The sequence below is a fragment of the Papaver somniferum genome, chromosome 6 (genome assembly GCF_003573695.1).
Source record: "Papaver somniferum cultivar HN1 chromosome 6, ASM357369v1, whole genome shotgun sequence".
In the NCBI taxonomy this organism is placed as follows: Eukaryota; Viridiplantae; Streptophyta; class Magnoliopsida; order Ranunculales; family Papaveraceae; genus Papaver; species Papaver somniferum.
In genome coordinates, this window is record NC_039363.1 from 103416759 (window position 1) to 103488847 (window position 72089).

Here is a 72089-nt window from a genome sequence, read left to right on the forward strand (position 1 = left end):
CATAGAGTCTGGAGGAGTTTGCTGATGATGTTTAAGGGACTCATCCGAAGAGGTTCGACAAGTCTTATTGTAATCACGATCGTAATTGACAACCTCCAGTCTTAAATTAAACAGTTGACATTCCATATCTTCAATCTTTTTAATCAAAGTTTTTTTTCTCAATTGAAACACTTCAGGAGAAGTAAGATTTTTCATCATGGAATAATCAGGACTATTAGGAGGACAAGTGTTATTATCAGCAAAGAGGTTAAGCGAACATTCATAAATTTGATTCTCAAGACAATAGTCAAGATTATCCATCCATGCTTTGGTTAACGAACTCAACTCCGTATCAGGATCTTTATAGGTATCATGGATACTTTTGTAGCATTTTGAACCAGTTTCACAAACATAGTTTTTCTGAACTTTCTTATCTTTCGTATTGATTGACCTGACTCTCTTTTGAGACTTTCTTGTACTTCGTTAAGAGTTTTCTTAAGTTGTTGTATAAACAGTGACAAAATAGAGTTAAAGAAATTCTCATCTCTTTTATCAATCAATCTAGGATGTCGAGACTTTTTATCAGTTGAAACAATATGATTGCTTAACAAATGATGTTTATCTCTTTGTTTAAGCTCAAGATCGAAAAATTTAAGCTTTCCAACAAGAGTATTTTTGGAGAGTGTATCAAGGTTATTTCCTTCAACGATGGAATTCTTCTTAGAATCGTATCTAGATGGCAGCGATCTGAGAATTTTCATCACAATGTCCTTTTCAAGAATTGTCTTACCCAATGAAAACGATGCATTAACAATTTCAGACACTTTGTAATTAAACTCATCAAATGAATCTGCATCTGCCATACGAAGGTTTTCCCAATCAGAATTAAGGTTTTGAATCCTAGCTTCCTTTTCACTGGTATTACCTTCGAATACGATTTCTAAGATATCCCAAGCATTTTTAGACCTAGTGCACGTAGTCATATGGTGTTGAATATCTGTGGTAATGGCATGTATGATGGCTTTCAAACCGTCGGAGTTTTTCTTTGCAGCAAGTATCTCGGCAGCATTGTATTCACCAATGTTCTTTGGAACGTTCACCTTCCCCACTGCCACAACGGGGGCATCATATCCATTAACTACATAAATCCATGATTGAAAATCACGCGCTTGAAGAAAGACACACATAGTAATTTTCCACCATAAGTAATTAGAACCATCAAAGACTGGTGGTACGTTTATAGAGGTAACACCTTTTTCCATATCAGATCACTACAAACACAGACTTATAAGGTCTTTAATGTGTTTGCCTGCTCTGATACCAATTGAAAATGTGGGGGTTTAACAACCAAACCCAACAATTCGTTTGGAAATCAGAAAAGGACTTACTCCAATATACTTTCTATGGAATCAACTAAACAGTCAGACTCAATCTAGAATAAAGTATAGCAAAGAGTTTAATATCTCTAACTCTTAATTCAATCCGCAATCAACAAATAGAAATCTGCGAGCCTGATTGAATATAAAAGGAGTTACTTGAACGGTACCAAAGACCAATGTTCAAGTGTCAATCAATGTAAATCAACAACCAAAGGTTGGATATTCTAATTGATTGATCTTAACGCACAACCTATGATATTTCAATTATATAACAAAATATAATGCGGAAAAGAAATAACACAGACACCAGAATTTTTTTTAACGAGGAAACCGCAAATGCAAAAAACCCCCCGGGATCTAGTCCAGATTGAACAACACACTGTGTTAAGCCGCTACATACACTAGCCTACTACCAATTAACTTCGGACTGGACTGTAGTTGAACCCTAATCAATCTCACACTGATTCAAGGTACAGTTGCGCTCCTTGCGTCTCTGATCCCAGCAGGATACTACGCACTTGATTCCCTTATCTGATCTCACCCACAACTAAGAGTTGCTACGACCCAAAGTCGAAGACTTGATAGACAAATCTGTCTCACACAGAAAAGTCTATAGGATTGAATAAATCTGTTTCCCACAGAAATACCCAAGAGTTTTTGTTCCGTCTTTTGATAAATTAAGGTGAACATGAACCAATTGATAAACCGGACTTATATTCCCGAAGAACATCCTAGTATTATCAATCACCTCACAATAAACTTAATCGACTAGCGAAACAAGTTATTGTTGAATCACAAACGATGAGACGAAGTTTGTTTGTGATTACTTTTCTATCTTGCCTAACGGAGATATAAAGTCTCGAGCCAATTATTTCAATTGTACTCAATACGATTGAAACAACGAGATCAGATCACGCAACTACAAAGATAATAGTTGGGTCTAACTTCACAATCCCAATGAAGTCTTCAAGTCGTTAACCTACAGGGTATCGAGAAGAAACCTAAGGTTAAAAGAGAATAGACTCTAGTTATGCAACTAGTAACATACATGAGGTGTGGGGATTAGGTTTCCCAGTTGCTAGAGTTCTCCTTTATATAGTTTTCAAATCAGGGTTTGCAATCCAAGTTACCTTGGTAACAAAGCATTCAATATTCATCGTTAGATGAAAAACCTGATTCAACCAAGTTAATATCTTTCAACCGTTAGATCGAACTTAGCTTGTTACACGCAAATAAAATGTACCCTCATTTTGGTTTATGTAACCGTACCTAAACGTGTACACCATGTTGGTTCACAAATAGTTAACCGAGGTTATCCATATGATTACTCTCATATCAACCTTATTCATCTTAACCATAACTAATTCAATGACTCAAATGAAACTAGTTAAGAGTTGTTCAATTATTTAGAAAACACAATTGAAATCAAATCGGTTTGATTCACTTGAATCAATCATGAACATTATAGCCATGTTTTGCAGAGATTGCATTCCTTATGATTTAAATGTTTAAGTTCATGGACTTGACCGATTTGACAAAGTAACCAGCTTAAGTATGCGTACGGGTATGCGTACTTAAGCAACCGGTTTTTGAGTTTGTAAAGTTCCCAAACTTAGCAGAAATTTTCGGTTCAAAAACTTCCGCCAATATGCGTACGAGTACGCATACTTAACCTGTCTTCTTCACCAATTTCGTATACACACATATGTATACTCTTGGTTTCCGGTTTATGGACTTATTCACTAATGTGCGAACACGCTATATATGCTTATATCCAAAGATGGTTACATCATCAACTCTTTATTTCAATCACTGAAACATTCTTCTATAATTTCAATAGCCGTTTTTACACACTATTAGCATCAAAGCAATTTTCAAGATATCGAAATAATCATTATTGAAACCTTCCAAGTCTTACACCAAATGATTGTATCACACAAACCATGTAAGATGTTACTCGGTAATTTTCTCATGATATAAGATGAACTTGGTCGAAACAAAAGCTTACCAACACGTATTTCGAGAAATATGTAAGCGAGATATACTCAACTCGAAATCTCAAATTTGAATAGAGAAAACTATATCGTAACACGACTTATGTCTCAATATAGGAGATAATTGAAATAGACTTTTCAAGTGATAGATAAGTTCAAGTCTCCACATACCTTTTGTCGAAGAAGTTCCACAAGCTCCCCTTAGTAGTTATTCGTCTTCAAAAGATGAACGTCGAGAGATTTAAGCTCAATTACACTATCTATGTCCTAGTCCGAGACATCTACAAATAGGCTAGAAATCAAGACTTATAGTTTTGGTCACTAACATTGACAAATAAGCTTGAGATAGCAACGCATGCGAGTTCGACCGAGAAATGAACTAACAAGATCATTTCTTTTTTCAAGAGTTATAATTTCAGAAACTTGAAAATCAACGGTTTCAGTAGATTTTTCTAACGATCTGGTGAGTTCCATTTCGGATTCTGACACGATCCCACAAATCTTGTTTTTCCCTCGGGATTCGGAAGAATATTCTAAGGAGTTATCCTTTGAGGGAAACCCAATATTTTTGTTGTAATCCGAACCTTTGGAAGACATATCAATATGCATTATCTTGAGAGATGCTTCTTAGGTCCGTAGAACACATACTGCTACAAACACAGACTTATGAGGTCTTTAACGTGTTTGCCTTCTCTAATACCAATTGAGAATGCGGGGGTCTAACAACCACACTCAACAATTAGTTTGGCAATATGAGAGGACTTACTCCAATACACTTTCTAGAAAATCAACTAGACAGTCAGACGCAATCTAGAATAAAGTATAACAAAGAGTTTAATATCTCTAACTCATAATTCAATCCGCAATCAGCAAATAAAATATGGGAGACCGATTGAATATATTACTTGAACGGTACCAAAGACCAATGTTCAAGTGTCAATCAGCGTAAATCAACAACCAAAGGTTAGATATTCTAATTGATTGATCTTAACGCACAACCTGTGATATTTCAATTATATAAAAAAATATAATGCGGAAAAGAAATAACACAAATACCAGAATTGTGTTAACGAGGAAACCGCAAATGCAGAAAAACCCCGGGACCTATTCCAGATTGAACACCACACTGTATTAAGCCGCTACAGACACTATCCTACTACCAATTAACTTCGGACTGGACTGTAGTTGAACCCTAATCAATCTCACACTAATTCAAGGTACGATTGTGCTCATTACGTCTCTGATTCCATCAGGATACTATGCACTTGATTCCCTTAGATGATCTCACCCACAACTAAGAGTTGCTACGACTCAAAGTCGAAGACTTGATAAACAAATCTGTTTCACACAGAAAAGTCTATAGGATTGGATAAATCTGTCTCCCACAGAAATACCCAAGAGTTTTTGTTTTGTCTTTTGATAAATCAAGGTGAACAGGAACCAATTGACAAACCGGACTTATATTCCCGAAGAACAGCCTAGTCTTATCAATCACCTCACAATAAAGTTAATCGAATAGCGAAAAAAGTTATTGTGGAATCACAAACGATGAGATGAATGTGTTTGTGACTACTTTTCTATCTTTCCTATCGGAGATATAAATCTCAACCCAATTTTACAATTGCACTCAATCACGATAAAAATAGCAAGATCAGATCACACAACTACAAAGAGAATAGTCGGGTATGGATTCACAATCTCAATGAAGTCTTCAAGACGTTAACCTACAGGGTCTCGAGAAGAAACCTAAGGTTAAAGGAGAATCGACTCTAGTTATGCAACTAGTAACACACAGGAGGTGTAGGGATTAGCTTTCCCAGTTGCTAGAGTTCTCCTTTATATGGTTTTCAAATCAGGGTTTGCAAATCCAAGTTACCTTGGTAACAAAGCATTCAATATTCACCGTTAGATGAAAAACTTGATTCAACAAAGCTAATATCTTTCAAACGTTAGATCGACCTTAGCTTGTTACACACAAATGAAATGTACCCTCATTTAGGTTTATGTAACCGTACCCAAATGCACCATGTTGGTTCACAAATAGTTAACCGAGATTAGCCATATGATTACTCTCATATCAACCTTATTCATCTTAACCATAACTAGTTCAAATGACTCAAATGAAACTAGTTAAAGAGTTGTTCAATTGTTATATTCTCATGGATTTATACAAGAACACAATTGAAGCAAAATCGATTTGATTCACTCGAATCAATACATGAACATTGTAGCCATGGTTTGCAAAGATTGAATTCCTTATTGATAAATGTTTTAGGTTCATGAACAACCGATTTTAGAAAGTAACCTACTTAAGTATGCGTATGGGTATGCGTACTTAAGTAACCGGATTTGAGTTTGTTTTAGTTTTCAAACTCAGCAGAAATTCACGGATGTGAACTTCCGACAGTAAGCGTACGGGTATGCGTACTTTAGGTAACCGGATGAGTTTGGTTTTGGTTTTCAAACTCAGCAGAAATTCACGGACGTGAACTTCAGCCAGTATGCGTACGGGTACGCATACTTACCCAGTCTCCTACAACCTTTTTGTATACACACAAGTATGCATACTTTAGGCTCCAGGTTTTGGACTTATACATTAATGTGTGAATACACAATGCTTATATCCCTAGATGGTTACAAGATTCTAAAATCTTTATTTCAATCATCGAAACATTTTTCTATAATAACAACAACCATTTTCTCACACTATTAGCATCAAATCAATTTTCAAGATATTGAAATAATCATTATCGAAACATTCCAAGTCTTACATCAAATGATTGTATCACACAAACCATGTAAGATGTTACTCGGCAATTTTCTCATGACATAAGATGAACTTGGTCGAAGCGAAAGCATGCCAACACATATTTCGAGAAATATGTAAGCGAGATATACTCAGCTCGAAATCTCAAATGTGTATAGAGAAAACTATATCGTAACACGACTTATGTCTCAATATAGGAGATAGAGTAGAAATAGACTTTCCAAGTGATAGATGAGTTTAAGTCTCCAAGTCTCTGCATACCTTTTGTCGATGAAGTTCCACAAGCTCTCCTTAGTAGTTCTTCGTCTTCAAGTGATAAACGTCGTGAAGTCTAATCTCAACTACACAAACTATGTCCTAGTCCGAGACATCTATAAATATGCTAGAAATCAAGACATATAGTTTTGATCACTAACATTGATAAACATGTTTGAGATAGCAACGCATGCGAGTTCGACAGAGCAGTGCTCTAACAATTGCATTCACATGCTTTCTACAACCGAGAAATCTACCAACATAGAGAAATAAAGACGCGTGGAAAGTATGATTCATATGAGTGGTGGAGATTGAAGGAAGCGACGGAGCATTTAATATGGAGTCAGAACGGTCAACCATATGAGACCAAGTAGATATGGTACATATCAAAGAAGGATAAGTGTATCGGGTTTTCAAGCAAGTATAACCAGGTAAAAATTCCAGAGTATCTAAGGAGTCCGATAAGATCAGTTCGGTTGTATAAGGAGACTATAGGGGTATGTTTTAAGGAGAGGGCGATATTGGAGGGTAAGAGATATTATATACTAAACGTTCATAATAGCTTTTTCTTAAAAGTTTAATACCAATCTTCCCATTGTAATCAGTTCACTTCATTATTAAAAACGTGGGGCTTACCAAAATACACCACCAAATTTCTCTTAGGGAACCTGTATAGACTAAAGTCAAATAAAATTCTTAGAGTTCAACTTAATTAATCTCAATCAAGAAATTATACAAAGAGTTTATATCTCTTTCTCTCACAATCAGAAAGTTTATATCTCTTTCTTTCACAATCAAGAAGTTATACGAAGAGTTTATTCCTTGATTGAGTTGAACTCTCAGAGTTGTGTTGAGTTTGTCCATACAGATTGCGTAAGAAAAAAGTTGTGGTGTATTTTGGAAATGGTCAATAGATTCTTCTAAGTTGGGTTCATCCTCACTTTTCTACGAGTTTATTATCTTCTAAGACTAGTGTTTCTAAATCGCTAGATTCTAAAACAGTATTATCAGGGTAAACTCTTTCCTCTAAACCATCATCACAATCATATAAAGGATTATTAGAGAAAGGCTCATAAACTAAGGTTTTAATCATAGTTACCTCCTCCGATTCACTGATAGGCACATCAAATAATGGATTATCCAACATACTGCAGGCTAAAGGATCATGAACTACATCGTCTAAAACGGTGGTATCTCTAGTCAAATCCACATCCTTTTGAATAGGTGAATAATTATTAAAATTATTTGGATTTGTATTAGAAACAACACTATCATTATAAAGCTCAATCGGAGTAACAAATTCCTGATCACTATGCCTACATATTTCATGTTCTTCATCAATACTATCCTCATCATAATCATCACTATAATAACATGAAAATGATCGAACCTTATCAAAACAAGTAGTGTTACCAATTCTAACCTCGTCCTTTAAATTAGGCAAATATTCACTATTGATATCAAGGGTAGAATTAGAAACCCTATTTTGGAAATTTAGATTATTTCGAGCAGCATTAGCCAACTGTTCATTTTCTGCCTCTAGACGTGCCTGAATTTCACTGAGCATAACACTTATACGTTCACCACTATCGTTTATCATCTCAGAATATCGTGTACACTCTTCTTTTGAACTATTCATTGCAACTAAACATTTATACGTCCTTTCAATCCGTTGTTGGGTCTCTTCTAGAGATGGAACAGGTTCAAAAATATCATAATCAGGACTAGTTTCCAAAAACGAGTAACCAGTACTACAGTGTTCCTGATTTTCTTGCTCGTAAGACCAATTCGCGTGTGGATAGTAATTGGGCTCACCATGGTATGAACCATAACCTTGAAAAGGTTGGCGTTCCCAACTACTATTCCCACCATGGTCATAAAACTGATGATGTCCATATTCAAATTCAGGTCGATACTCATTGTATTGGCTTCTATCATACCAGTTCAACATTCTTAATTGCAAGGGAATTCTACACAACCACAAACAAGGCCGACTCAACTCTACCAAAACAAACCTAAAGATTTCTAGCAAACAAAAAACATGATGGCTTCACTTAGATTGTTTTCTAGACCAGCTTCTATTCCTTCGAAAAGGAATTCGTTACAATTTGAGCACACCCCTCTGGAATCAATCTGAGCTAATGTAAGTTGAATCGAGGCGAGGGAAGCTTAGTAGAGATTTGATACCCAAGGCCTCACCGCATTAGAAGGCGGCGCAGTCACGCATTCAACTCACAGAAACAATCATGAACTTTGAAGTGTGCTTAAAGATCAACCAATATTTTTCGAACGAGTTTCCTATTAAGCTCGTTACCCTATCGGTCTCGTTCTATTCCAAATTTTAAAGCTTGGGTTCGCGTTAGGTTTCGTTTACCTAAGGCGGGCAAGAAGGGAGCAGTGATGAAATCCGAACCCTTATCTTGTATTGGCCAGGCCTTGCCCTTTACTAGGAGTTTAAAAACAGTCCAAATTCGTCCTCAATCAATGAATCACCTTAAGGAATACAATAAACCCGCTGACAGGAGAGTCGCGAGTGTTTCGATGGACTTACCTCCCGTACCAGATGGGGGATGAACCGTTGAAGTCGACTCGGGCCACGAATCCTATGTCATGTACGAACCCGAGGGGCCGAGAGGATATAGTAATTGTCGCCTTCCCTGCACACAGTTTATATAATTTTTTTTTTTAATAATAATACCCTTCTGTAGGGTTAAAAAAAAGTCCAACTGTCCAGAATAAAGTCCAAATAAAAAGTTCAAAAATTACAAAAATTATGAAAAATAAAGCCTATTTACAAATCCTAAAAAAAAATTATGTCTTTTTTTTTTCTTCTCTTTTAGCTTTTAGCTTTTAGCTTTAAGCTTTAAGTTTTTGTTCCCAAGTCCTTAGTATTCCACTTCGAACCTGTAAATCAAAGACACAAAAAGAAACGTAAAAAGGAACAAATAATAGTAAAAAAAATAATAAAAACCTACAAATTCTACCTAAGCACAAATCCGCATCGGCGGCGCCAAAATGATTAAGATTTTTGATTGTGATTGTAGTAAATAGGATTCGTTTCAGACTTGTGAAGATTAAATTTAAAGGTTTAATAAAATTATATATAAAATTATTAACAATGGGTGTGAGAGGTAACCAAGACACTAGATTCCACTATTATGCAAAATTGAATGATAAATATTTCAAAACACTATTCAATTCTTAAGTCCTCTTTTATCTTTAATTCCCTATCAATCATACAGATTCTCGAACATTATTTGTAAACCTTAAGCATAGATTATCAAGAGATTAAACCAAGCATAACCTATCAAACTGAATAACAAATAATTAAGACAATCATTCAAACAATTTAAAACTCTGCAAAAGCAGCGATTAGGTGAATTATATAATTAAATGAAATAGTTACCCATTTATGTTGCGTGAATAGCTTCCTCCATTGCCTTGGTTACGAGGGAATTAGCTCATCATAGTATAAATGCTCTCAAAATAATTTATTATGGCTCAAAAATGGTTTACAAATGATGAGAAGAAGAGAAAATGGTGTAAACAGCTAATGTGCGACCCACAGGAAGCGTCACACAAGAACGATACATATGAAATGCTGTAGTCTTTGGGAAACTACGACCCACACTCCACTGTCGCTGTCACTGTTGAAGAACGACAGTCTCTTACAGTCTATTGTTCTTCGTGTTCATCTTCATGCAGCAGCAGAAACAGAGTTTTGTTAAACTCTGATTTCTTCTTCTTTAGCTCTCCCTAGCTCCCAAAACTCTCGACCCCCTGGCTCACTTCAATTGTACGTGTATTTATAGTGAATTGAGGCCAAAAATCCGACCATTGATTGCGTATATACTCTCTTTAATTCGATTATTCCTCGCTGCCAAAATAGAGAATTATTGCCATTTAAAGAATTTTCTCATGTCAACTTGCTTCCTGCACGCTTCCATTTCGACTTATTCACGCCTCAACACTCTTCCAACGCCATCAGAACTCCCCCATGCACACAAGAACTTCAATTTTGCTCGTGTTACAGTACACGTGCTCTCTTTTGGGTGTGTGAATCATACCGAAAATTCCAGCCAAATTTGATCGATCATGTCACCCATACTATGTTCCTTAACCTATATCACATCTCTATACCAAATTTCAGCCATTGAATCGACCCATAACCCCTTCATTTTAACGATCGAAATTCTGCCAGAACTGTTTAGAAATTTCCCGCCAAAATCGTTTCAAATGGGGAAGAAACTGGTAGTCCCCTATCCAGAGTAGGGGTGAGAATAGCAGCTTCCTTGGGGGTGACCTAGGGGTGCCCCTTAGTAATTAGGTTACCCCTTATCCAAAAGCGAGAGTCCGAATAACACTTGTCCTCCGGGTGCCAAAATCAACTTTTCGAGCCGAATTTTCCAAAAATGTTTATCCTAAAAATACATAAAAACACAATATTAATACAAAAATAGAGTTCCAACAATACGGACATTGAGGACAAATTAGACACAAAAATGTGTCTATCAATTAACACGAAAATATACATGGATAAGAGAAACACATCCCGTAATTTGTGTTATGTTCCATCTAGAAGCTTTGCAAAGATTCTCCATCACACTAGCAAGGAGGGCGGTGCCCCACGAGTACCTAGGAACCTCGTTTGTTTCCGGATCGAGACTGAGAGTCTTCAACCACTGCAAATAACAAGCATTTACCTTATTTCCTGAGAAATCGGGAAAAAAACTGTCCCAAGAGCGTGCAACAAGTAAGCTATAGCCGTATGTCTAGCTCTTTCTGCGTCCATCACGATCTCTCCATTCTTGGTCTTACGGTCAGAATCCTCAAACTGCTCCCTCAGACGAACCAGGTTAATCTTCCTTGACATATTAACTGTTTCACGACGTTCACCCGGTTGTTTAAATCCCCTTTTAGCTCTGGGCAGGGCTCCATAACCAATCTCAAACTTTTCTTCCGCTTGATCTTTGCTCCATCCAAGACAGTGGTTAGACAAGACATAAAGCTCATCATAAGGTAGAGTATTGTTAAAACCTTCATACGCATCCTTTCCTTCCAAAGCAAGACCGGTGATTTCCTTTGCATCATCCGGAGTCATAGTAATCTTGCCGAATGGGAGTTGGAAAGTCATGGTTTCGGGCTAGAATCTTTCTCTAAAATTACAAACTGTCACAACATCATACGACTTCTGCAGCGCCTCGATTCCGGACCATAATCCCGAAGCTTTTACCAAAGCTACCACATCTGGATGCTCTGGATGCTCACCCTCCAACGGCCAAAACCTTGGTTGTTGGTGCTTTAGTTTAGGAACCGCTTTATCGGGAAACTACAAATAATATAAAATTTTGGTTGTTATGATTGAATATCCATAATAAAATGAAAACAACATATATTAAGTTTGATTTATTACCTTTGCGGCACAGACTCTAGCAGCCCATGATGACTCGTAATCAATCAAGACGGAACGATCTTTTGGCAAACTCCAAGGTCTCCCATTCTTCTTTTTAGGTAAAAACTCCATAGCATCAATGATGTCTCTTGCATTATCCTTTGGTGGATACTTCTTCTTTCCATCATTCTTGTCCTCCTCAACCACTGCTTTACCTTTATCAAGAGCAGCACCACTAGAACTACCAACTTCAGTAATAACTACACCTTGATCGAGAGCAGCACTAGAAGTGGCAACTTCAGTAACAACAAGTCCACCTTCATTTCCTACAACAACAGTATCTACACCTTGATTTCCTATAACAACAGCATCTACACCTTGATTTCCTCAGCAACTCCACCTTGATTTCCTAAAACAACTTCACCTTGATTTCCTACAGCAACTTCACCTTCATTTCCTCCAGTAACAGCAAGACCATCATTTCCTCCTGAAACTCCACCTTCATTTCATCCACTAACAGCAAGCACAAATTCACTTACTACACCAACTCCAACTTCACTTGTATTCCTTGTTTGCACCCAATGGTTTTCTGTGATGAGGTTGCGGAGTGGGCTCACTAGAAGGTGTTACTTTTATTGATATTTTCTTCCTCTTTTCTTTTCTGTTCAATGACAAACCATACAAGAATGCAAAAGAAGATAAGTCACAACGGCTGGGAAATCTTGACAAAACCCAGCCGACAGCATAAAAACGGCTAGGATATATGCAAAGTTCCAGACGAAAATACAGTTACGGATGGGTTAATTATCAAACGACTAAGACGTAATCAAAAAACGTCTAGGAAAAGTGAAAAGTCCCAGCCGCAACAGAAATAACTGATGGGATTTTGATTTATCGACCAAGCCGTAAAAACAATAACGGATGGGAAGTTTTCTTTTCTCATTGCTTACTCATATTACGGATAGGAAAACCTAGACGTAACCATTACCGCTGAAACATGAATTCGAACACAAAGATATATACGACTAGGAAAGTCCCAGCCATGATTAAGTTGTTGCGTATGGGATTATTCTATCTCGTATGCATCGACTAAATTACGGCTGGGAGTTCTTAGATTTCCCAACCATGAGAATATAAACGGCTGGGAGTTCTTAGATCTCCCAACCGTGATACATATAAACCGCTGGGAAACAAAGAACTCCCAGCCGTAAATAGTTTCTGAAACTGTTTTTTCAGACCTAAAATCTTCGAAACTTATGAAAGATCGATAAAATCTTAACTAAAGAGTGGGTATTTCTATTCATACCTTATTGATGTCATCTCAGGAGTCTGGGAGGCTGGTTCATCTCCTTCATTCAATTCCTCTTCATCTTCACTTACCACTTCATTAGTTAAAGTTGATTTCTCTGCTTCAATAGGAGGTTGATTCGACGAAGAATGACCTAATCTTTCATATGCTTTCATGCTTTTATATAATGAGTTTAATCGACGACGTAATTTTTTTGAATCGACGATTAATCGTTGATGAACGGAGAAGAATGGAAGAAGAAGAAGAAGAAGAAGAGGGGCAGAGAAGAAGAAAGGAAATGAAAATGAAAACGGTGCAGTTTTTTTCTCTTTTAATTCATTTGATTTTCAGTTTTTTTTTACATTTAATGAAAATCATTTTTTTTATTGATTAGATTAATCAGTTAATGAAAGGGTAGAAGTGTCTTAAATAAAAATATATGAGGATATTTTTGAACTTTCACATAAATCTGATCTACCCCTATACCACTTAGTCTCCACCTAGCATTTTAAGCCCCCAAAGCCACCCCTCAAAGCCCCAATAATAGGATTCTTAAATTTAGTGTCAAAATGCAAAAAAAAAAAAAAAAAAATGAAAGTTGAGATGGTTTTCCTAACATTGAATTATCTAGAGATTTTTTCCTTCGGAATTTGGAAATGATGTGGATCGCTCCAGAGAAGTAGAACCGGCTAAGAGTGCATTTGAAGAGAAGGCTCGTGTCCGTCGAGTAATCGAAGCTGAAGGGATTCCGTACACATACCTAATTTCCAACTGCTTGGCTGGTTATTTTCTGCCAAATTTCTTACAGATTGGAGCAACAACTCCTCCAAGAGACAAAGTCACTATCTCGGGTGATGGAAATCCCAAAGGTATAATCTTTGTTAATCACTCCAATTTAAGGAATTTAGATGTAGTCTAGGGACCATTAATTTGTGGCAAAAAAAGTAAAATAAATAAATAATAAAATAAATAATGTTTGATGATAATGTTCATTCTTATAACTTGTTGCCATAGATCATTTGTGTACCTTTTACTCTTTCAGTTGTTTTCAACAAGGAGGAAGACATAGCACACGGTTAAAGTTGTGAATGATCCAAGAATCCTCGACAAAATTCTATACATTAGGCCACCGGCTAACACTCTCTCATTCAATGACCTAGTGTCTTTATGGGAGAAGAAAATTGGTAAAACCATTGAAAAAGAATATGTACCAGATGCACAAGTCCTGAAGAACATCCAAGGTCAGTAATTGTAGAGCGGTATCATATATATAGTTATTGTTTCATGAATTGGAGAGTTCATTTAGATACCAATTTTTGAATTTTTTTCTTCTTTCTTTTTTTCGGCATGCAGAGGCCCCTATCCCACTCCAATATATATTATCGATTATGCACTCGGTTTTTGTGAAAGGGGATTAAATTTTCTTTGGAATTGAACCTTCATTCGGAGTAGAAGTTTCTGAACTTTATCCTGATGTTAAGTACACCACCGTGGATGAATACCTTGATCAATTTGTCTGAGAGAATGTGTTATCTTTATCTAATGTTTGTGCCTGGGATGTAGTGAGTGTAGATACCATAATACGTATGGACACATGGAGGATGATTAGAAGCTGCAGCTGGACACAAGACTACAGCAGCACACACCATATCAACCCCAACACAGCTTCAATCCTAAGCTAAGGATAGAAGAGTAATTCTCCAGAAGATATTTTCCCTTTATAAACCAAAACGATTAGGTCTAGAAGGGGGGCTTGGTCGGCAGAAGAGAGAGGAGGGTTTTTCTATTTCATTTCTTTTTTCTATTCTTGCTACGGATTACTCACAGAGAAATTGACGAAGCTCCTTCCATGTAACCCAACAATCTTAATAAACACCTTAACTCTTTTTCACCCGTGGATGTAGACACTCCGTTGTCGAACCACGTATATGCTTGTGTTGATTTCTATTTCATTTCATTGCGCTTAATTTCGTTCATGATTTGAGTCTATATTTTGTTATAGACAGTACTTTATCATGTGTTTCAATTGGTTGTGCTACCAAATTAATGGTGTTCACAATTTGGCGCTAGAATCAGGCAATGGGTAAAGGATTTATCCTACCTGTTGTTCCAGATCTGTTACTGTTTAAGTTTTTATCTCCAAAATCGGTATTCAATTTTACAAATTTTCAATTTACTGTTCATGGAAATGGTTCAAGAATCTCTTTTCTGGACTTGGTTCTTTTCAAAAATCTAATTTACTTAGATTATCATATGTGCAGACCTTTATTAACTCTTCGAGTATCTTGATGAGTATTTTTTCCTGGGTCTTTATAAGGGGTCCTCATCTTTTCAGTACATTTTTGCCCAAACACAACTTTGGCCTAATATTTGCTCTTGATGCATGGCTTTGTTCCTGCGTATTGAATGATTTTTGAGGTGCTAAGATGTTATACAAACTTTTCAGATTTGTTTCCTAATGATAAACCAGCCTTGTATTCAACTTTTTAGTATACCTCCAACCTTTCATGGAACCGTCATGTTTAGATTTGATCGCTACCCAATCTTTGGATTTGTTTTTTATAGCGATGTTGGTTTCTAACCCAGTATTGTTTGGCCTTATCATTTTATAAAAACTCTTGTCGCTTTCGTTTTGAAACGAGCATAGCCTCGCTTTGATTTTTAACCCTGCCATCGATGGTATCCCACAGGCTACCTGAAATACAAAGTCACCAAAATATGCAGTTGACATGCAAATAAAACGAAGTATACAAGCTGATATCGTGATACATTTACTTTAATGGATTCAGTCAGTCCAAGTTTCCGTGTTCATTCTCTATGCAGGTTTGTGACTCACAACAAATACCCGTCGTTGTGGAAAGATATAGCTAAGCCACCATGAAGCCAAGACATCGTCACTGCTGCCGCAAATTTGGAGCTGTAAAAGCCGACGTGCAGAAATGTTGTAATATGAACCAAGTATGACTCGACGTACGAGCAACTTGCAATTATCCGAAGCCTGCGGCACCGATGATATAGATGCTTCGTACATGCTAACCGCCGATGATGCTTCTACAAACAAGACGAGACTGCAAAGCTAGATGAAGAAGCCAAGGCCAACCAGGATGACAAAAAATGCAAGAAGACCGATGATATAAATCCTCATGCAGACAAATCAAAGTCAGCCGATGAGACAAGGTTATGCGCAAATGAACCAAAGTTGGAGGCCAACGATGAAGATGGTGCAGAGTCTTGCGAAAACGAAGCCCATTTTTGGTCCGAAGATGTAGTCCTAGTCTGACAACGCAGGCTTGGTCTGAACATGCAATCCCGATCATCCACTCGATACAAAGTCAAACGACGAAGGTGGTACAAGGTCTTGCAGTGATGGTCCAAAGTCGGTTGTGGATGACGAAGGCATTCAAAGCTTGGTCCGTGCACATATAAGTCCCTCTACGTAACCCAAGCCTAGCACAGCTCAAGTCCGACGACGATGTTGGCGCAAACTATAACGATGAAACAAAGACTGATGCCGAAGATGCGAGTCTTGCAGTGATGTCTCAATTCCAATGACGAAGAGACAAAGCCTCGCCACGATGATCCAAGGCCGAAAATGAAGAGCCAAAATACGAAGATGATGGACCAAAGCTGGATGACGTCACTAATGACAAAGGTGTGAGCAAACCGACGATGCTGATGACGATGATACAAATACCGAAGTCAAAGAGGCAAGGGCCGGTGCCGATGAAGCAAAGTCCTGGGACGATCAAGCCAAGCAAAAAGACCCTTTGTTTCAATTCTGATTTTATGTAGGTACATGATCTCTGAGGAGGAGTATCATTACATCCAAAAGGTAGTACAATGAAGACGTACAAGTCACCTAACATTCAAGCTGCTCACATCAACCAACATCCCGCTGGCGATCCAAGTGCAGGGTCCTGACACAAAGGATTAGTTACCAACCAAAGGCCACCCGATGGTGCAAGCAAGTTCAAAGACAGAAGTATCTATAGAAAAAATCTGATGACGTTGATAACCCCGATGATGCAGCTTCGGTCCCTTACTCGGACAATAGCTACGATCCCCTAATCCGATGCTGTAGCTTCCAAGCAAGATAGATCGACCAAGCTAAAAGAACGGTGGAGTACGACTAAAAGAAGTTGCAGTTCAAGTAATCTTCGAAAGTTATTGTCATGCCATGCTGTTCAAACCCTATGTTGGAATGCACAAAATATCCTAGAATCTAAAGTTCAGTTTGTGGAGTCATTCGAAGTCTTCATATGGCGATTACAAAGCGCATGCAGCTTAGCTCAGCTCCGATTTCCCAGCTAGCTTCCGTCCGACCCAATGTTGCAGTACAGCCGCTATGCAAATTCTGGGAACGATGATACAATATCCGAAGAACAAATCCAATGATGGTGGTGTGAAATTTTGTTACTAACGATCAAAACCGGTGCAACACCAAACGAAGATCCATGGTCCGACGACAATGATCTGTGAAAACGAAGAGCTAGAGTCTTGTTACAATATCCAAAGTTCATCGACGCAAAGCTGAAGATCACCAAGCTATGATAGTGAAGAACCACTCGAGAGAAGTCACAATTCCAACTCAAAATCAACTAATTTTTTCTCCATTCTTAGGCAAGTAGATGATACAGCTGGATTGAGTACCTTCCAAAGCAAAAAGACACCAAGCTAAATGTTGCAATTCAAGATAAAAACGACCTGAAGCCGCTGCCTAATGTTGTTGCTAAGATGTAAGAATAATCAAATGCGGACACAGTCTTCACAAAGGATGAAAAGAAGCAATGTTGTGTATATACAGTAAATCTACGGAGGAAGTCAGTTCATGAAGATGAACTGATGACCAGGAAAGCACCACGCCCACAAAAACAACCCGAAGCACAGTCCGTCTCGTGTAGTTCGAATCCGATAATGACGATGATGGCTCAAATCCAATGGCTCCAATCCTCCATTCCGATAATGCAAAGTTGTTGTAGAGCCAGCTGCTCAATAATGACACAATCTTCACAAAGTTCAGAAGGACGTGCAGATTACAAAAAGTTCTGAATAACCAGACACTATCTCTTCCAGCGGCCATAGATACTCACCTAGACGAAGGGAGCATCTGTCTGCGTGTAAAGCAACACCAACAGCACTCTAAAGGACAAAGCTTCAAAACACGAAGCTTCAAAACGCGTCATCACAATTAACGAAGCTTCAAAACACGAAGCTTCAAAACACGAAGCTAAGGACGAAGCTCCAAAACACGAAGCTAAGGACGAAGCTCCAAAACACGAAGCTAAGGACGAAGCTCCAAAACACGAAGCTTCAAAACACGAAGCCTTAAAACACGAAGCCTTAAAACACGAAGCCTTAAAACACGAAGCCTTAAAATACGAAGCCTTAAAACACGAAGCTAAGGACGAAGCTTCAAAACACGGAGCCTTAAAACACGAAGCTTCAAAACACGAAGCTAAGCTTCAAAACACGAAGCTAAGGACGAAGCTTCAATATACGAAGCTGATGACGAAGCTTTGTATCAGTACGATGGACTTGCCTTAAACTAAGCATCAATGCTTAGTATGATGATATGAGAGCTGATGCTTCATTCTTTATAAGAATGATTCTTATACTTCCGTTCATACGCAAAGTACGAACCTCGTTCATACGCAAAATGGGATGCCATCGATGGAACCATTACGATGTCATAAAGATGCCAATTCTAACGACGAAGCACGAGTCTGATGTACCTGCGTTCCCCCACTCCAGCGATGGTGTACCTACGTTTTCTTCTCAGCTTCGATCTTCATTCCAATAACGATGCTGAAAGCAAACTTGAGAAGAGTTCGCCCGGCGCTCAGCTCAACCCTATGATGCATACAGACTGTACTCCGATGACGCCACTCGGACGAGGAGAGCTAGAGAATCTGCAATATGTTTAATATATAAGACAGCTCTCATTATCTCGTTGTCTATATAAGACAAGTCTAATATATCATGCAACGACAACAAGGAGGTTGTTGTGATGACGTATTTTCACATGATTTATGATAAGGGTCTCTTCAGCATCCCATTTTGCGTTATTTCAAGTATCCAAAGACTAACAATGAGCCAAAGGCTCACAACTATGATCCAGAATATGATGGTCGAGCAGGACGGTCAATGTTTACGGAGCAATCTCCCTAAACTTCATATCTTCACGAATGAAGATATCCCTTAAAAAAGAGATATGATCTTCGTGAATGAAGATATCCCTTACCACAGAGATAGGAAGATATCTCTCAATCACAACGATGATCCAAAATCCGGTGGGGATGCTCCAAAGACATCAACGATGCATAATCCAATGGAGAGTGCAAAGCTTTGCAACGACGATTCGAAGACGAAGGCGTCTGTACAATAAACGAGAAGTAGCGCAGACATGATGCTTGCTGAAGACGACGATTATTGCTCCAGACACCGCACTAGTTAACTACTGAGAAGCATAAGAAGCTTGGCCAATATGGTGTCGGCCCCACTCCGAAAATATAGCTTCGGTTAAATTCCGATGATGCATGATGATGACAATACGATTCCCTACAAGCTCCTAAAGCGTCCTTGGGGTTTAATAATTTTAACCCAATCATTAAACAAAGGTCATTCTCGAGGTCTTTTTGGCGGTTTTCAAGTTGCTAATTGAAATTAAATAATTTCATAATGTTGGTATTACTAACGAGTATCTTGAAGCACAAGAAATAAAATAATTTCTTGTCCTGGACCGATCCTAAAACGAGCGGGTAATACAATATGAGATTAAATATCTCACGTGGATGCCAAGTAAACAAGCCTTCTACTGTAACCTCGAAACTTTTTTCACTCAAAGATGCCCGACGGCAATACACACAGAAGCATGTGCTGGTTGTTACAGATCTCCAGCAAATCATGATTTTTGGCAACTGCAATAGAGAAAAAGTGACAGCAACGGAGAAGTTAATAAATTCTTCGTTGGGGCAATCATTTCAAAATCACAGTTCAAGGGGCAGCTCAAATTCGACAGCCTAAGCATCCTACGTTAGAGCAGATACTTTTGCTTTCGCAAGCTTCAAGAACCACCTCCCGAAACCAAAAGGGGGCATACACACAACTAAAGAGTTTGCAAATATTCAGACTCCTTGCATCTTGTTTATATTAGCATACATTGTTATATGCATTTGATACATTTCATTTCTGAATAATGCATACATTTCCGTAAATTGGATACGTTTTTGGATACTAATGCATATAATGGAGAACCGGGGCAAGCACCACCGGTCTCATATCTTCATACTGGGTAAAGCGTTCACACGCAATCTCTCCGGACTCCCCCATAAGCGTCTATGAGTGTACGACCAGGGGGGAGGCTTCCATAAGAAAGAGATGCCCAACATGACATGCCTTTGGCAGCTCAGCGGAACGGGTGTTTGCAAAACATTCAGTTTTACACCACGTCTCCGGGAGATTTTCAACCCCCACCGTTCGGTAATCTCCTGGCCCGAGATTGGCCAACGGGGTGACAGGTTCAAACACTCATCTTACCTCAGCGAAAATGGATTTACGATTCCCCACAATGCAGGGGCAAGATCAAACCATACAAATACTTAATAAATTTGTTACTGCTCATAAGATGAATTTACCTTATTTATTATAATAAAAAAAAAACTGATACGAAATGTCGTCCACTTACATTTTTGTGCCAGATAAATTTGAGTAATCCTACGAGGTCCTGTGACTCCAAATAATACGGTGTTGTGAAGTAAAAATTGTCGACGCTACGATGTATAGGTTGTTGCTGCTCAACCGGCCTTACAAAGCATTTTCAACTTGAAGCATGCAACGGACAAGCACCAAGCCGGGTATTGAAAATGTCAATGCCAAATACCAACAAAGAACAAGCCACGAAGAGTGCTTGTACCAGTACGATAAGAATGCAGAACCTTTCGACAAGGAGCGGCCGAAGGAAACAACAACCGAAGCATGAACGATTATGGTGAGAGGAATTTTTCTTAAGGATCGCTTATCATCGACCCTCAAGAAAAGGGGAAAATTGTAGATACCATAATCTGTATGGACACATGGAGGATGATTAGAAGCTGCAGCTGGACACAAGACTACAGCAGCACACACCATATCAACCCCAACACAGCTTCAATCCTAAGCTAAGGATAGAAGAGTAATTCTCCAGAAGATATTTTCCCTTTATAAACCAAAACGATTAGGTCTAGAAGGGGGGCTTGGTCCGCAGAAGAGAGAGGAGGGTTTTTCTATTTCATTTCTCTTTTCTATTCTTGCTACGGATTACTCACAGAGAAATTGACGAAGCTCCTTCCATGTAACCCAACAATCTTAATAAACACCTTAACTCTTTTTCACCCGTGGATGTAGACACTCCGTTGTCGAACCACGTATATGCTTGTGTTGATTTCTATTTCATTTCATTGCACTTAATTTCGTTCATGATTTGAGTCTATATTTTGTTATAGACAATACTTTATCATGTGTTTCAATTGGTTGTGCTACTAAATTAATGGTGTTCACAGTGAGGGTGAAGTAGATTTGCTTTATTAATGCGTGTGTTTCAATAAAATCTTTGTGGTACATTCTGAATTTTCAATATGTATCGGATGCATATATATATATATGTATAAGAGTGTGCATTATCTTCATCTACGAATTGTAATCATGTTTGTGCTCGGGATACGTGGGGGTGAGTTTGAGCTAGATTTTGCTTTGTTTCTGCGTGTGTACTAATAAAATCTGTGGTATAGTTTGAGTATTGGAAACTTTTTAGTACAAGATTACGGAAAATTGATGGCATATTTATTGCTGTTTTTTTTATGATTGGTTAACAGTAACTCCAAAGGGATGGGCAAATAAGCAGATTTGCCGGTTATACACCTACAGTCGGATGGACAAATGAGTAAAATGGACGGACAGACTCCCAAATACAAAGATTTGTCCATCGCGTCTCCGGTTGAATCGACTGTCTCAACCTGAGGAGTGCACCAAACAAGGATGATCGTTCCAAATTGTGATGAGTCCCGACTCAACTTGAGAGGAGCCCCAGCCCCACTTGAGCCGGTCGTTTCAATTTTATACGCTATCTTAAAACCAATTTTAAGAAAAATATTGTTTTATATAAAATCGGTTCCCACTAATTAAAAAAAAATACATTCCTTCCAATTCCAAGCGCACCGTTCAAATGAACGACTTTAAAACCGCATTGACACATAAGAATAGGTTAAAACCGCACGGACACATCAGGGTAGGCCCCCCCATCAGTGGATTTGCAGGGGCTGGTTATGGGGCCGTCATGTGTCGGTGCGGTTTTAAAATCGTTCATTTCAACGACAAATGACAAAAATTTGAGCTCCCATTGGAGTTGCTCTTAAGGTAATGAAATGTTGCAACATTTACGGTTAAGAGCTGCTAATATGAAAAACTGAACAAAGAATAGAACAAGCCCACAGTAACAGTCAGACTGATTGAGCAGAATTGCGTCGGACAAAGCATTCATTCTTATGGTAAGGTTTTCTAAACAGAATTGCCACAGTAACAGTTGGCTCACAGAGTTCTGTAATTAGGAATCAATAATAATAAACTTTTACATGGACGGCATATGCGCCCTCTTATCCTTCTTCATCCTGCAGGTGGACCTTTCTTTGCAACAACATATTCCATCTTTGGCCTCTTCCGCATTTTGCTTTCCTATAAAGTTGGTCAATCATCTTGGTCTTTGACATGTCGTCAGTCTGGTCAGAAATGGCGTTTGCTTTCGTTCTGACATTCTCACGCTGCCTCTGAGCAACCCCTTCTTTTGAGCTTTAGCCTGTGCAACCTTTGGGTTTTAGGGAGTGTGAGCACACAAACCTGCGAGGGGGTCCGAACGCTCACAATCAATCATTATCATCTAAAGAGATTGTGATGATGATATCCTGGTGTTGATTCATTGGTTCAAAACCTTCGGGTTTATCATGGCCTCATCTAACAACTCCATGCGAGGCGTTTGCGCATGGGATATAAGTATTAAGGAAAACAAAACATATAAGTAAACATCCATGGAGCTAAATAAATGTAAAGTGCTGAAATGTAAATAAGACCAAGGTTTACGTGGTTCAGCACTAAGGCCTACATCCACGGGGTTTGTTATTTTACTATGTTCTTCACGGTTACACGAATAGTCGAATGACTTTTGGGTTTACATGTTTCTCTCTTCTAAGTGATTAACTTACCCTTGCAATCTCTCTCTCTCTCTCCTTCTCTTCCTGATTTTTCCGATCCCCCTTCCTCTTGGTGGAGATGGGGTATTTATAAGGTTAGAATGTGGGACCCATCTCTGAAGACCGTTGGAACCTTATCTTCTTGTGTCCTTGCGTCCATCACGCGGAGGTCTGCGTTTTCCCCTTGATCCCGCAGAGGCATCCTCGCTCGTTCCACAGGTTGGTCGACACGTACACTGCTCAGAGTATCATCATCACAATCCTCGCCCCATCCTCGCCCCATGATAAACCCGAAGGTTTTGAGCCAATGAATCAACACCAGGATATCATCATCACAATCTCTTTAGATGATAATGATTGATTGTGAGCGTTCGGACCCCCTCGCAGGTTTGTGTGCTCACAATTTGGCGCTAGAAACAGGGACTTCGTCCCGGTAAAAGATTTATCTTGTCCTGTGATTTCATTTTAAATTGGCATATGATTGCTCTGATTTATCAGCTCGGACCGTATAGATCATTCGTTAACTGTATTATGTTCAAAAACCCACCTTTTATCTTCGATAAGAGTTATTGTTCTAATCCGCGGATTTACAATTTTCGTAGTTTTTATACTAAGGATCTCCTTTAATAAAACTTTAACCTGTATATTATAACTTGCGTGTATTAATTCTCTCCTGGAAGATTGTATTTCGCCAACTAACCCGCTTCACGCGGATATTCCCGTTTTTGTTGTTTGAAATAACCTATGCAGAAAGAACATATTGTGAGTAAAGAAGGCAAGTTTCGGCGAGATTTCATTATCAACAAAAGGGCACGTGATGGAAAAGACGCAGGAAGCAGGAAAATCCAAAGCTTTGTCAAAAGAAACATCCAGGACAACCCCGGTCATCACCCGAAGCAAGCAGAAAGGAGATAAAGCTAAAATGACCAATCGAAGGCAAGATACTGCGGAAATCACTTCACCTGAACGCTAATTCAGTTGCAGCGGCGGCTCTCAGAGCAGCGACAAAGTACGGGGAGGCTGCGGTAGTCCCGAAGGCTGCGGAGGCTAGCAATACCTTCGCCATGAGTCAACTTAATCAACCAAGAGAAAGGGTGGATGAATCCAGAACATTCCAACCCGCGCACCTTCTAACTTTTGGAATGCCACTAACAAATGATCAGAATCAAACCATACCGGCGGCTCTAGCACCGCAGAGGGGCGCTCACCCCAATTTGGAAATACCAGCAACCGAAGCTGAACCCCTGCCACCTTTAGTACAGACCATGGAGGAGGGCGGCACCATGGCTGTAGCAGCACGCGGGGACTCCCAATCAGGGGTCCAACCAATCACACCACAAATGGCTGAGCTTGAGGAACTGAGGAAGAGCCAGCAGGTTTACGCAGAAGCTGTAGCTCTGTTGGCCAGAGAAAATCAAGATTTAAAGGAGCGGATTGCTCTAAGCACGAAGACCAGCCAACAACTTGATGAAGCAAGCTCCAAAGCACCAGAGCCAAACCGACTGTAGAGTCGTCATAGCGGCTAATGAAGACGCGACAAGGAGACGTAGCGTATCCGACCCGGATTATGACGATGGAGAGTCAGACGGTAATGAGCCGAAGAATTTAGAGCACCAACGCGCAATGGAGGAACTACGAGATGAGATGATGGCCGAGATCAGGCAATTAAAAAATAAACAAGGCGGGGGAGGTTAGAAGAGGTCATGAGAGAAGCTAACTCCACGCCCTTAACTCATCGCTTGGCCAACACCCCTATTCCACTGAAATGCCCTGTCCCACGTTCGAATGCTATGATGGATCCAGCGACCCTGCTGCACATATTCGGTACTACAACCGTGTCTTAGCTAGATGGGGTCAGAACGACGCCGTACTCTGCAGATACTTCCCGTCAAGCCTGAAGGGATCGGCGTTATCATGGTTTGATAATCTGCCACCAAACTCCATCCACTCATACGACCAACTCGCAGAGAAATTCTTAAGAACATACATGTACAACAAGACTGTAAACACCGGGATGGATAAGCTCTTTTCACTAGCAATTGGCTACAAGGAAACCACGAGGGAGTACACTAACAGATGGCACAAGATCTGCCAAGCCATAGGGAGCGTGGACCCAGTGGTAAGCATCAATGCTACAAATGGGGCTTAGACCGAATGAGTCCCCTATTTGTTGAAATTCATGGGAGCGTGCCCAAGACAGAGGAGATCTTCGAATAATTATCGAAAAGCACGCTCGACTTGAAGAAATTCAACGGGAAAACCCGAGGGCATATCCGCAGAGGTCTCACCCCGCACCAATTCAGCGGAACAAACCAATGGGGCCAAAAGGAGTTGCTCAGGGAGACCTCACGAAGATAGGAAGGAACGGAGGGATGAACGAAGAACAGGCGACCGAAAATTCGAAGATCAAGTTTACACGAAACTCAACGCTAGCTATGCTCGTATCCTACGAGAGATCAAAGGGAGGGAAAACTTAGAGTGGCCATGGTCTAAGGGAAAGCAGCCCCCGAGATCCGAGAAGTCTAAAGATTACTGTGAATATCACTGTTTCAACGGACACCAGACCGAAAATGCAAGAACCTTAAAATAATGATCCAAAAATTAATTGATGCGGGAGAGCTCAAACATTACATACGAAAGGATGTTACCGAGGACAGATCCAAACGAACCAAACCAGTCCAACTTCCGGAAGGAAACCGAACAATCAACACCATCTCGTGTTCCGAAGCCACAGGACCCTCACTCACAGCGCAGATTGGAAAAAGGTTACGGAAGCAATTCGAAGACCGCTGCGAGTTATATAAGGTCGATGGGATAGCGGTGGACGAACACGAAGAATGGATGGAATCTCCTATCATCTTCGATGCCGAGGATATCGAAGAAGATATGGAAGACCATAACGATCCCTTGGTCCTAACATTACCAGTAGCTGGATGTAACCTCAAAAAGATCCTCATAGACGGGGGAAGCTCTGTAAACGTCCTATTCTATGATGCATTCAAACGGATGAAGCTCCATGATGAACAGTTAATGACCTCTTATCACACCATCTACGGATTCAATGGAGCAGCCACGAAGCCCTTGGGAGACATCGTGTTACAGGTTAACGCAGGGCCCATGAAACTGGAAACCCGATTCAGTGTGGTGGACACCCCTTCCCCCTACAACGCTATTGGACGAAAATGGGTACACATAAGCTCAAAGGAGTTGCGGCAACATACCACCAATACTCAGATTTCCAACACCTGAGGGAATAATGGAGATCAAGGGAGATCGATCACTACGCGAGAGTGCCAGGCCACTCAGGATCATATCAACAATGAGCAAGAAGAGCAGCGAAAAATCCGAAGAGTAAAAATCAAGAAACCGCGAAAGAGAAGGCCGTAGACCTGTTCCTTAAGGAAACTACAGGAAAGGCTTGACGAAAGATGGTAATGTCCAAGCACGGAAACAAGTACCTCAACAACCAGCGAAGAACAGAAACACGCTAAATAGCAATTAAAGAGCGTCCCAGTCCTCGGAAACCCGAAGCCTGTGTTCACACCAGTAGAACCCGTAAAGGAAATCAACATAGGAACGGAAGAAGACCCGAAGATGATCAAAATCGGGACCATCATGGACGAAGGAAGAGAACATTCCTTAACCAAATTACTTAAGGAATATGCGGATGTGTTCGCCTGGAAGTTAGGAGATATGCCGGGGATTGACCCAAAAGTAATCCAACATGAACTACGCATCAAACCGGGCACGCCCCCGTTCAGGCAGAAAATACGAAAAGTGGCTCCAGAGTATCATGAGGCAGTAGAAACAGAACTTCGGAAGCTACTAGACGCAGGATTTATCAAGGAAGTCAAGTACCTACCTGGATCTCCAACATGGTCATTGTTCCTAAGAAAAATGGAGGGGTTAGAATATGCATCGACTTTACTAATCTCAACAAGGCATGTCCAAAGGACAGCTATCCCCTACCGAGCATAGACCAGCTGGTAGAAGCAGTAGAAGGATACGAAGAACTATCATTCATGGATGGACATTCTGGTACAACCAAGTAGCCCTGGCAGAAGAAGATCAGCCACACACAGCGTTCTATACCACCCATGGCCTTTATTGCTATACCAGAATGCCTTTCGGACTTCGAAACGCAGGGGCAACATACCAAAGGATGGTCGATGCTATCTTCAAGCCATGGATTGGATAGAAGTCTACGTGGACGACATGCTCGTCAAAAGCAAGCTGCGTAAAAATCACCACCAGGACCTGAGGAATATCTTCGAAGCAATGAGACAGCATCACATGAAAGTGAATCCGGAGAAATGTACTTTCGGTGTCACCTCGGGGAAGTTCCTCGGGTATCTGGTACAAAAGGGGCATCGAGGTAGACCCAGCAAGATTCAAGCCATAGTAGAGATGCCGTCCCCAAAGAATCTAAAGGAAGTGCAGAAGCTCAATGGGTCATAGCAGCGTTGGGCAGATTTATTGCACGGTCTTCGGACAAATGCAAACATTTCTTCAATATTCTCAAAAAAGGGAGCAGGTTCGAATGGACCGCTGAATGCGAGGAAGCATTCCAAAAAATCAAAGAACATCTAGCTCAATCCCGATCCTGCAGAAGCCAGACCCTGATGAGTTTTGGCACTGTACATAGCAGCAACGGAGGACGCAGTCAGCGCGGTATTAGTCAAAACCAATACAAAGGTAGAACAGCCTATCTATTACGTCAGCAAGACACTCAATTCTGCGGAAAGAAATTATACTAAGATTGAACAACTCATCCTCGCACTGGTATGGGCTACCCAAAAACTGAGAACCTACTTCCTAACTCACCTCGTCAGGGTACCATGCAAAGCACCATTGGAAGCAGTCCTCAAAAGCACGGGAAAAGTGGGCCGAATAGCCAAATGGAACACCCATCTGGACCAATTCAACATCATTCATGAAATTCAACATTCTCAGAAGTCCCAAGTTCTGGCAGATTTCTTAGCAGACCTCCCCCTTGACAACGACGAAGAGATTAAGGGAATACCAGAAGCCGAGGAAGAAATCAAGGATCCAATGGATATCCTCGAACCTGCGAGTCAAACAATGGGAAGTCTTTGTCGACGGATCTAAAAATAAGGAAGGAGCAGGAATAGGCATTGTCATTATCACCCCAACTGGAGAAAGGATTATACAGGCACTTAGATTGGAATTCAAAGAGCATACCAACAACATTGTTGAATACGAAGCTGTCGTACATGCCCTACGTATAATAATAGAGATGGGGGTAACCGATGTAAGGCTGACAAGTGATTCGCAGCTTGTCATACGGCAAATAGGGCTCGAGTATAATGTGTACGATGACACCCTTTCAGCTTACATGGCCTTGGTCCAAACATTGGCATCACAAATCCCGAACATTAAGTTCCGGCACTTATGCAGAAGGGACCTCAGGCACGCGGATGCCCTAGCATATATATCATCCATGCTGAGGGATAAAAATGCCGAAGCTATTAAAATAGCAAGGGTATACGAGCCTTCGATTGCATCTCAATTCTCCTTCGCTACCAATCAAGATGGTGGAAGAAAATATCGAAGACCAGGTAGGAGAAGACATCCATAATGACTTTGACGAAGAGGATATCCTGTCAAGAGCAAATCAAGACGAAGACTTCAGCAACGAAGATGACTGGAGGGTGACAATACATGCCTTTCTCGAAAAAGGAAGCTTACCTGCGGATCAGAAACAAGCTAGGAAGATACTCTCCAAAGTGGGAAGATATGATCTTCGGGAGGGGTCCTGTATAGGAAATCCTTCCTTGGACCATTACTACGTGCTTGTCCCGGAAAGAGGGGCATCGAATTCTAAATGATATCCATTATGGTGACGCGGGGAATCATAGCGGCATGAGATCACTAGCTGACAAAGCAAAAACGCAAGGATATTACTGGCCGACAATGATACAAGATGCCGCGAGGATGTCCCGACGATGTGAAGAATGTCAGCGCTTCGCAAAAAAGATCCACGCGCCGGCAACAATGTTAAACTCCGTCGATAGCCCGTGGCCATTTGCAAAATGGGGCGTAGACATCGTCGGGCCTTTCATCGAAGGATCAGGGAAGAGACGATTTTTGATAGTAGCCACGGACTACTTCAGTAAATGGGTGGAGGCTAAGGCCTTGGCCAGGATCAGAGACGCGGATGTGTTCACTTTCATATTCCAGAACATCATTTGCAGATTTGGTATACCCTGAAATTGTATCTGATAACGGCAAGCAATTACAGGGAAAAAATATAGACATGCTCTTCGATACTTTCAAAATAAGAAAGAACAAGTCCACCCCCATATACCCTCAAAGCAACGGACAAGCGGAAGCTACCAACAAGACCCTCGCCCTTATACTCAAAAAACAATTAGACGAGCATAAGGGAAGATGGTGCGAACAACTGCACAATGTGTTATGGGCATACAGGACAACACGAAGATCCGCCACCGGGGAATCCCCGTTTCTTCTAACTTATGGAGCTGAAGCAGTCATACCTACGGAAATCCTCATGCCAACCACGAAGACCGAAGCTTGGGAGAAAAACCTCACAACAGATATGATGTTAGAAAGGTTGGACGACTTGGAAGGAAGAAGGGAAGTAGCATTGCAAAAGATGGAAAATTATCAACGAAGACTAGCAAGGGAGTACAACAAAAAGGTAAAGCTACGGAATTTTGTAGAGGGACAGTATGTGTTGAGAACAATCCCACGGTATCAGCAAGAAAAGAAATGGGGAAAGTTAGCACCTACATGGGGAGGACCTTTTATATACACACGACGTTGCGGGTAACGGTTCCTACTACCTTCGTAATCTAAAAGGCGAGGTCCTCCGGCATCCTTGGAATGCTAAGTGGCTCAAACCATACTTCCCATAGAGCAACGCAGATTTGAATCTGCTTGGAGTGTACCAGAAGAAGAGGGAGCCTGACCGCTCCACATGTTTCTATCTCTGGAAGAGGAATTGCAGGCCTCAACTTATCAATCAAACAAGCTTTCAAATTATCAAGTCAGTGGAATCTACCGACAATATTGGGGAAAGTAGTTAATCTACAATCTCTCAGGGCTCCCCCATCAGTGTCCATAAGTGTAGGACCAGGGGGAAGGCACCCAGCAGAAAGAGATACCCAACCAATCTTAAGGCAACGGGTCGACGGAATGGGTGTAAATATTTTAATCCCATATCCTAGAACGTTGCCCCGGCCCCCACCGTCTGGGAATCCTCTGGCCCAGGATTCGCCAGCGGGGTGACAGGTCTCAAGACGATCACGAAGGTACCTTCCTTCAGTATCGCACCAAACACTTAAAAACTTTTGTTTTGTTTTTTCACAAATGCTTAAAATAAAAACAAACCAACATTGCAGGTATATCAAGAAGAGGATTCATTTCATAAAGGATGATTACAAGAAGTGAAAGGCCAAATTCAAGGATACACAATCAAAAAATATTCCTTTTACAGGATATCAGCAAAAAATATCCTTGTTACATGATTACAAAAAGTAAATGATGCCGCGGACCCTACAAATGCTGCGGTCTCTACCTAGATGGCGGCCCCATCGGCAGGATTATTCCGAAGACTTGATGGGACGCTCCCACCAGAAGAGGGGCCCGAGGAGCTGGGCAAGGCAGAAGGAACGGGACGACGAGGATAGTTCTTCACGAGACCATGTTCGTTCCTTAGGCCAAGTTCTATCCTCTCCAGCATCTTGTTCGTCTCCTCAGCCAATTGACAACGAGCCTTGTGCTTAATAACTGTTGTCCGCTGTTGGGCTTGGGATAATAACGAAGATAGCCGATTCACTTCTCTAGAAGCAGCACCAACGGCCTCCTCGCGGGTTGCTGCTAAATTCTTGAAGTGATTGGTCTGTTCTTCCTGCTGCGCTAAGGAAGATTGAGCCTTTTCAAGTTTTTCATTTGTGACGCGAAGGCGTCCCTCGAGCTCTGAAAAAGACAACACCACGGAGTTAGCGTAGAAAAAAACAAGGTCACACTCGATGAAATGGGATTATACCTTCGACACAAGCCGAAGCCTCTTCATACTCATTAACAACCGCATCTCGCGCTTCATCAAGATGATCATATTCCGCGGATAATTTCTTATAGTCTAGTTGAAGGTTGGTGAGAGTAAATTGACAGGCATCTAATTCTACCTGCTTCATCGAGTCCATATGACGAAGGTGGTCGACCTCTTTATTTATCTCTGAGACCCCTTTGCTGAGTCTGTACATGCACACTTCAAGATTCCTCTCAGACTCAGCATGACGAGCTACGTCGGCACGGGACGCGGAAAGAGCATTGCTGAGAGCGTAGACTTCAGCACGAGCATCATCTCTTTCTCTGGCAAGACAGAGCATATTATCCTGGACCCCTGAAAGAGGAATGGATCGAGCCGTCTGTAATTCTTCTTCCAACAGCTGAATCCTAGATTCCAACAAGGAAGTACGCTCACGGGCTTCCCGCAGATTATCACGGGTCCACAGCAGTGTGCCATTAAATAAAGCACGATCATGGTTGTACAGATTTTGCATGTCGACCATCTGAACATGCCGCGCGCGCCATACCTCAGCCCGAGCATCCCATTTCTTAGCTTCATCTTAATTTTCTCAACCAAATCTCTAATACGAGATTTTTGCCGAGCTCTTTCGTTTCGAAGCCATATCAGCTCGGGGACGCCACCCACTGGAGATAGGGTGGGGAGACTCAGACAGAACAACTAAGAAATAGAAGAATGACGACATACGCGAGGGAAAAGAACCAAACCTGTGAAAGTGGAAACTTGGCTACGAGTTTGCTCTAACTCAGCGCGCAGCAACAAGTTCTGAACGAAGACCGGCCTCTGCTTCACCCAGCTTTTCTTTCTCCTTAAGGCTTTTCTTCAGTTCTTCTATTTCCACCTCAGCCGCAGATAATTCCTTTTCTCGTGACGAAGCTTAGCCTCGAGCTTCAGAGATTTCGCTTTGAAGAACTGATACAGCACGTGGTTACAATGCTCCTCCTCATCATCTACACATCAAGATGACAAAACATTATTTCACCGAAGCATTGATCGTCACGTAAAGTATGTACGAAAATTTACCTCCACACACTGCTGCGGAAAGCCATATTGATACCCGTCGGCGATGGCCATCATATCGGCAACGGAAGTAGGAGGCTCCGGCACAAGGGTAGCTTCGGGAACAGTCAACCTTTTTCCCCAGGCTTCAGACACCCGCGCCTTAGAAGACATCTCCATCATGCGACGGGTATACGCGGTTGATTCCTTTTCCCCAGCAACAACAGGGCGGGATGAGAGACAAATAGAAGATTCTTTTCCTTGAACCAATCCATGATGGCGTCCTCACCCTCAGACGTCGGCGACTGGGGAAGATTATCAGCAGGCGCATCAGACGATTTCCCTTCTCTGACACGACCCCCTCAGCACAAATGTTGGCATGCTCCTCCGCGCCTACATGCACAGCAGCTCCTCCGCACCACATCTTCTACAGTAGCGTCTCCATTACCATCACCACCAAGAACATCCCAATCATCATTGGGGGAAAGTAAAGAGAAGTCCTCGGGAAAATCGAGGGCTTCGTCAAAGAACTCCCCCGTGGAGTACATCCGATCAAAAGAAAATTCTTGAGAAGGGAAGGGTATCCGCGACATCACCAGCAGGGACGGAAACATCCCCGATAACAACGTCATCAGCCACCACGGCTTTGTTCCTTCCTTCATCACCAGCATGACCAGCGAAGACCTCTTCTTCGACATTGATAGGGGAGGTACCAGTACGTTCCTCCCCATCTGTAATCTCATCCTCAGCAAACTCTTCGTTCACTGGACTAGTAACTTCTTCTTGGGCTTCAACCTCGCCCATCACAGTAGTAGAAGACTGCTTCGGCCTAATCTTTTTCTTCTTCAACACCTGAAACCAACACCACAAAAAGAATTATTTTTCCCGACTGATGAAGTTCTAAAAAAGAAGCGCAGCTAGAATCCGCGTACCTGAGCAGCTGAGGTATTCTTCGGTGGAGTATAGCACCGGAACCTCCTCCTCGTCTCCCTCTACGACGTCAAGGGCATAAGGAAAATTCATACCCGCAAAGTTCAGACGCCAGGGACAGAAATCTCCATAGCGAACAGGAGGAGACTCGCGCGGCTTACTATTCTCGGTAGGCCGCCAACCGCGGGGACCAGGAATCCAACCGTAAGCCCACGGACCAACTATCTCGATAACGGTGGCGTGCCACTCGTAGTCATGATCGCGCTTGATCCTCTCTCGCGCGGGGAAGAGTTTCCGACGACTAGACCCTCCGTGCCAGGAACATACTTCAGCTTGGCATCGCTGACCTCATTTAACAGACGAATCTCGCCCGAGGAGCAGGGAGATTCCGAAGGCTGACACTCCACGGCTTGCGATTCCTACTATTGACGTAATCACCGAAGGAGTTATTGAAATTCTCAGGAGTATACCATTCCTTCTCCATGGGATTGGGGACGTAACAAGTCATCGACGTTTCCCCCTTACTCCGCAGATAGCATTCCTTCAGGGCGCGAGATAATTCCCCGATAGTTGGGATACGGAACGGCTGTGAGTATTGGTGGAAGAGCCTCACGACTAGCGAGCACGTCATAGTAGAAGGAATCACCTGATTTGTACAACGGCAGCATAAGACCAGCTTCGAATGCTCCAACCGTCGTTAACAAATGAAATTCATCGAACTCATACTTGGAGATAAGCTCATACGTAATATCATCCTCAGGGGCATAGAAACGAACCCCGAAGGCTTGAAGCTCATGCTTTTCCTTGAATATTTCGAGATCGATATGCTTGAAGGTTACTTTTTTCCTGCTAACAGACACTGCGTATCAAGGGAGGCCTCATCCTCCTCGGCGGGGCCGGATGAACTAACGAACGCTTCCGAAGCTTTTCTCTTCACGGGGGATTCTTTGAAGATTCAACCCTAGGAGCTACACCCTTCGTATTCTTCCCTTTAAAAGTTGGAGAAGACCGCAGATGATGCTCGGGCACTAACGAACGTAGAGGAGGAATGTCAAACAACAGCAACACGGGGCGGAGCCTGCGTACTCCTAGTATCATCACGAGGACGAGCCGCTGAGCGATCGAAACTCTTCGGGAACCAGACGGAATTTCGGAGGAATCTCTTCCCTAGAGGACGAGGCTTTCGCTCCAGAAGAAACGACTCCGACACACATCTGAACTCTCTACGCGGAGGAGATCTCGATAGCCCAGAATTAGGAGTCTGATAAGTAAGCCGCGGACGGTCAGACATGGCTGCGAAAAGATTAAAATCAAGAACAAGTTACACACAATCAAAAACATTACCAAAGATCAAAAAAACCACATCCATAGCAATACACACACAATAACGCAGAAACCCTAAAATTAGTATACATGCTCAAAATTTCATAAAATTCATACCCTCGAAATAGTGGCTTCCTTAATTTAAGATGAAGAACAGGGGAAAACTAGTATGCAAGCATCAGAAGAAGTTCTTCATCACAAACAAGAAACAACAGTAGCAGAGAATTTACAAATCGACACAGCGTGAAACAGTGGAAATAAAGAAAAGAAAAACTTACCGGCAAAAACAGCAGTAGAAGAAACAAACAGGGGAAGCGGGCGTGATTAATGCTAAGGTGGAGAGAATTTAAGATCACAGGTTCAATGAAGACTGACAAAGAATTTAAGATCACAGGTTCAATGAAGACTGACAGAGAATTTAAGGTCACAGGTTCAATGAAGACAGACAGAGAATTTAAGGGCTGAAAAAAGAATGAAAACTGAGAGAGCGTTTAGGAAGAATGAAATTAAATTTTCTTTCTATCCTTAAAATACCCAAAAGAAAGAGAAGGAAATTAAGGGAGGAATGGGAAACGTGCCCGTTACATAAGCAGTTAATGCACGAATAAAAGACGTGCCCAAGTATCTAGGAGAAGTTATTAGGAGTGAGAAGAATATGCGACGATAGTTTTTCTTCAAGACACCCATTAGTCATTCAAGCCCGAAGAAAAGGGGCAAATTGTGTACACATATATCTCACTATCAGACACGTGTATATAAAAAGATACGTGGAAAGCATGCAGGCCAAAACATCAAAACATGATGCGTCACGAAACACCAAATAAACCCCGAGGAGTTACTTTATCTCATCCCCAAAAGAGAAGCTAAGATCAACGGTGGAGAGAAAGTTAGTGACACGAACTGACAGGGGCAGAAGACACTTGTCTGACACGAGCAGACCCCTCAACTACCCGCATTAAACACTCTGAGCAGTGTACGTGTCGACCAACCTGTGGAACGAGCGAGGATGCCTCTGCGGGATCAAGGGACAAACGCAGACCTCCGCGTGATGGACGCAAGGACACAAGAAGATAAGGTTCCAACGGTCTTCAGAGATGGGTCCCACATTCTAACCTTATAAATACCCCATCTCCACCAAGAGGAAGGGGGATCGGAAAAATCAGGAAGAGAAGGAGAGAGAAAGAGAGAGAGATTGCAAGGGTAAGTTAATCACTTAGAAGAGAGAAACATGTAACCCAAAAGTCATTCGACTATTCGTGTAACCGTGAAGAACATAGTAAAACAACAAACCCCGTGGATGTAGGCCTTAGTGCTGAACCACGTAAACCTTGGTCTTATTTACATTTCAGCACTTTACATTTATTTAGCTCCATGGATGTTTACTTATATGTTTTGTTTTCCTTAATACTTATATCCCATGCGCAAACGCCTCGCATGGAGTTGTTAGATGAGGCCATGATAAACCCGAAGGTTTTGAGCCAATGAATCAACACCAGGATATCATCATCACAATCTCTTTAGATGATAATGATTGATTGTGAGCGTTCGGACCCCCTCGCAGGTTTGTGTGCTCACAGGGAGCTCGGAATTGTTGGAATGCACTGACATATTCTCTTTTATATCTACTTCCATTTCATTTTCACTCTCCATTCCGCCCCAGATGTTTCCATATTTTGCGGCTTCAGCAAAGATATCCTGACTAAACCACTGCTGTGTAACCTGTTCTTGTGTTTGTGCTTCCTCCTCTTGACAAGAGATCACGGAAGGATTCGCTTGACCACGTACCATTTCTCTGTCAGAATCATGATCTAGTTCAACAGCATCGTCACCCATCATGGACAGGAAAAAAGAATCGAACAGAGAAAATGATATGAAAAAGCGGCATTGAGACAAAGGCAAGACAATGAAAAAATCAAAACAGAGATGCCCCAGATAGAGGTCGTCCGGAGCAGATTTAATCAAGTCATAAGGGCAAGTAGATACATGTTCACTGCCAGCAATATGTCAGTAATGAAATTTCCCCTCATCAAATCATAATGATTTTCGCTGCTGAGGGAACAACTCATCGTCAACATAACCATCTTCCGATGCATCTATCTGCATTCCAGTAGATTTACGTTATTTATCCTGCAGAAGTTTAAAGAAGGTAAAAGAAAAATCATCTAGAAAGCCTTCAAGCACACTCAGGTTAGAAGACGCCTTAGCAGATTATAATCTAATAACCTTAGCTTGTCTTTTCGCAATAAGTTCCTTTGCACGTTTTTTCTTGCTTGCCATTGCGTACGTCAGCTCCTCCATTTCATTGAGTAACTTATCATCATCTTCATCAGAATCATCACTCTTATTTTCATCCTCCGCATCACTAGGTTTAGGAGGAGTAGCCTTCTTCGAGGGGGGCATGGCTTTTCTCACATCCACCCTCCACCTAAATATTTGGAGACAAACATGAGACCAAATGAGACAAGGTTTTACCAGCTAATATGGATAACTACAACACCCACTTTCTCAACATGTATATTGGAGGACTATATGTTAATGTACGGATGAATGTTCAGAAGTATACTTCATCAGATGCTTGAACTCTTGCTTTCCCATAACCAGCAGATTTCCACATATCATCTTCACCTGAAAACACAAACTAACTAGAATTAGTTAAACCCCCAGCACATTGACTACAAAACACGACGTCGAAAACATTTCACTTTCAGAAATAAACAAAACCCTATGGACCAGTTGACAAAGACATAGGATGCAGTTATTATAAGAAATACCTCTTCGGTGGTTAAACTATGATCTTTCAAAGATAAGCAAGCAGGATCCTCGAAGGATATTGAAGCAGCCGTCCCAAGAACTTCGAGTGGGGTCTCAGAACACACAAAATCCGAAGCTAAAGCGACCACCCTTGTTGGTGACATATCATTGTACTTGTAGTAAAAAGATAAAGCGAACCAAAACATTCAAGCATATAAAGATATACTCATCAATTGGGGAACTTGGGAAACATTAATCAATGGTGATCGGAAACAGATAGAATGAGAGCTATTCATTCAAATCTTGATATTCTAAGATGTAACATGAATTACCTCCTGTTCGACATCAAACAAATACTTCAGGTTGAGCAGACGGAGATCAATCTTTGCAGGGGCTTTATAATTCTTACTCACAATATAGGTTTCTGCAGATGTGGAACGACTGGCAATTGGTTTAGTCACTTCAACTTTGTCAAATAACTGCAATGGACACCCAGAATACGATATTAATCACAAAAAGAAGTAATGGTAATATTACTAAGTTCAGTGAAACAGAAACAAAGCTCTTACCTGCTTAAGACAGTACAGGACCTTGTTGTAATCTTCCGACCTGAATACCTTAGTAACAAAAGTCCCATTAGCTGATAAAAATTCAGTAGCAAGCCTAACAGCATCGTCGACCAATGAATTCTGAGTCGTGCCTTCTTGAGCCCAGGCACCACCAATATTAGGAGAACCATCATGTAATACAACATCAAAACGTCTAACACCATTATCCCACGTAAGCTTTTTAATAGTTGCTCTACATTTAGCAGTAGTAATATCTTCTTCGACTGAAATAGCACCTCGGATAGGTTTAATTGGATAAAGATCAACTCCAACAACAAAACTACCAACTGGGATTTTCTTAACAGCAACTTGCATCCAACCACCAGGTGCAGCACAAAGATCCAATACAGAACGAGCTGATTCTAGAAAATTGAATTTTGATTCTAACTGAAGCAATTTGAATGATGCTCTAGACCTGTAACCTTGTTCTTTGGCTAGACGATAGTATTTGTCTAACCTATCCCCTCCCTTTACCTTCTTACCTATTTTCTCTCTTCTCTGTACAATTTTAGGGTTCAAGAGGTCGAGAGGCTGATCACAGAGGAGATACAGTAGTACAGTACGAGGTTTTTAGAGGAACGATCTTTCGGGACGATGGTTTTTTTTGGGGACCATGGTTCTATTTTTAGTAAGATATTTAGAAGTAAATCTAGGTCACCCTTTATCTAGATATTTATATTAATACTTAAACAACCCTCCTGATTAATTTTGGATAATGATTAGTGAAATGATTAAGCTAAAGAAGTAGAATTATTGAGAGAGTAAAGTTAGAGAAGATGAAGAAGAAAAACATGAAAAAATTTACCAACCACAACCGGAGGAAGAGCATTTGGGTTATCAGGTATGCTTCAAACTTAGATAATGTTGGTTTAATTGCTCCAAACTTTCAAAAAAAGTGAAATTTTTATGTAGATTTGGGCTAGTTCGGTTACCATATGGCATATGTCAAGAACATGTAACCGAACAAACCTGAAAGTGTAGTTCGGTTACAATTTCCAAACACGCAGGTTACCGAACTCGCTCGTTAATGGAGGTTTTGGTCGTACAGCGTAATGTTCGGTTTGCCCGCAATGTAACCGAACTTTAGGGTCTAGAAGTTTGGTTGCTTTGCAAACAATAACTAACCGAACTTTACGTGAAAATAAAATTTTACCAACTGTACATAGTTCGGTTGGTTCGCAAACTTTTATCCAAAAGCGTATCTAACCGAACTCGCCGATAAAAAAAACAACCAAAGTTACAGTGTTATATTCGGTTACCTAGTATAAAATGGTAGGTAACCGAACTTTGAACTTAACAATTTATTTGGGTATATCTTGTGTGTTCGGTTACATATCAAATTGCTCTACCAACCGAACTTAAAGTTCGGTGATGTCCTTATTTTGCGAAGGAACCGAACTTATGGACTTGTGTTGTTCTAATACAAGGAGTTCGGTTAAAAGTATTTTTTGCGAGTCAACCGAACTCTGAGTTCGGTTAAGAAAAAATTAATTCGTGATAACCGAACTTTTTGCGACGAAATCGAACGTTTTGCAACGTAACCGAACTAAAAGTTCGACTGAGACTTGTTTTTTGCAACGTAACCGAACTTTTCTCTGGAAAAAAAAATCTCCATTAAACCTCTCTGCAACTTCCATTTTCAACTCATTTTGATGATTACTTCTCATTTATTCAACCAAAAAAGAATGACAAGTAATGGGTTTGTGAGAATATCTTTGTTAATGTTTTAAATTAAGCTATATATGTAGAGGTGGTGGTGGTTGGTGGTGGCGGTAATCGGAGGTGGTGGTGGTAATCGGTGGTTGGTGGTGGTGGTGGTGGTGGTGGTGGTGGTAATCGGCGGTGGTGGGCGGTGGTGGTGATAATCGAAGGTGGTCGTGGTGGTAATCGGCGGTGGTGGTGGGAAGAGGTGGTAGTTATATATATATATATATATATATATATAGCTGGTTATTAAGTTGGTTTTAAATTAAATTAGGTTAAGGGTAGGTTAGTCATTTCAACACTTTAGGACACTCCATATACCTATAGGGAAGGTGGTGTAATAAAATCATGGTCCCCTCAAAAAAACCATGGTCCATAAAAACTGGTGCCCTGCCGTAAATTATTTGGGCAAATTAATAAATTGACCAGCTTCCATCCATATATTTAATAAGCCGGCCAAAAAATTTAAAACTTTTATAAACTGGCCTTTCCGTTAAGTTTTTCACCTGGTCCTACCGAAATGGTCCAACAAGCGGACTTAGTCAATTTTTGTGCTGAAATTACTATCATATCCTAAATCGAGAGATGTGTTAATCTCATTCATTCATTCATTGTTCCAGTTCCCTTAAAATGAGATGAAAAGAAAGAACAGCAGTTGCTGCTATTATTACCCCAAACCAGATCGAGGAACCGACAGAGAATTGAGAGAAGAGTAAGTGAAGTCGATCGGGTCTGGTGGTCTCTAGACTTCCGATTTAAGCTTGGGTTGTTGTTAGTTCGAGAAAAAAGTAAAGAATTGTTGTTTCTGCTGTCGAATCGATCTCATATCTTGGGGTAATCGAAGGATTTGATGGAGAGATTCTGAATATGGGGATTCGATGCTCTAGTGAATCAAGATTAAGAAGAAGATTGAGGTCATGATGATGAATATGGTCATGGGTTTGGGAAGAAGCTCTGCTGCAATTCTTATAAAAAGAAGAACAGATGGGATGATGTTGATTTGAGATTATGAAACGAATTAAATCCAGAGACGAATTAAAAGAGATGAATTGAGGGCTTTTGAAGAATTTAGAGATGGGTTCTTGTTGGTTTCGAGTAAGGGTTCGTAATTGTTCATTTCTTAGATGATTTTTTTTTTCAATTAAGATAGGTTAATTCGGGAGACGTAGACAAATTTTGGGTAATCATTCATTGGATTTCTGTTCAATTTGGTTTGATTTCAATGATTTGCTAGCGTTCCATGGAAATGAAAAATTACAGGAGAAGAACAGAAGAAGATGAGTGCTTTTCTCTAACACGGCCGAGTCGCGAATTGACTAGGTTATAAAAGGTCTAAAATACCCTTGACTCGTGTTAACTTAACTGCCATTACTGTTTTTTTTTTAAAACGGGACGGAAAAATTCTATCTCGGCTATTTTATAAAAAGATTCAAAAAAATGGCCACTTTCTTAATTATGTGTCGAAAAGGTGGCCACTTTATTAAAAAGCCCTAAATTATTTTGTGGGTTGATATGGTTATCCCGGCTTTGCGACGAGCTGTTGAAGCCGAAAGGATCCCGAAACCTAGACCACAAGCGACATCTGAATGAATGAAGCTTCATCAAACTGGCAAATTTCGACTTTGCAATGATGAAAACCTGTCTTTTGTCCTACAATAATTTTTTCCAGCCGTATGAGGAAGGGAAGAAATGCGATTCTGATGTTAATGGCCAACACAACAAATTTTGGAACAGTCGAGCAAATATTAAAGCTTTATGCGTACATATAAATTACTCAATTCCAGAAGTAGTGATATGCAACAATATTCAACTTCCAGAGAAAATGGCAGCTAACAGTAATAAAATCTGCTCACAAAATTGTAGAACTTAAAAATTAATCAAAATAGCTTCAGTCTTCTACTCTGTATAATCAAAAGGCTTTTCCTTTCTTTCCTCCTCTGTGAGCGGATGCTCCTTTGTTAGCAGATCCTCCTTTGCCTTTAGCACCACCCTTGCCACCGGCCTTACTCTTCTTAGAGGGACCCTTGCCGTGTCTACCAATTCCACGAGACCGCTGATCTTTTTTCATCCGCCGATCGACTAGAACCTTTCCTTTCCCAACGGGTTTAACTTGAACTCCCTTCTTGGCAACAACATATTCCTTCTTCACTCTCTTAGGTTGTGCTTTCTTGTAAAGCTGCTCAATCATCTTGCTCTTTGACATGTCATTGATGTCAGTTTGGTCAGAAATGGTGTTTGCCTTCTTTCGGACCTTCTCCAGCTGCCTCATAGCAACCCTCTTCTTTCGAGCTTTAGCCTGTGCAACCTTCTTTCCAGGACAAGCATCAATCTCTTTAAACTGTGCCTTTTGAGCAGCAATTTCCTCTTTAGTTACAGGCCTTGTCATCTGCCTATGCTTCTTTTCCTCATCAAGGAACCATGTGGGCAATCCCTCATCGTCAAACATATACCTGTTGTAAGCGTCATCAAGTAACGTCTCCCTCTGTTTCTTTCTCAGCATTTTCTTTGCAGTGGCTAATATCACAGACTTTTGATAATTATCTAAATCCTCTGATTCATCGGAGGATGAGGATGAATCATCACTCGAGTCCGTAGCAGGAGCAGGGACTATTTCGAAGTCATCCTCTGCAGCTTTAGCAGCTTTGTTCTTAGGGAGTTTGGAACTGTTGGAATCATCAGTCATTGTCATATTCTGTTTAGATACTTCCGGAATTGAAAGCTTTGTCTCTTTTATGTCAACCTCCATTTCATCGTCACTCTCCTTTTTCCACAATTGTTCTTCATCTGCTGCAGCTTCAGCAAAGACATCCTGACTAAACCACTGCTCTGTAATCTGTTCTTGTGTTTGTGCTTCCTCCTCTTGAAGTGGAACCATTAAAGGATTGGCTTCACTATCAATCATTTCTTTGTCAGAATCATGATCCGATTCAATAGCATCATCACCCTACATGACAAAAATAAAAAATCAAAGTCAAACAGAGAAAGCAAAACAAACTCAAACTATAAAAGAAAAATTATACTAAGTAACAACAGCATGAGGTGGAACATGGAGGGACCATTGTCACCCAACTAGAGTGGGCATTGAGATAAAAGTGTCACAAAAATGATTTCTCAATATTAAGATGCTCCGGAGAAAGGTCATCCAAAGATTTAATCAAGTTTGAAAGGTAAGAAGATACATGTTCACTGCTGTAAGAAGATACCAGTAATGAAATTACATACCTTATATAGTTCCTTTTCGTCATAGGACTTCCTAGCACGCTTTCGCTGCTGAGAACTTCCTTCTTTTCTAGTGACATATCGTTCATAAGCTTCGTCAAGAAAACCCTCGAGTTCGTCGTCATACCTAGTCAGATGAATACAAAAGGATCAGTCAGTGAACATATACAATACTAGTACATCACCAAGTATATTTAAAGCAGGAATAAGGTATTGAAAAGAGTACCTCTGTTGCTCCTCATCAGTGTCAATATCACTGGATGAATCCTTTTGAATACGAGTCTCCTGGTCTTCATTTTCACTGTCTCCTAAGTTGCCAGTTTCATCGTTGAGTTCTGTTGAGTCAACAATTTCTAGGTCCTTCTTTCCCTAAAAAAAATAAACAAGGTAGGTATTGTTAGTAAGAAGATAAACAATAAGTTTCAGACTGAAGGTATTGCCCTGTGTTTAAACAAACCTTGATAGAAGAAAGAGAAAACAAATCATGTTCTTGATAACCATCTTCCAATGCATCAACCTGCATCTTACGTGTTTTATCCTGCAGATTTTCGAAGAAGGTAATGGAAAGAATCAGCTTAATGACATCACATAAAAGACACACAAACAAATTGTAGTCTACCGACCTTGGCTAGTCTTTTTGCAGCAATTTTCTTTGCACGTTTCTTCTTGCGCTCCATAGCGTACGTCAGCTCCTCCATTTCGTTGAGCATCTTATCATCATCATCGTCGTCCTCATCAGCCTTATTTTCATCCTCAGCATCAGTAGATTTAGGAATAGCCTTCTGTGTGGGGGATAGTGCCTTTCTCAAATTTATCCTCCACCTGTTAATTTGGAGAAAGACATGAAACTAAATGAGATGAAAAATTATGCCAGCTAACATGGATAACTGTTACCCATGTTCTTAACATCTATATTTGAGGACTATATGCTTATTGAAAAATCAATAAGCAGTGACATACTTCATCAGATGCTTGAAATCTTGCTTTCCCAGAACCTGCAGATCTTCACATAGAGCCTTGACCTGAAAAGACAAGGTAATTAGAATTAGTTGAAACAGCAGCAAACAGACAACCAAACCTGATGCAAAAAACATTCTGTGTTGGATAACAAAATGAACATCATTGACCAGTAGACAAAGATACCTAAAACAGCATTTACTATCGAAAAAAGGCAAGTACCTCATCAGTGGTTAAACTATGATCTCTTAATGGTAAGCAAGCAGGATCCTTGAAGGATATGGAAGTAGCTGTCCCAAGAATCTCAAGTGGGGTCGCAGACCACACAAAATCTGAAGCCAAAACAACCGTCCTTAGGATTGCCATAGTTTTGCCTTCGCTATCTACTACGTACCTGAAATAATCATATATATGATAAACCAAAATTAATGAACAAAAATTCAAGCATAGAGCAAATATGTAACAGTGTAGGTGCATACATAGGAGATTTTATTATGTTAGTTGTTCATTTTCCTTTTAAATTTCCAAGTCTCTGTGCTCCAAAAGTAGAAAAAGTTTTAGGTTATGAAAGTGATGAAATAGAACGATCGCCCACAAGAAACAATTCACAATCACTAACATGTGCAAGAAAAAGAACCATGTTTTCACAATTCAGTAAAAAGAATTACTCAGTCGCAAAAATGATACATACCCATCACGATGTCTCGTTTTTCCTCCTTTTCCAAGAACATCCTTTGCCTACAATTGCAGACACTTACAGAATCAGAAGTCTGATATGAATTAATGAAAGAAAAGTGTGATCAAAAAAAAAATAAAAGGTAACTCTCCATAAATTAATGTTTTAACAAGAATTACCTGTTGCTTTTTCTCTTCAACATCAAATAAATGCTTGACATCTAGGAGACGGGGATCAATCTTTGCAGGGGCTAAATATTTTTTACCTATAATGTACGTTTCTGCAGATGTGGAACGACTGGCAATTGGTTTAGTCACTTCGACTTTCTCAAATAACTGTGATGCAAACCCTGAATTAGACAACAGAAACAGGCAAAAGTAATTTCACTATCTTCAGTTACAAAGAAACAAAACTGTTACCTGCTTCAGACAGTAAAGGACGGCATTGTAATCTTGTGACCTGAAAATCTACAGAACACGATAGACAAGTAATCAATACCTAAATAAAATTCAACTTGTCAAAGAACACAGAAAGACTAAAACCAATGAGAAACAACAGGATAAACAAAACCAGTAAAAATAACCGAGTAAATGATATAAGCAACAGCTGAGTTCTTTCAGCGATTGAACCACTAGTAATCCCCATAGCAGCAATTGTTAAGCAACTTATAAAGAAAATAGCCATGATCAAAACCCGGAGCTGGAATTTCATATGGACTCAGCATATTAACCCAGGGGACAGTGCACTCATGTTTTTTTTTGTTATGCTTAATTAGGAGTACCAAAAGCAAAGCAAAGCCAAAGAGATAATTTAACAAACCACCAGCAGCAGCATATCTAAAAGTCTAAAACATTAGTAAGCATTATATCTATTGTGGTTTAACTCCTACTGAACCCACACATAACATAACAAATCATATTTACAAACCTAATACTAAGTGAGCTGAAAGTATCCATTGTGGGTGCTGTGTATGTAAACTTAACTGATACAGTATCAAATAAACCACAGATATATGCTATTGCTGAGTTACAGCAGCACCCAAAAATGGTACTAATCTATTGCACCATGTGAACAGAAGAGGTTGCAGAGGCAGCACCCAAAAAAAAAAAAGTTTCTCATCATTTGGATTTAACACAGTAAACAATCCACAAACACTAGCTAAAATAAAATTCACAAAATTAACAAACTCATAAAACCTAATCAAAACATTATATTACCTTAGTAACAAAAGTCCCTTTAGGCGACATAAATTCAGTGGCGAGTTTAACAGAATCAATAATCAAAGACGTCTGAACTGTAGCTTCTTGAGCCCAAGCACCACCAACATTAGGAGAACCATCATGTAATATAACATCAAAACCTCTAACACCATTTTCACTCATAAGCCTCTTAATAGTTGCTCTACATTTAGCAGTAGTAATATCTTCTTCAACTGAAATAGCACCTCTGATAGGTTTAATTGGGAAAAGATCAATACCAAGAACAAAACTACCAACTGGGATTTTTTTAACAGCAACTTGCATCCAACCACCAGGTGCGGCACAAAGATCTAACACAGAATGAGCTGATTCTAAGAAATTGAATTTAGCTTCTAATTGAAGCAATTTGAATGCTGCTCTAGATCTGTAACCTTGTTCTTTGGCTAGATGATAGTATTTATCTAACCTATGCTTTCCCTTTGATTTCTGAACCATTTTTCCCTCGTCTGTATGTCTGCAACTGTGTTCTTGGGGTTGAGGGTGGAGGAAAGCAAGAAACGAGAAAGAGAAGCTCTAGCAAAGTTATAGGGTTTTATTGGATTTTAGGGTTTAGCTTTGCCTGGTGAGTCGACCGACTTGCTGAGCTGTTGGGCTGTGGACAGTTGGACTATTGGCGATTTATTGGGCCTGTCTGTCTTTCATGTAGGTATTGTGAGCAGCAGATGAAATCCGACGGATTTGGTTCGGCCGGCGTCCAGTCTATCTAAATAGCAGCTTTCAAACTTTCGTCCGTATCCAAATCTGTCATCTAATCCTTTATGCAGTGGATCTAATATTTTCTGGACTGGCCGATTGGATACTGGAGGACTGGCCGATTTAACAAATTATGTGGAATTTTCTCTTTAAAATTCCAAATGTTCGTTCGACGTGCTTTCTACGTCACTTTTGCTTCTTGTTAAAGCACCTTCTATCATGGTTCTCATCATGTTTGGGGATATCAGTGTAAGTTTGAACTAACGTCGGTCAGGCTGGATAAAATTTCGCCATTCAAAAAATACCCAATATTATAGTTATTATTGTTGACGATCAAATTTGCAGTTGCAGCAGTTCCATACTTCAGTTCTTCGTACAAAGCCGATTTATGTAAAATATTGATGTTGTTATTCGAGACCGGAAGTCAAAAATAAGCATGTTATATCCAGCCATTGCGCTGGTTGTCGTAAAAAAAACGTGGACGAAAGTGGTTGAATACAATATCGCAAAACATAATGAGATTTTCGTATGAAGCTGTGTTTGATACACGAATGTACTCATCACAAGTATCCTCTGGCAAACCATAAGGTAAAATGTTAGAGCGCTGATCGGTCAAACTCGCAAGCGTTGCTATCTCAAGCTTGTTTGTCAAGTTTAGTTGCCAAAACTATAAATCTTGATTTCTAGTCTACTTGTAGCTAAGTCTCGATCTAGGATAGTAAGTGTATTTGAGCTATAGACTCCACGGCGTTCATCATACAAAGACGAAGAACTAATCAAGAAAATGGTGGAACTTCATCGACAAAAAGGTATGTGGAGACTTGAACTTATCTATCACTCAAAAGTCTATCTACTTTATATCCTATCTTGAGACAAAAGTCGTATTGCTATATAGACTTCGATTATACACATTCTATTTCGAGCTGAGTTTATCTCGCTTATCTATTTCTCGAAATATGTGTTGGTAAACTTTCGTTTTGGCCAAGTTAATCTTTACTCGTGACGAAAGTAATGTTGATCGTTTCAATAAATTGAAAATCGCTTTAATGACTTGAAGACTTCATTGGGATTGTGAAGCCAGACCCAACTATTTTCTCTATAGTTGCGTGATTTGATCTTGTTGTTTCTAACGTATTTGAGTACAATCGTAAGATTGGCTTGAGATTAATTTCTCCGATAGGCAAGATAGAAAAGTAGTCACAAACACCTTCGCCTTATCGTTTGTGATTCCACAATATCTTGTTTCGCTAGTTGATTAAGATTATTGTGAGGTGATTGATATTTCTAGGTAGTTTTTTGGGAATATAAGTCTGTTTATCAATTGGTTCATGTTCACCTTGATCTATCAAAAGACGGAACAAAACTCGTAGGTATTTCTGTGGGAGACATATTTATCTATTCTTGTAGACTTTTCTGTGTGATACAAATTTGTTTATTAAAGTCTTCGACTTTGGGTCGCAGCAACTCTTAGTTGTGGGTGAGATCAACTAAGGGATCAAGTGCGCAGTATCCTGCTGGGATCAGAGACATAAGGAGCGCAAATGTTCTTTGCATCAGTGTGAGATTGATTTGGTTCCAACTGCAGTCCATACCGAAGTTAGTTTGTAGTAGGCTAATGTCTATAGCGGCTCAATACGGTGTCTATTCAAACTGGACTAGGTCCCGGAGTTTTTCTGCATTTGCGGTTTCCTCGTTAAGAAAACTTTTGGTTTCCGTGTTATTTCTTTTCCGCATTATATTTTGTTATATAATTGAAATATCATAGGCTATGCGTTGAATCGATCAATTGGTAAATCCAACCTTTGGTTGTTGATTGAAGTTGATTGATCCTTGAACATTGGTCTTTGGTACTGTTCAAGTGATTTCTCTTGTATTCAATCAGGCTCGCAAATTCCTATTTGTTTGAGTGAGGATTGAATCGAGAAATTGAGATATAACTCTTTGATATACTTTTTATTGAGATTGAGTCTAACTGTCTAGTTGATTATCTTAACAGTATATTGGAGTTAATCCGTACAGATTGCTAAGCGAAATATTTGGTGGGGTTGTTAGACCCCCACTTTTTCAATTGGTATCAGAGCAGGCAAACACTTTAGACCTAATAAGTTTTTGTTTTATTGATCCTTAAAGTTTACCCTTATGGGAAATTTATGTGGGAAACTTGCTCTCAGCATCTGTAACGCACACCAAAACTCCTTAAAGATTGTTCAGAGATTATTATGGACCAGACCTATGGTTTCTCATGATAATCTCATTCCATCTAAGACTTTGGAAATATTAGATGATGATAAACAATCTAAAGGAAAAATTAAAAAGAAAGGAAGATTGAGAAAACGTTCTTTACGCTCAAAGATATGGAATCTCACTAGATTAATTCTTAATCTTTTTGAGGAATACTATCATGATGGATCAATTGACAAAGATCTATTTAGAGCATTTGAAAACGTTTTTAGATTCTTAGAAAAGCTTAACTCGGTTAAGAAGAAGAATCAATCCGATAAAAGTTCGACATATATAAAATCATGCAATCATGATGTACGAACTAAAAATGTTGTCAACACAAGTGGGACTAATGAAACGGACTCTCGTGGTGTTGACACAAGTTTAAGACATCGGAAAAATCTTATTTCTGGTCACATGACAAGGAAGCTAGAAAGCTCTCCTAAGCCTGATTATCATCATTCCTATGATTATATCACTGGTACTGTTCACAAATATCAACCGGAAATGGTGCATGAGAATCTCTCTGCACATCTCGCCACTTGGTAACTTGTTGGCATTACCCCATTTGTATATATCTTGAGATGGGGCAAGAAACAGTTTGCTTTGCTTGTACCTGGGTTAATTTTTTTCTTTTTCGCACGCTTCGCACATTTGTGTGCCTTAGCAAGTTGCATAACCTTAGTGATTGACCACCTAAGAAATCCCACGTTCCTTTTTTGGGTCGTCGTTCTAAAACGGGTCCAAGACCATTATTGTGTAGATAAAAGGAGAGTACGCGCACCTTCTCCTTCCTCCCTTCTAGTCTGCGTTCGTGAACGTTTTACGGTTTCTGTGTTTTCTCCATTAATCTTTCTTGAAGGTCAAAAGGTGCAAAGGGGTCTTCAAGAAACGTTTCAAGTAAGTCATCTCTTCCACTTATATCTTGTTGTTTAATTTCTCATGAAGAATTTCAAGGTTTCAAAAGACGGTTCAAAAAACTTGAGTTCTCCATCTTCTTCTAGCATGAACTTACCAATAGATCAAACTTCCATTAGAATTAGATTTGTCAATGATTCTTGTGGGAAGGTTTTTGAAAAAAATTCTTCTAATGGGTTTATTCTAGAAAAGAAGTTGGATTTTACTAGTGGACATAAAGAGGATTTGATTTGTTTTGGGAAATTCAATCTTGGAAATATCTTTGATGGTCTTGGTGAAGGTTTTGACACTCTTACAAGAATCTTCTATTCTAACATCTATGATGTTAATTGTGATGACATGGAATTCATGACCATGATAAATAGACAAAGGATTCATGTAAATAGAGAGTTAATTTCAAAGATTACCAAAATTCCCCTTGAGAGTTTTCGCCTACCAAGACCTAGTCATGAAAGACCTTCTTATAAAACCATTTATGTTGGTCTCTTTGGTAATAGTGTTGATTGGAATATGGGAAAATTTCCTGCCGATAATCTTAATCTTCTTTTGATGTCCTTTGGAAAACTTGGCATATCTAATCTTTGTCCCTCCACGATTGAGAATTCTCGTTGGAGTCGTGAGTTTTCGGAGTTGGTCTATTTCCTTGAGTTGGGAACTCAAAGTCTCGACATTTGTGGGTTTATTATTTATCAGATATTGGCGATGAAATCTCCTAACAAGAAGTTAGGCTATCCATGCTTGATTGAGAAAATTTGTCGCACCTTCTCCATTGGTCTGATTGGAAACTCCATTGGAACTACCAAGCTTGTTTGTCCATGTACTTTCAAACGTATGAAGGAGAGTGCTTGCAAGAGACAAAGATGTGACAATCTTGATGGATCATGTGATACCTCCTCCATGAATCTTTTTCATCAAATTCTTAAAGGTGTTGATAAGATTAGTGCCAAGGTAAGGTGTGTGCAAGAACATCTACTTGTGATTGCCTCTAAGTTTATAGAAATCAAGGATGACATGGATAAGATTCAAGCCACTCTTATGGTCTCCGATGATGATTAGTTTCGTTCTTTATCAGTTTTTGTTTTTAAAGTCTGTTTTTATTTTGTCTAGGAAAACTTCTTATGAGAATTTTATTCTTGTGCTTTTTAAGAAGGATAACTTGGATTTGGAATAGCCATTATTGTGAGTACACATATCTATTTCCAACGTTCTCGTCTTGCAATGTTTTTATATTTATTCATTTAAATTCTAAAGTTTATTTGGAAGATGATTTTGCAGTATTAATCTTTATGATTTCATATATTGCAATTTGTTATGGGATATGTGTGTTTGCGTCCGTGAACTATGATTGTCCCATACTTGGTCAAAAGTTAAGTCTTTCATATGTCGATATGCAAGTATTCACAAAAGATTGAATGAACTTTTGACAAACAAAAGATAAGCCTATTATGTCATTATGAAAATATTGATGGAAGATAGGATGAGCTTTTGTTTACAAAGATTAAGTATATTATATGTCATTGTGCAAATGGTGATGAGAAATAGAATGAATCTTTGTTTATTCCGCAGTATTGATCTTCCCCGATTCATATTTTTTATGTAAATACTGTGCGGCTCCGTAAGTTTTCTTATGTTGAACACTTCTGATTAGATTAATCAATAAGGTCTCTCGTGGATTAATTTATTCGAGTTTTCTGGATACAAATTCATGTTTCATGTAATTTTTCTAATGTCCAAAGAAATCCTTATTTTCTTGTGAAAGTAAGGTCGCTCTTGTTGTTCTCTCGGGAATGACATTTTATGGGGGAGAGTTCTTAGTTGAACTTGTGCTTAATTTCCAAATCTTTGTGAGGAGTGCGGATGTGGAATATTATAGGGGTTATCTTGTGTCTTTATAAACTCCTTGATGAATACATTTAGTTTCGAATATATGATTGCATCTAAAAAGTTAATATGTACTTTCGTTTGGTCATGAAGTGTCTCTATGGAAATTTCATTAGTTTTCGTACCTTTGCCAATTTTGTTGACAAAAAGGGGGAGAACTAATGTGTAGTTCACACTACAAATACATACGGTTTTCGGATCATTGTGTAAGGGGAAGTGGTTTTCATGTGAGATGAAGTATTGACTAAGGGGGAGTGATACATATCACCATAGTATTTTTGTTGAAGTTGGGATAAAATTGAACTTTGATGTTGTGTAATAATACTATGACACTGTGTAACAATGATTGAGAGATATTGTTTTCTCATTGTTATGTCTACGGATCTTCAACAACGATGATGCTGAATTGAATATTTTTGGAATCATTGGAGTACTTGGAAGTGACGAAGATTTCGAGTAATTTTGAAGAACCAAGGAGATCAAACATGTGGATGAGAAGCTGCAAAGTTTATTTATTTTGTATTCCATATGTATTGATAGAGCACTGATCGGTCCAACTCGCAAACGTTGCTATCTCAAGATTATTTGTCAAGTTTAGTTCCCAAAACTATAAGTCATGATTTCTAGTCTACTTATAGCTAAGTATCGGTCTAGGATAGTAAGTGTAGTTGAGCTCTAGACTCCACGGCGTTCATCATGCAAATACGAAGAACTACTCAAGGAAATGGTAAAACTTCATCGACAAAAAGGAATGTGCAGACTTGAACTCTATCACTCAAAAGTTTATCTACTCTATCTCCTATCTTGATACAAAAGTCGTAGTGCTATATAGACTTCGATTATACACATTTGTTATTTCGAGCCGAGTTTATCTCGCTTATCTATTTCTCGAAATATGTGTTGGTAAACATTCTCTTTGGCCAAGTTCATCTTTACTCGTGACGAAAGTCATGTTGATCGTTTCAATAAATTGAAAATTGCTTTGATGAAAAATAGTTTGTGAATAACAACTATATAACATCCTCTAAGAATGTTTCAATGATTGGAATGAGAGTTTCGAATATATAACCATGAATGGATATAAACATTGTATGTGAATTCATACTTGTGTAAGTCCAAAATCCTTGAACCAAAGTATGCGTACTTTACTGGTTTAGGATGACCGGAGCTAAGTCCGCGTACATGTACGCGTACTGTCGGAAGTTCACATCCCTTGAATTTCTGATGGAGTGTGTGAACTGAAAACAAGCTCAGTCTGGGTACTTAAGTATGCGTACCGGTATGCGTACTTAAGTGAGTTATTTTCTAAAAACGGTTTATTCGTGAACTAAGACATTTATAAATTAAAGAATGAAATCTTTGCAAACCGTGGCTATAATGTTCATGAATCGATTCGAGTGAATCAAAATCATTTTTGCTTCGATTGTGTCTTGTATACTTCTATGAGATCTAAGAAATTGAACAACTCTCTAACTAGTTCTTTTGAGTCATTTGAACTATTTATTGTGAAGATGAATAAGGTTGATATGAAAGTGCTCATATGGCTAACCATTGGTTAAATATTGTTCAACCAACTAAGTGTACACGTTTAGGTACGGTTACTCAAACCTAAATGAAGTTACATTTCACGTGTGTATGACAAGCTAAGTTCGATCTAACGATTGAAAGATATTACCTTGAATCTAACCAGGTTTTAATCTAACGGTGAACTGAATGCTTTGTTACCAAGGTAACTTAGAGTGCAAAGCCTGATTCGGAGACTATATAAAGGGGAACTCTAGCAACTAGGAAACCTAATCCCCATACCTTCTGTGTGATACTAGTTGTATAAGCTAGATTAGATTCTCCTTTAACCTTAGGTTTCTGTCGAGACCCTGTAGGTAAACGACTTGAAGACTTCATTGGGATTGTGAAGCCAGACCCAACTATTTTCTCTATAGTTGCGTGATCTGATCTTGTTGTTTCTATCGTATTTGAGTACAATCGTAAGATTGGCTTGAGATTAATTTCTCCGATAGGCAAGATAGAAAAGTAGTCACAAACACCTTCTCCTTATTGTTTGTGATTCCACAATAGATTGTTTCGCTAGTTGATTAAGATTATTGTGAGGTGATTGATATTTATATGTATTTTTTAGGGAATATAAGTCTGGTATATCAATTGGTTCATGTTCACCTTGATTTATCAAAAGAGGAAACAAAACTCGTAGGTATTTCTGCGGGAGACAGATTTTATCTATTCTTGTAGACTTTTCTGTGTGATACAAATTTGTTTATTAAAGTCTTCGAATTTTGGTCGTAGCAACTCTTATTTGTGGGTGAGATCAACTAAGAGAATCAAGTGCGCGGTATCCTGTTGGGATCATAGACGTAAGGAGCGCAAATGTACCTTGCATCAGTGTGAGATTGATTGGGGTTAAACTGGAGTCCATACCGAAGTTAGTTTGTATTAGGCTAGTGTCTGTAGCGGCTTAATACAGTGTGTGTTCAATCTGGACTAGGTCCCGGAGTTTTTCTGCATTTGCGGTTTCCTTGTTAACAAAACTTTTGGTGGCTGTGTTATTTCTTTTCCACATTATATTTTGTTATATAATTGAAATATCATAGGCTGTGCGTTGAATCGATCAATTGCTAAATCCAACCTTTGGTTTTTGATTGAAATTGATTGATCCTTGAACATTGGTCTTTGGTACCGTTCAAATTATTTCTCTTGTATTCAATCAGGTTCGCAAATTCCTATTTGTTTGAGTGAGGATTGAATCGAGAAATTGAGATATAACTCTTTAATATACTTTTTTTATGAAGATTGAGTTTAAATGTTTAGTTGATTCTTTTAAAAGTATATTGGAGTTAGTCCATACAGATTGATAAGCGAAATATTGGGTGAGGTTGTTAGACCCTACTTTTCATAAAATCCTTAGGGATGCAGTGACCTTTTGTTCGGGACTATGTGCTCGTATGTTTCGTGCATCAAATTGATAGTTGAATTTAGGAATTACCCGTCGAAACTCTCCAATAATCCTAATGACCAGTTGTTGTAGCATTCAGAAGAGATATTGAAAATTTTCATCGAAGTACACACATCATCAATTAGTGTCCATCCTCTCAAAATCTCCATGTATATATTTTCTTCAGTACTCTTAGTTCAGGAGCCGTGAAATTTTCACTGTGTATAATTGTATCATGATGTTGATCATCTTTCTACCATCGTCTGAATCTTCATTCATTTGATCTGATTACTCCATAAACACTTGTTGTTGTTGTTGGAGAAAGATTATCTCATTTGTGTGTGTTTCATCATTTTTTAAGTTAGAATCCATAAGAAAGATAAAATCTAGATTTAAAAGACTAAAAACAAGTAATATATATGAGAAATTCGATGATTTTTTTTGAAATAGAAAATAAATAGTAGTTGTGCGTTAATTGGTGGATGGGATGAGATTTATATAGTTAGCAGAGAGATATAACCGTTGGATAACTGTTAAAAATGTGGTCTTTGTCGACCAACCCATGGACGACGGGATCTAGTTTAATTGATGAACGACTCAAGTTGAACTGATCATTGGCGCAACAAACCATGGCCGATCAATCCAATCATCTATGAGAAACTCTTTTCCCACCATGAGAAATTTAGATTGCCCATCTACGTGGACCATCAAATATCCATATTTTTCCAAACACAACTGTAAATGGACTTGCTCTTACTAGTACCAAAAATAATATCAAAAGTATTTTCTATTTACCTATTGTTATTTCTAATTCTGACTTTCTTCCCACTCAAAGCATGGACTTCAATCTCAGCTTGAGAATTTTCACGCATAATAAATTTGCACTCAGAGACTGTATGTCCAGAAAAATCTGATTTTGAATAACCAAAAGTTTTATTACCAACTAACCATTGTACAACAAAATATTCTGCCCCTTTATAAAACCATCTAAAAGTTTAGCTTTCGAAACAACACTACTGGAGTCATTTGACATATAACATTTTTCTGAAATCGACTCCATTTGCTAAGTTATCTACCTTCGTGTTACATATTTACATATCTACATTCTACCTTAGTAATTTTACACACAAAAAAAGACACATCATTCAGATTTGACTTTGTTCTCCAATCGCAAGATGATGTCTAGTTGTTCAAAGCATTTGTTACGTCCCTTATAATCTGTGTGTTATACTGATGTTTCTTTCATTTAGCTCTCTAGTCCAGGTTTAAGAAAGGGGCAGTAGGATTTCACAGATCGTTTCCCGTTTAATTGCAATGTTCTGAGTATTTCTAATCATCCTGCTGTTGTTGGTCCCGTGGTGATTCCAGAGAATAAATAAATATTAGCAATTGTATTTTAAGCCAATAAATTATGCCAACCCCATAAGTTCCATCATTATCATCATACGATGCATCCAAAAAGAAAATATCATGCTTTATATCATCCAAACCATTTCTATTTGTGTCAGAATGTTGACGTGCTTTCCTTGTTTTTGAATCCATTTCACCTGAATGTTATTTCCATTAATTTATAAAGCCTTGAATCTTGTTTAAAACACTCCACGTTATTTGGCTTAACCTTATTGAAAACAACCTCATTTTTGTGTTTGCATATCTGCCAACATATGATACAAAAAATCTTCTTCCATTCCCATACAGAAGATGAAAACCAAGACCGCACCCAAGTCATATAACTGGGTATCTGAATGCCTAACCCAAACCATACAGCTCTAGTGAATGAACAATAAACAAATAAATGTGCTGATGTTTCATAATGATTATCATTACATAACAGACATAAAGGTTCTACATGCTTCAACACCGCATTCATTTTTTCTTTTAATGGTAAGACAACATATGCCATTTTCCAAGTAAATAAATTGACTCTAGGGATTGTTTTCATATGCCACATTTTGTTCCAGAATTTATCTGAATTAGTATGATATTCATGAGAAAGTATTTTATATGCTGACATGATAGAGAATTCTCCATTCTTTGTTCCTACCCACCTTAGCCTATCCTGATTGCAAATTTTATATAAATAGAATTTAGTCTAGATGCAATCGCGGTAGGAAATGCAGAATTAATTAAAGGAACATTCCAATTACCTTCATTATCTATCAGGTCAGACACATATATTAATTCAGCATGTTGTCAATCATTTAAAATGTCCATTCTAGGAATTCAATTATCTTTTGAAATTATTATATTCCTCTCATTATCCACTTCCAAAATATTATTCTCTTTGATGACTTCTAAACATTTCTTAATACTTGTGCATATCCAAGAGTATGACTACTTTTATGGAATGGGTTATTTCGGGAAAAGTATTTTCCTTTGAGCAATCTAATTCATAGGTCATTTGGGTTATATAACAACCTCCATACTAATTTAATCAGCAAAAAAATATTCATTATACGTGGATTTCGTACGCCCATCCTACCACATGATTTGGGTGTACAAACCTTACACCAAGCTTTTGGATAATATGTTTTTTTGGGATCATTCTTGTTCCATCAAAATCTCTTTGTATTTTATCAAAACTCTCCAATATAGATGAAGGGAATTTCAAACATTGTATCTGATATACCGGAAAAGTATATAATGAAGAGTTAATCAGCACTATACAACTTGATTGAGCTAATAACTTGGCTTTCCATCCGTTGAGAGTCTTAGAAGCTTTATCAAGTAGAGATTAAAAATTTAAGGCTCTTTGTCTATTAAAAAATAGTGGTGTTCCCAAGTATTTTTCATCCTTTGATATTCTTGGAACCCCCATCATTCTAACTAGTATTTTCATGTGCTTATTATGTACCTTTTTTACTAAAAAAAAACCATATTTATGATATTTAATGTTTTGATCCGAAGATTTACCATCCAATATATTCGTCAACTGCCTGACTTTAGAGATACATGCTTCACAATAAATAAAGCAATCACCTGCGAATATGAGGTGAGATATTATAAGACAATTTGTATTGATCTCCATACCCAAAAAGATTTATTATGTTCAACATGAGAAAATAGTCAAGACGGGCCCTCTAAAGATGTGATAACAGATATGGAGACAAGGAGTCACCTTGTCGGAGACCCCTCGATGGGATAAACTGTATTCCTGGAACCCCATTTAGCAACACGGTAGATTTAGCAGTTCATATACATTCATATATCAAATCACACCATATGTATGTAAATCCAAAGTTCTTAAATATGCGCACTATGAACTGCCATTCCATTATATCAAAAGCTTTTGATAAGTCTAACTTTAAATCTAAAAACCATTTCTTAGTTTTACTAGTCTGTATGGAATGAAGCATTTCATGTGCAATAACAATGTTATCCACTACATGTCGCTTTGAAATGAAGGCAGACTGATTAGGTGTTATAATCTTATCTAGAACAGTTTTTAATCTAGTAGCCAATATTTTAAAAATTAACTTATATAAAGCATTGCTCAAACTTATTGCCCTGAAATCTACTGGAGTGATCGGATTTTCTGTTTGTAGGATTAAAGCAATGAAATTTTTATTCAAAGACTCCGGAAGTTTACCTGATTCAAAAAAAAACTCCTTACTAGATAGATTAACAACATCATGTTCTAAAAGGTTCCAATAATATTGAATAAATCCCAGCGGGTATCCATCTGGACCAAGAGATACCCACGGATTCATATTAAACAACACCCTTTTAATTTCCTCAATATCTGCATTTTGATTAGTTCCTCATTTTCTGCATCCGTAATAACCGTAAGTATAATATGATCAGAAATAGGATCAGTATTGTTTCCTTCAGTTGTACTTATGCCTTGAAAATGGTTTTTTAGAAGAACATCCAACTGTTCCTTCTCCTCCAACCAAGGACCTGAACTATCTCTTAGAGAATGAACAAAATTAATATGCCTTTTTCTGTTCGATTCCACTGCAAGAAACTATCTCATAATTATAACATAAGATATCGAAAAATAGTCAAATGTCATATTATTATTATTTTTCCTCGTCATGTTCTTTAAAGAACTTATCTTTACTATTTTCAATCCAATATATGTTTTCAATCTTGCTTAAAGTTTCTAATTCATTCTCTAAATTCTTTAATATTTTCCTAGAGATCAAATGACCTGCTTTGCATTTTCTTTATCACTTTGTTTTAAAATACTTTCCTTGTTTTTAACATTTTAATTCCAATACTTAAAATCCATGGGAAGATCAACAGTTTATGCAAATTAGTATTATCATGCAGTTTACGAACATTCCAAGCATTATCTCTGAACATACTATAATCCTTATGCTCCATCCACCCTCTAATTGGATCAAAATCTATCAATAAAAGATTATAATTTGAGTCAATTCTTGTAAGATGATGAACTAATGCATCAGGAAAGCATTCAAACCAGTCCATATTTATAAGACTTTCATTAATCCTTTCTCTAATATTTTCAACCCCTTCAATCCTTTCTCTAATATTTTCAACCCCTTCTATCTGATTGGATCAAGTAAAAGAATCACCCGTGAATTTCAAATCTATAAAGCCAAATTGTTGGATTACAGTTTTAATGATCATGGCAGCACTAGAATTGGAATCATTACCCCATTCTTATTATCACTGTTGTGTAAGGAAAAATTTAGGTCCCCTACAATTATCCAAGGATGAGAAATTTGAGATGCTAAAGTTTGAATATACTCTCACTGACTAAATATGCCTTTAGAATTCGGAGCATCATACAAACATGAAGTATAGAAAAGAACCCCTCTGACCTTAAAGTGACAGTAATTATATTCAATTGAATTTCACATAACTAAACTTCTAAGTTATTGAACCAAGCAACAATCTGACCCCTTGGAATAATCCATCCTTAGACTTCAGTTTTTTGGCAGACATTTTCATTTTTTCAAAAGACTTTTTGTTCCCAGATATGAAGACTAAATAAGGTTTATGTTTTTGAATCAAAATTTAAAGATGGTTAAAGGTCTTTGGACTATTACATCCCTGAGCATTCCATGACATAATAATCATGTTTATCAAAGTTAAAATATAGAAAACTATTATACTAGAAACACGCAAATAAAACTATGGAAATTAGGAGACGATAGTTCTACCAAAACAATAAGAAATTGTATCCCAATCATAACATTAAAAAACCACACAACAAAGCAAGTAAAAAATTGGGTAAAACTGATAAATATAGTTAACATGACTAACCGAAGTTAAATTTTCGTACTTGAAGTCCCCTCTCCAATCTTTAGATCCTTAACCTTCTTAGACACCATGGTATATTCATTAAGAACATATTCAGCAACTGCTATTGGTGTTGGGTTTATATGATCTCCGTCCCCTTCATAAGTGGTAAGAGTTGTAGAGCATTTCACTTGGTGTAACTCTTCCAAAATCTTTGTACTCTGCCAGTAGCCAAGCATACCCTTGGAGATATAACTTTCCTTATATGAGCTTCTGCAAATACATCTCTTTCTATCTTTTTTTTTGCATGATCATTTGTTTTAGTTTTGTTCCCAACTGCTTCTTTTTGCTTACCTTTCTCAGCATTCTTACCTAAAATCTCAGTCTCTTTAATTGTGACTGCTTCTGCCTTCATCTCTGGATTTGGACATTGCCAATCAATATACATTCTTTGCCTCTTCCCATTTCCTTTGTTAACTACCTCTTTGTCAATCAAACTAATAAACTTAGTTGAAGTTTAATCAGTCTTCTTCCAATACTTAGCTTTATTTTTCTTGAGCTCTAAGTATCCTTTAACTTCTTGTTTAGTCCCCACCACTACATGAGTTTCGGGAGTTTTATTTCTACAATCATAGTTACAAGGGTGAGCTATCCACATACACTTTGTACAAACCTTTGCAAGAAGTCCTATGTAGTAAATCTCAATCAGAATCTTTCTCGTTCCCAAGTCTTCCATTATCATATCTACCCTTTTCACCAAAGTCTTACTTAAATTTACTATGACCAATGTTTTGAGCTCTCCATTATGTGGATCAATCATCATCAACACTTCACCTAACTGTTTTGCCACCTTCCTAGCCATATACATTCTACCAGATATAAAGCTACTGAATTTGAAAGTTGTCCTGAAGACATATTTATTGAAATTAAGTTGTCTAGAAGACATCCCTTCAACTTGATATGTCTGTGAAAGTAAGTTTATCCTTTATTAGGTTTTAAGCTTCATTATGCTTCTTATATTTACTTTAAGTTTCCGTATAGAAGATCATGATGTTTGCTTCAAAAAAAATGATTTTTTTTTGAAGGGAGACTGGGTTTAAGATTATGAGTTCTTCTATATAGAACAATGATTTTTGACTTTTTTTTACAGAGAGAGTGGAGTAAGGGCGTGTTCGATTTCACATGTTTTGAGAAAACGTTTTTTTCTTATAAAAAATAAAATAATAAAAACGATAAATCAGCGTTTTCTGAGATTTTTCTGTTCTTCTTTCAAAAGAAAAGTGAATATCTTATATAGATTTTGTTTTTTTGAAGCATCTTATATAGAGTTAATTCAAGAGAAATTTCTCCGTTTCAGGGTCAGCCCTGCCATTGTAGAAAGTAAAGCGGCGCTTGAGGCCACAACACAAAGGAGGCCACAAAATTTTAAAATACCTCTTAACCCCTAACTGATTCCTATCATGTATGAAAGGTACATATCAGTCTGACACACGTCCAATATGTTTCATGCCCATTTTAGGCATCATATCACATGGTATTTGCGTATGAAACATATATTTCTCTTATCATTCTTCCTTTGTCCATATGCGTGTACATGGTATTTGCGTATTCCCATTTTCCACTTGATACTACTTTTAATACTTATTTTCATACATATTACACACATATATTTATTATATATATATGTATGTATATATCGTTCCCTTAATTAAAAGCAATACTAGGTATCACCTCGGCGTACGGTCGAGGCTCATTGCATAAAAGATTAGTACATTTGGGTAAAAGATATCACTGGACCCCATAAAATAAGAACATATAGAGTTTCACTTGAAAAACTAACGGTTAGTTTTAATGCATCTGGGTAAAAAACACATGTAAATAATACGATAAACAAATATTTATCTGGAAATGTTCATAGTATTCATAAGATTTCTACTTATTTTGTTATGTGCGTAAAAGTTAAGGCCTTTTGGTACAATTTTTAAAAACAACTTTCAAAAATCATTTTATACTATTTTTAAAACATATCATTCTTTTCTTGTTTTCATTTTCCATCATATTTAAAAAGGTTTTTTTGTGTGAAATTTTAAAAATTGTTTTGGAAAATAAAAAACTTAGTTATAAATTATAAACAACAATAGTTGATACTTTCCAACTCCAACAAATACTTCAAAACTGATTATAGGGTTTGTATAATTAGTGGATCTAATGCAAGATAAAAAAAAACTAACTATAATTTTTAGTCATTTTACTAAACAGTTCATGCGCATTACAAATCTTCCATTTATTTGATCAGAAAAGTGAATGTTATAGTATTATGATCGTGATGTCTCTTAAAAATCTCACAAAACAAATAAAACTCATAATCAATTTGACTTAATTCGCAACAACAACTGATCAATATGGTATAGGCAACAATACTGAGTTTAATTCCCTTATCAGTTTCATTCTCTTATACAACATGGAAACAAATAAATAACATCTTATTTTGGAAATTGAAGTGAATAGAAGATTGAATGTTTGAATTTTGTAATTAACCACGCAAGAGAGTTTTGAAGAGATCACACCTCCAACTCTTTTAAAAACCGAAAACAATGGAAAAAAGTTTTTAGGAAACTTGTTTACCAAACGTGTTTCATTCTGTTTTTCATTTTTTTTAAACGGTTTCTAAAAGCCATACCAAACATGGCCTTAGGTTTTGTTTTTCACAGTTCTTATAAATCGTGTCAGTCATAAATGTTGACTAATTGTGACATACCATGGACTTAATGATGTGATGAAAAATATTCATTAAAATTGAACTTATTCAGTTGGAAATTTTTCTTGTGCGTGCATAGAAAGTTTAGTAGAATACTTTGACATGGATTGATTATGATCTAATAAACAAACTTCAACAAGAAAAACCTTTAGTTCTCAGTTTGATAAATATTCGAAATATTTGTATCAGCTTTATTAAAGCAACTTGTACCACTATACGTCATGAACAGTCTAAAGTGAACCAAAAAAAGTTAATCCATGTCATTTGAAAATAACACCAAACTAAGACATAGATCAACTACAAAAACATTATGAGAACAAAAAATAGTAATTGGGAGGCTGTCTTCTGACATCAGTAAAACACACATATGGATCCATTTCTTCGTAAATTTTAAATATAAATGTAATTATTGTTAGTGATACAAATATTTTGCATTAAACATAATTGACTTATCAAAAGAGTATGCCTTATATTTCCTTCCGCGGACAGTTAAACGATACTTAATTGAAATCAAGTTGATTTATGATACGTATTTCACTACCTCACTGCCCAAAAGGTAAAATCAAGTTGACGAAACTTAAAACTCTTTACTCAAAGTACAAAAATTTGCTTAAAACCAAGATAGGTTTAGTTTTACGTTAATATTTATATCTAACAAGCAAACTACACAAATCAAGGAATAAATAGCATCTTGGTTTACCACCACCACATTGAGATAATACTAGGTTGCATGAATTATCTGCTAAAGAATGTCCAATCACCCTTACTGATTAAGATGTCCATGTCTCAAACACCATAGTTCGGTTATCATTCAATAATCCAGACCAATACGGGTTCAAGTCAATCATTGGAATAATTTACAGGCACCATGTTTCAATGATACATTAATTAGTCAAAAGCAAAAATCTTAACAAATCCAATCTAAGGATTATTTTAAAAGTCAAACAAACATAATCATTAGGGGGATGCAAGGATCATCATTGTATAGCTTTTACATGTCATAAATTTATCTTGACAAGGGATTGAAAGTCAAGTTCCAATAGGTGAGAATATGGTCTGAGAGAAGTTGCTAACATAAAATTTATCTCAGAAAATATCTCATTCGTAAATCAAGCACAATTTCCAACATTTATCTCCATAGAAAAATGTCAGTGATGATACTAATGTTTGGTTATGTTTTTAAATTATAAGTAAGAAAAGAGAACTACAAAAGTTACCTTTATAATGAAAATTCTTAATCAAATCAATCACCTTATTCAATGCCCCCCTGCTATAAAATCAGTGATACCCCCAACGATCTTCAGTTAAAACCCCTAAAAATCAATTTACAGTGAAGTTGTACCTTAACCTCTACTTCGATATCCTCAATTTTAGTTGGTGAAAGTGTTTTGACGCTTCTATATATCTCAAGAGTAAGGGTTTCAGAAAAAGCGGGGGTCTAACAACCACACCCAATTTCGTTCAGCAATCTGTATGGACTAACTCCAATATAATTTTGTGAGAGTCAACTAAACAGTCAGACTCAATCAAAGAAATATATCCAAAATTGTATCTTTATTTCTCAATACAATCTGCAATCGAATAGATATAAATATGTGAGCCCGATTGATATGAGAAATAACTTGAACGGTATCAAAAACCAATGTTTAAGTGCCAATCAATTACTACCCAACAAACAAGGTTGAATTTCCTAATTGATCGAACTACGCACAACCTGTGATATTTCAATTATATAAAATATAATGCGGAAAAGAAATAACACATACACCATAAATTTTGTTAACGAGGAAACCGCAAATGCATAAAAACCCCGGGATCTAGTCCAGTTTTTAACACCACACTGTATTAAGCCGCTGCAGACACTAAACTACTACAAATTAACTTTGGACTGGAATGTAGTTGAGCCCTAACCAATCTCACATTGATCAAGGTACAGTCGTGTTCCTTACGCCTCTGAATCCCACGTAACTCTACACACTTGATTCCCTTAGCTGATCTCACCCACAACTAATAGTTGCTACGACCCAAAGTCGAAGACTTATAAACAAATCTGTCTCCCACAGAAATGTCTATTCTGATAGATAAATCTGTCCCCACAGAAATACCTATGAAGTTTTCTCCCGTCTTATGATAAATCAAGGTGCACAGGAACCAATTGATAATCCCGTCTTATATTCCCGAAGAACATCCTAGATATATCAATCACCTCAAAATAACTTAACTATATGGTAGTATAACAAGTTATTGTGGAATTACAAAGAATGAGACGAATATCTTTGTGATTATTTTTATATCTTACCTATCGGAGATAAATCTCGAGCAAATCTTAGAGAATATAGTACTCAACATGATAGATCAAGTAAGATCAAAATACACAACTACAGATAAAATAGTTGGATCTGGCTTCAAAATCCCAATGAAGTCTTTAAGTCGTTAACCTATAATAGTTTTAGGAAAAACCTAGGTTAAAGGAGAATCAACTCTAGTCGCAACTAGTATCACACATTAGGTGTGGGGATTAGGTTTCCCAGTTGCTAGAGTTCTCCTTTATATAGCCTTTCAAATTAGGGTTTGCTAAGTTAGCTAAGAAACAAAGCATTCTATATTCACCATTAGATCAAAATTCGATTTAAGATACAAGCTAAGTCTGCTTGAAACCAAAGCAATATATCTCCATCATTAGATGGTCTTAGCTTGTCACACACAAATGAAATATACTTTTATTTAGATATGGGTAACCGTACCTAAACATGTATATTGATTTGTCTCAATAATAGTTAACCAAAGTTAGCCATATGGACACTTTTGTCTTAACCACATTCATCTAACACATCTAGATCAACTATGATGATCAATCAATCATGAAAGATAATCAAATGAATCTAATTGTGTTTCATAGAGTTGTTCAATTGCTGACAATCACATAGAAGTATATATGAATCAATTGAAGCAAAATCGGAATGATTCATAATGTAAAAATTACAAGAATCAGTTCATGAACATTAAGCCACAGTTTGCAAAGATTGCATTCCTTATTTCATAAATGTATTTGTTCATGAGTATGTAAACATACTTAACCGATTTTAGAACTTTAACCACTCAGTTTGCAAACGGGTACGCAAACTTTAGTTGCGGACTTTGGTCTTGTCCAACAGTTTGCGAACGGGTACGCAAACTGTCGTCCCGGATCTAACTTAGGTAGAACCGTTCGCATACTGGTATGCAAACTTGGTTCCCGGAATTCTCAATTAAAACTGTTCGCATACTGGTATGCAAACTTGGTTTCCGTACCTGAATCATACCAGCACAGTTTGTACGCTAAATACACATATTGTGATGTTTTCTAGACATTTTAGTTCTAAACTCCCATTTCAATCATTGAAACATTCTTAGAATACGACAATGACTGTCTCACACAAACCATTAGCTTATAAGCAATTTTCAAGTGATCGAATGATTAATACGAAACTTTTCAAGTCGTCATCAAATGACCGTCTCACACAAACCATGTAAGATGTTTCAAGGCAATTTCCACATGATCATCTTTTGACTTATTATTTAGTTTCCAACAAATAAATTGTTTCCAGCTAAACTAGTCAAGGATAATGATGAATGTATCTAAAGCAAAAACCTACCAACACATATTTCGAGAAATAGATAAGCGAGTTATACTCAGCTCGAAATAAAAAATGTGTATGATATGAAAGTCTATATCGCTATACAACTTTTGTCTCAATAGGAGATAGAATAAATATAACAGACTTTTGAGTGATAGATAAATTTTAGTCTTCACGTACCTTTTTTTTTGGTGAAGTTCGTCTGAGTTCTTCAGTAGATCTTCGTCTTCAGTTGTAAGCGCCGTGAAGTCTAAAGCTCAACTACACAATCTATCCTAGTCCGAAACTCCTATAGGTAGACTAGAAATCAAGACTATAGTTTTGATCAACTAAACTTGACAAACAAGCTTGAGATAGCAACGCTTGCGAGTTCGACCGAGCAGTGCTCTAAAAATCTCCGCTTTTGTCAATTTTAGTGATAAAACTATCAATACATATGGATTACCAAAAAAATAAACTTTGTAGTTTCTCATGCAACATGCTTGATTTCCTTGGTTCTTCAACATTCCTTGAATTCTTCGCTGCTCCAAGTATTCCAGTGATTCTGAATGTGTTCGAATCAACATAATTGTTGTTGACGATCCGTAGCCATAACAATATGAAAACAGTTGTTCTCAAATAGTCATACGGTGTCATAGTATTATTACATAGCATCAAAGTCCAATTGCATCATAACTTTGACAATAATGCCATGGTGATATGTATCACTCCCCCTTAGTCAATACTTCATCTCACAATGAAAACCACTCCCCCTTACATAATAATTCATAAACCATATGTATATAGTGCGAACTACAAAGTAATTCTCCCCCTTTTGTCAATATAAATTGGCAAAGGTAAGAAAACTACGGGATCACAATGAAATTCTCATAGAGATACTTCATGACTAAAAGAGAACATATCAACTTTGTTTCGATGATTTCACATAGTCGAAACTTAGTGTATTCACCAAGGAGTTAATCAAGATACAAGATAACTCCTACAATATTCCACAGCCGCACTCCCTACAAAGATTTTGCAATTAAGCGCAAGTTCAATTAAGAACTCTCCCCTATAAAATTTCATTCCCGAAAGAACAACAAGAGCGACCTTACTTTTACAATAAAAGAAGGATTTATTTGGACATTAATAAATTACATGAAATATGAATTTGTATCCAGAAAACTTGAATAAATTAATCCACGAGAGACCTTATTGATTAATCTAATCGGAAGTGCTCAACATAAGAAAACTTACGGAGCCATACAGTACTTTCACATAAAAGTGGATCTGGAAAAGATCAATACTGCGGAATATTCAAAACATTCTATTTTCCATCAATATTTGCATAATGACACAATAGACTTAACTTTTGACATGAACAAAACTAATCGGGGGATATTTCACTGTAGCTGCCGTCATGGTTTTTTAATGCTGGCAATCCATCGACCATGCCGATTTCATGGAAAAACCATGCCGGCAACTACAGTAAAAATATCCCCCAATTAGTTTATGTATCTCCCAATTACATCTTCTTTTGACATAGATGAGATAATCATAGTTCACAGAAGTAAACACACATATCCCATAACATATTTTTGCAATATATAAAACCAATAAAGATTAATACTGCAAAATCATCTTCCAAATAACTTATAATTTTGAATAAATAAACCTAAAAACATTTCAAGATGAAAATCATTGGCAATAGCTACGTGTAATCACAATATTTGCTATTCCAAACCCTAGTTATCCTTCTTAAAACACAAGAATAAATTCTCATAAGAAGTTTCGTAGACAAAATAAGAAATCAAATTTCTTTGATAACTTCATACCTCTCCATGAAACCATCATAAAAGGTATTATCGATATCCTTGATCATTTTGACCGTAGAAACTCCATGTTCATGAGTTAGAACATTCACCTTTCGATCAAAAATGCGAGTAAGTTGCCTGGCCTTGATGCAATCAGAGACGAGCTTCTCTGGTTTCGTATCAGTATCTTTTGATTTTCAAGGATTTTGGTCTGGCCATTAATGAGATGATTTATTTGCAGTTGTAGGTTGTAAATTCGACCTTTGAATCATTCTGAAAATGAATTAAATCCTTGACTGATTCAGCAATCCACGAGTTGTACTGTTTCCTTGCAATCATCTTCTTCAAGACAAGTTCTTGAACCGAACTGCATCCTTTGATGTCTTCTTCTATGTGAAGATTTACAATATCCTGAGATCTTGAAGAGTTCTCCATAAAAAAAATTTATAAGGATGGAGAAAAACAATATAAATAAATATATATATGTTTGTGACCAAGATAAAGAAACCCTTGTTATGGAAACCTTAAAAACTGTTAAGAAGAAGAAGACACGAACGTTCGTGGACCAGTTATAAAAATTTAATGGATTGGAAGATATCCAAAATAAGGAAATGCACTTTGTTTTTCAGTTATCTCGTATATTTTCATAGCTCGATAATTTAGAGGATTCACTATAAACTATAACATATGAAAATTAATGAAAACAACAAGATCAAATGATAACATACAACGAACTTGAACATCCCACAATTATCATCCTTGCAACTCTCAAGTTAAAAAACAAGGATGAACATACCTAGAACTAGGTAGCAGAGTGAGAAGTAATTCCACTATGAAGATTAAGGGAAGAGTTGTAAATACCTTCTGAGTGTTTGTGTTGTGTATTCCTTACTTTCCTTTAGTTATATCTCATTCCAGGCGAATTAGACATAAACCCATTTAAATGTCCATCAGAAGGATTTTTCTGAGGATTAAGTCTAAGACCTCTAGAGATTGGTTCCAGAGAATCAGAATTGTGAGACTTCCATCTCCTAGACTTAGGTCTACCAGACTTATTCTCATAAACATTGGGAATGTGTATGTTTGTGGCGAAAGGGTTTGCACAAACAGGAGTACTGACACCATTCCTGTAGAGATTTCTAGATGATAGTGACCATGGTAACCTATTTTATGAGAGTTATGGTTTTCTGCAGGAATGAAATCCATTGTAGATGTTGTGAGACAATTTACTATGTCGACAGTAAAAAGAAATAGATTTTGAAGATCAGAAATCTGTTTCTTTCTAGCAAAACAATGTAGAACATTGTGAATCCTTTTCCCGTATAATGAATAGATTTGTGGATAAGAAACGTTAGAATCATCTCGTTTCAGATTCATAGCCTTTCTGGCATTCTGCAAGTCATGTAACTGTTTCTTAGCAGGAAATTCCTTATAAGAAAATTTCTCCATGCTAGGTAATACTACATGAGTATTAGAGATAGGCACCAAGGAAAATTTACTTATCAAACAGAGTTTTCCCTTTTCAAGGAGTTGCACTGTTCCTAGGCTAGTAAAAGAGATGCAACAAATTTCTCTTTTTCAACACGACAGTTCTTCAATTATGATGAATGAGTCTCGATTAAACGTTCTTCTCTAATTCAATATTTTTCAACAATATCTTCAAGCATACTAATATTTTTGCGATATAGAGTAGTTTCTTCAACAAGATTTTCAATATTGTTAGAAAAAGACTCAACGATACTATAGAGTTCCCGTTCTCTATCAAGAGACTTCTCAAGTTCATCCGTGAGCTGAGCATATTTTTCTTCAAGAGATCTAATTTTTGATAGTTGGATATCAATAATCTCAGCAGATTTTTTTAAAGCTCCGGTGAGCTCCATTTCAAATTCTGACATAGTGCTAACTATCGCTTTAGAGGGAATGTTATCAGAATCTGATAGCAAAGGTTGTCTACCTCGGAATTCAGAAGAATCGGCAAAGGAGTTATCCTTTGAGGTAAGTCCAAGACATTTTTCATAGTCAAAAACTTTGGAGGATATTTCTATGTGCGTAATTGCGAGATAAACTTCTGTCCGCAGAAATCAGATTGCTACAAACACAGACTTGTGAGGTCTTAGCGTGTTTGCCTGCTATAGTACCAATTGAAAAAGCAGAGGTCTAACAACCACACCCAATATTTTGTTCGGCAATCTTTATGGACTAACTCCAATATAATTTCGTGAGAATCAACTAGACAGTTAGACTCAATCAAGGAAATATATCCCAGAGTTGTATCTCTATTTCTCAATACAATCTGCAATCGAACATATAGGAATCTGTGAGCGTGATTGATATGAGAAATAACTTGAACAGTATCAAAAACCAATGTTCAAATGTCAATCAATTATTACCCAACAAGCAAGGTCGGATTTACCAATTGATTGAACTATGCACAACCTGTGATATTTCAATTATATAAACAAATATAATTCGGAAAATAAATAACACAGACCGCGAATTGTTAACGAGGAAACCGCGAATGCAGAAAACCCCCGGGACCTAGTCCAGTTTTGAACACCACACTGTATTAAGCCGCTACATCCACTAGCCTACTACAAATTAACTTCGGACTGGAATATAGTTGAGCCCTAACCAATCTCACACTAATCGAGGAATAGTCGCGTTCCTTACGCATCTGAATCCCAGCAGGACTCTACGCACTTGATTATCTTAGCTGATCTCACCCACAACTAAGATTTGCTACGACCCAAAATCGAAGAATTATAAATAAAACTGTCTCCCACGTAAATGTCTATTCTAATAGATAAATCTGTCTCCCACATAAATACCTATGAAGTTTTGTTCCATCTTATGATAAATCAAGGTGCATAGGAACCAATTGATAATCTGGTCTTATATTCCCAAAGAACAACCTAGAAATATCAATCACCTCACAATAACTTAACTATATGTTAGTACTACAAGTTACTGTGGGATCAAAAAGAATGAGAGGAAGAGCTTTGTAATTACTTTTTATATCTTACCTATCGGAGATAAATATCGAGCAAATATTAGAGAAGATAGTACTCAACACGATAGAACAAGTAAGATCCGAATACACAACTATAGAGAAAATAGTTCGATCTGGATTCAGAATCCAAATGAAGTCTTCAAGCCGTTAACCTATAATGTTTTTAGGAAAAACCTAGGTTAAAGGAGAATCAACTCTAGTCGCAACTAATATCACACAGGAGGTGCGTGGATTAGGTTTCCCAGTTTCTAGAGTTCTCCTTTATATAGCCTTTCAAATTAGGGTTTGCTAAGTTAGCTAAGAAATAAAGCATTCTATATCCACCATTAGATGAAAATTTGATTTAAGATACAAGTTAAGTCTGCTTGAAACCAAAGCAATATATCTCCATCGTTAGATGGTCTTAGCTTGTCACACATAAATGAAATATACTTTCATTTAGATATGGGTAACCGTACCTAAACGTGTATATTGAGTTGTCTCAATAATAGTTAACCAAAGTTAGCCATATGGACACTTTTGTCTTAACCACATTCATCTAACACATCTAGATCAACTACGATGATCAATCAATCATGAAAGATAATCAAATGAATCTAATTGTGTTTCATAGAGTTGTTCAATTGTTTACAATCACGTAGAAGTATATATGATCCAATTGAAGCAAAATCAAAATGATTCGTAATGTACAAAGTACAAGAATCAGTTCATGAACATTAAGCCACAGTTTGCAAAGATTGCATTCGTTATTTCATAAATGTATTTGTATATGAGTATGTAAACATACTTAACTGATTTTAGAATTTTAGCCACTCAGTTTGCAAACGGGTACACAAACTAAAGTTTCAGACTTTGGTCTTGTCCAACAGTTTGCAAATGGGTACGCAAACTGTCATCCCTGAACTAACTCAAATAGAACTGTTCGTATACTGGTATGAAAACTTGGTTCCCGGGATTAACGGTTAAAACCATTCACATATTGGTATGCATAGTATGCATACTGTGATGTTTTACATACAAGGGTTTTAGTTGTAAACTCCCATTTCAATCTTTGAAACATTCTTAGAAGACGACAATGGTTGTCTCACACAAACTATTAGCTTATAAGCAATTTCCAAGTGATTGAATGATCAATACAAAACTTTCCAAGTCGACATCAAATGATTCTCACACAAATCATGTAAGATGTTTCAAGGCAATTTCTACATGATCATATTTTAACTTATTATCCAACAAATAAATTGTTTCCAACTAAACTCGTCAAGAATAA

General features: G+C 38.0%; 1 protein-coding gene and 2 pseudogenes across 1 annotated transcript; 1 reads left to right on the plus strand and 2 right to left on the minus strand.

Moving 5' to 3' along the window:
• The first annotated feature begins 13241 nt into the window (after positions 1–13241).
• LOC113291227 lies at positions 13242–14603 on the plus strand (annotated as a pseudogene).
• A 22025-nt stretch (positions 14604–36628) lies between these two features.
• On the minus strand, positions 36629–41029 carry LOC113291228 (annotated as a pseudogene).
• Positions 41030–41383: 354 nt separating this feature from the next.
• On the minus strand, positions 41384–46277 carry LOC113288667 (adoMet-dependent rRNA methyltransferase spb1-like). Its single transcript, XM_026537781.1, has 11 exons — positions 45730–46277; positions 44932–44979; positions 44692–44847; positions 44528–44574; positions 44059–44230; positions 43840–43901; positions 43503–43701; positions 43337–43417; positions 43106–43248; positions 42883–43006; positions 41384–42604 (listed from the first exon to the last, which is right to left on the minus strand). Exons 1-11 carry the CDS (start codon positions 46204–46206, stop codon positions 41570–41572), a joined length of 2544 nt encoding a protein of 847 aa, XP_026393566.1. The 5' UTR covers positions 46207–46277; the 3' UTR covers positions 41384–41569.
• Positions 46278–72089: the final 25812 nt, after the last annotated feature.

Coding starts and splice junctions, on each gene's coding strand:
- LOC113288667 (XM_026537781.1), bottom strand. CDS start 46,206: ATGGTTCAGAAATCAAAGGGAAAGCATAGGTTAGATAAATACTATCAT. Junction 44,980..45,729: donor AAGGGACTTTTGTTACTAAG/GTAATATAATGT, acceptor CGTGTTCTGTAG/ATTTTCAGGTCACAAGATTA. Junction 43,007..43,105: donor ACTGATGAGGAGCAACAGAG/GTACTCTTTTCA, acceptor TCATCTGACTAG/GTATGACGACGAACTCGAGG.